The following is a 72089-nucleotide window of genomic DNA, read 5'->3' as shown; positions in this document are numbered from 1 at the left end:
AGCTTCACTTGTGTTGTCCATCGTGTCACAACAATGTTTTCGCTAACTAGGCTCGATATAATGTTAAATAAATGAAATGCAGGAATCGCAGCTCCTATTGTGTTTCTCATTGGGAAAGTCCCTGATGAGTCATACTGCACAGCTGACTCTCATAGTGTTATTGTCACAACAGTACAAAGTGCAGTAATTGTTTTTAGACTTTTCCAACTAGTCTAGATGATATGCACTCCCATCTTAGTGGTTGCTTAATGGAAATAGTCTTAAATGTAATAGAATATAGATGTGTCTGGAAATAAGTAACCTATGGCTTTATTTTTTCATTTGTTATGGCTCCCCATGTTGTTCAAATTCAATAAGCATTTCCTTTGATTCAGTGAAGCCAGCAGGGGAGCCACCGATGTCATGTTGAGACAGCTCTGCAATCCATCCTCTGTTCATAAATGGCCCTCTGTTTGGTGTCCCCTCTCCCCCCCCAGGTCCGCGATGAGTCTCAGTTTCTGGACAGGCTCTGCTGTGGGGACGTGGCAGGCGTCAAAGTCCTCTCCATCTTTGGGAACACAGGCGACGGCAAGTCCCACACCCTCAATCACATTCTGTTTGGTGGCGAGACCGTGTTTTATACCTCCAAGTCCCCCAGTTCCTGCACAGTGGGTGTGTGGGCCGCCTACGACCCCAACCTCAGCCTTCTCGCCCTGGATACCGAGGGCCTGCTGGGGGCCGCGGCCAATCAAAACCAGAGAATGCGTCTGCTGCTGAAGGTAATTTTATGTTTTCGCTGGTTGGTTTTGTTTGCATGAACTAACAGCTGGAAATGTTTACACAAAAAAAACTGTTTATCTCACAGTGCAAGTTCACTGCACTTCAGTTGAGTTGCCTGACTTATAATTAGGGCAATGACTAGCACACTGATATATTTTTGCTGTGTCTAATGGGAGTCATATGAGACAGTTGGGAAGCTAGTAATTATTTACACTCATTAAAGTTCTTTATATATCTTTAGAAGAAGTACATTATTGATCCCCTTTGGGAAACTATGGGCAACTACAGTGCAGCGCCTGTTCTAATTCATTTGCCAGTAGCAATGACAGGAGTATAAAGCCCAATATGAAACAAGCAAACTCCTCACAGTAAGGACCTTGGACAGCCGGATTTGAACCCAGGACTGCTGTGCTGCTGTGAGGCCACCGTGTTGCCAGATTTCATTTTAAATTGCACTTTAATGTTATTCAATGCAATCTAAATTGCACTACACCACTAATTGCACACTACATACCTGTATGAGGAGCATACAGATGTGAAAGGTTTTAAACACAGGTGTACACTGGACACATAGTAACTATGTCCTTGTAAATTGAATGTATTGTATAAAATATTGAAAGTATGTGGTGAATGTTAGTATTTTTCAGCCATTGTTTGCTTAGCAAAGTATTTAGTGCACTCCATTTCACACATAGTATTGTGTGCTTAAGATGTAGCACACTGTCATATATCAGCAAACCTTGGAACATTTTCATCTGTGTTTCTTTGTATGTCAAAAGCTATAAATGCTACCTCTGTCTTATATTTCCCTTCTCCCCTCTCCTCCAGGTGTTGGCAGTGTCTGATATTGTAGTCTATCGTACACGAGCTGAGCGCCTCCACAACGATATGTTCCAGTTCCTGAGCAGTGCCTCAGGGGCCTACCTGAAGCACTTCACCCCTGAACTGAGAGCCCTGTCCACCCGCTGCGGTCTGGACGTGCCCCTGTCATGTCTTGGGCCTGCTGTCATTGTCTTCCAGGAGACAACGCACACCCAGTTGCTGGGTCACGGTAGGGGAAGGAACTAACTCACTTACTAATTATATATTGTCTGTCTTGTAATTTTTAATTTCTTACCCTGTCCCCTGTTTCCATTCCCTGCTGACCCTGTTTTGTGACTGTCCCATCTGTTGTAGACTCTAAGGTGGCCGGCCATGCTGACACGCAGCTCCAGAAACGTTTTCACGACCTGGGTTTGGGGACCGAGGCCTTCAGCTCAATGCAGTATGTAGGCACTCAGACCATCACACCTCCCACCGACTACAACTGTCTACTGGAGGCTGTCAAGCAGCAAGTAAAGAACACTCACACACGCTCCCCCCGCCAGCCTGGGATAGTGTTTCATGCACTGGAAGTAAGTGGTGGACTGTTACCTTCTGTGTTATATGGACATCGAGCACAAGTTGTATTCACTGTGACAGAGAGTTGAAGTATGCTGCTCTTTGTTTGACATAGCTTTGTTGGCAGCGTCTCCTCTATTTTCTCTGTATTCACTTTTCCTCTTGGCCATCCATCTTTTTCCTTCCTTTTTATGTTACCCCAGGCCCTAAGTGAGCGTTTCTGTGGGGAACTGTCAGATGACAAGATGACTCTGTACTCCTTCTTCCCAGATGAGTACTTTACCTGCTCCGCTGTTTGCCTCAGCTGCAAGTAAGTCACTACAAACAAGTCCTTTTCACACGAAAGCCATCTTTTAAAAATCACATGGCAAAAATGACATTAATGTAGATGTAACACAATAGTTTGGGGAGGAAGCAGTTTCATACCACCAAACACAATTTTATACCAATCTATGTTTTCCAACAATGCTTTATGAGAAGTCACTCACTGCTCTACTTGCCACCTCGCCCCAGGTTACTGTCCATCGCTCAGTTTCTCAGAGTATATAAGTGCTCATTCAGCCTTTAGACATGTAGAGACAATCCAGGCAGTCTTGATTTTTGTCCTAAAAGCATTTTCCACTCTGGCCTTCATCACGTCTAACCTCCCCTAGCTTTTATGATTCTCATGCTCAAACTCCAGCAGGTTCAGGAATCTATTTATTGATCTTTCACATCATTTCAGCAGATTTCAAATTCAGTTTTCATTATTTAACAGCATTTTTTTCAATATTTAGAACTGTGTGTAAGTATTTTTATTCAGCTCTGTTTTCCACACTGTAGACTAGCAGATCTTTTTAAAACGTTACAAGGTGTACTTATGTTAAATTTCCCTGGGAAAATCCTTTTTTATGGGAAGGCTTTTATTGCCAGATGGAAAGATAAACAGACACAAAAATCTTCCAGTCATCACAAAATCAGAATTTTCAGCCATTTGAAACACAAATCGTGTTGTTGTTCTGGATGTTAACTGTCTGCCCAGCGGGACACATAAAACCTGATGTCTTTCCCATGTTTTTGGAAGGAGAAATGGCATTCCTCTGATCCTTGAATTTGTTCTTTATGGAAAGCTGAGAGGTAACGGAGTGTGAGAAATCCTAACAGTCCTGGACCAGTTGTCTGTGTGCGTGGTTCAGAGACTTTCACTAAAACCTGCCTGCTTCACTGACCCTGGAGTCTGTCATGTTGGTTTTCTGTTTGTCTTTCAGCATTCGCTGTAAAAATGGAATGAACCATCTGAAAGACCGAGTCCCCCATATGGCAGATGGCCTGTGCCAGTATGCACACCAGTTCAACAACAAGGTCCTCATCTGTAAGGTAAGAGCGGCTCTTGACACCAGTATCATCATCCAAACTCATTGTCACAGGTTGTGTATTGGTCTGTTTACACTGTTCTTTTCTGTGTGTTGTGACTTCAGAGGTGCTATGAAGGAGGCAGAGAGATGATTGTTGTGCCCAAGACTTCAGCTTCCTCTGACAACCCGTGGTTTGGACTGGCCAAATATGCCTGGTCAGGGTAGGTATATACACACACACACACACACACACACACACACACACCCTTTTTCATTCCCATTTATCCGATCACTTGATGTTGACTGTTTGCTGCCCTGTGCCCCTCTCTCTCTCAGTTATGTGTTGGAGTGTTCCAGCTGTGGTGTAATCTACCGCAGCAGACAGTACTGGATGGGAAACCAGGACCCAGAGAGTGGCGTGGTGCGATCTGAGGTCAAGCACGTCTGGGAGGGGGTGGGTACTCCAAGCTTTCCTCTGTTGCTCTACTTGTTTCTTTAAATCCATACATATCCCATTAGTCTTTAGACATAGACATACAGTCAAGATTTGATTCGATTTTTATTTTACTTTATCTTAATGGTCTTGCATTCTATTTTTTTATTCACTATTGTGCTCCTTTTTTTTTAAAACAAATATAAGCAAACATGTTACAGCCCAAACACATCTGTAAGTGTAAGATATCGTCAGGCTTTCCAGCAAAAATACTGAAATTATTGTTAAGGCACATCAGTCGGTTTATATCATGGAGAAATAACTTGGATGACTATTTTTTTTCACCTCTCTCTCTTTTCTTTCAGTCGGACACCTTCCTGACCAACCACCAAAACGCCGCCCAGAGGGTCCTGGATGGGATGAACTGTGTGATCCAGTCAGTGTCAGAGTACAGCACTGGCCCCACCAAAGCGGTCACTGCCTGGCTCACTGACCAGGTGGCGCCGCCATACTGGAGACCCAACACAGACATCACTGTGAGTGTGAAGAACTGAAGCTGAGACACACGACAAGGCTTCCCCGTATTAAGATGACATCTTAACACACAGACATTTGACATTGTTGTTGTTGAATAGTGTGTCCTGCCGTCATTGCATCATCTCCTCCTCCTCCCCTGTGCTCCTCAGGCCTGTCATGGTTGTCAGAAGGTGTTCGAGGAGGCAGAGAGGAAGCACCACTGCCGTTCATGCGGTGAAGGTTTCTGCCATCCCTGCTCCAGCCACAGGATGCCCGTGCCAGAGAGGGGCTGGGGCAGCAGCCCTGTCAGGGTGTGTAAGGCCTGCTACCGCCAGGGAGGGCCAACCGATACCAACAGCCAGGGTGAGACATGTACACGCTGTTACTAAAGCTGGAACTCTCAATTTGACATTTTTTCTCTTTTTAACTTTTTCCTGTTGTAAAATGTGTCAAAGGCATCAACACCTAGAAGTCATAGTCACATTTCTACACACATAAAGAATTAAACCAGTTAGAGGTGATGTAATTAAATTTGTACATGTACAGACTGTGTTTTCATGCTGATTGTTAATATTGTTATTGCTGCTTTTGTAGAAACGTGTCTTTCTCTCACACATATACACACCTTTGTTTTGTTTTGTAGTGTGTAAGGTGGAGCCTCGTGGTCTAATAGCTCGCAGGGTGACGGAGGTGGCTCAGTCTACGCTGGACATGGTCACCACAGCTGTGGACTACCCTATCTGTGAGTGCAGCTGTATTACACAAGCAGCAGCTGGTTGCTCAAGTAGCATTTGAACTATCAGATGTTTTTTGAGGATAAGTCTATTTTCAAGTGCAATGACAGGTGGAAATAGTGTTAAACAAAATTCTATTTTTTTTGTCTTTTTAAATGAACTGAATTAGAAGTGAATTTATGCAGATTTTGCTGTTTGCTGTTGTTTGTTAAGGGGAGGCCAAAACACAGCCAAACACACAACAGCCAGGTTTTCACACGGCCGTGCTTCCTGTCACGTAGGATTCAGGATTCAACATGCCATGACAGTCACGTTGCAACTCGCCCACAATTTGTGCTGATAAAAATAAACAGTTGACTCTCAATTCTGGCAAATTAGGTTGACACACTGAGCCATGGGTCCACTCTGAATTGATGGCTCACCTGCCAGGAATAAATGGCATAAATAAACATCTAATGGCTCAGATGCTATCTATCCATCTGAGATATTTAATGGATGTATTGAGATTCACTCCATAAACATTAATGAAGCTCGTGAGCCTGTAAAGTGAGTCACACCAGCCCATCTGTATATTATATTATGTAGCCTCACAGCATGAGCAGTTTAGGATATAGATATTAATGTTCTAATAAAAAACGACTTAGATTAAATATTGACAGCTGTGCCCTCTCCCCTCAGGTTTTGTGAAGGATGTGGCTCGACCAGACTACTGGGTGCCAGATCAGGATATCACACAGTGCTACCAGTGCTCCAAAACCTTTACCCCAATAATGTCCAAGCACCACTGCAGGGCCTGCGGACAGGGTGTGTGCGGTCCCTGCTCTACACACCTCAAGCCAGTACCCTCCCGAGGCTGGGATCACCCGGTCAGAGTATGCGACAGCTGCCACGCCCGCACGGATAGCCTGTAACCTTTCCTCCCAGGAGAACTACTCAAAAGTGCACTCAGTCTTCCTCAGATGATCCACAGAAACACTGTGAATCCTGGCAGCCTGCGATGGCTGTAAAGCCCTAAATGGCTTAACTGGAATCAGCCTTTATGAAAGACAGGCTACTCAGATGCTTAAAATGGTCACGGTCTGGTTTCCTAAACTTGTTTTTATCAGTGCTAAACTAGGATCAGCTTTCATTTTATCTGACTTTCTTGACAGACCAATTCTGCATCTGTTATGAGGCAAAATTCACAGATCAGTGATCACCTTCACTACAGCCCTGCTCCATCTGTCAAACTTGCACCAATGGAAAGCTAGACACATTTTTAACTGTCAGGAAAAACGAATATGCCGCCCTCTGCTGTCATGACAACAGGAGTTTGAACTCTTCTGCATTAAAGTGTCTACATCCCTGCACTAAACTGATATTTGGGCTGAAAGGACAGACGAGCCAGGAAATGGATGCTTGGAGGATAGTTGGAGATTTTAAACTATTAGAGTAGGAATTTCAAACCTCTGTCTCAAAGTGTATCGAGACATTTGATCCACCTGCATTAACTCTTATTTGATTCTGTTGCAAAACTTTCAGAAGTGTAGAGATCGTGCAAGGTGTTTTCTTTTTAATCCTCCTCAGTCACGATCTTTCTTTTAAGCATCTCTGACCTGCAGATCCTGGAAAGGAGGTGTATGAAAATTGTCGGGGGGAACTTTGGGAGCAAAACATAAAGCATTTCAGACTTTTTATGGGAAAATGTAAGTTTGCAGGTGCCTGCTTTACTCCTGGCAGAAAGTGTGCTCCCCAAGTTCAGGAGCCCCTAAGGTGTGTTTCGGGGATTCCCTCCCACATGTGCAATGAAACAATGACATTTGTGCCTAATTATCGAGAAATGTGATTTACGGACTCGCTATTATTACGCTTACAGTTGTATAGTGAAGTGGTATAAGAAAATAAAATCTGTAGCATAACACATAGACATTCCAGTGTATGGAAATACCTGTGGACTGATTTTGATGTCTGAGGTTATAACTGTATAACAAGTGGCTGCTGTCTTTAGCCACTGATGCTTAACATGATGAATACCTGCACTAGACTCACTGATGAGAAATTCTACCTTCTGTTGCAGGAAGTCTCTTTAAATAACATACTGGACACATTAATGCAGGTTTGCTTTCTGCCTAGTAATATCTAGTTTACCTGTGAAATCTAGCAACTGACAATCTTGATTTCTTTTTTTTTCTTTTTCTTATATCAGGCTGGTCCAAATAAAGATAATTTTGTGTCACTCACTGCCTTCCTCTCTCCCCCTCTTTCTCTATTTCTTCTCTCTTTATTCTGCCTTATTTTGTTCTGGTATTGAACGTTACTACAAAACATAAAAACAGGAGTGAAAGGGAAAAACAAAATCCAATACAGGTGGTACTGGGTGAGCATGTAATCCATAAATATGTTATTTTTTAATCTATCAGGGTATATAAATGTTTTTCTAGTTTAATCAACACAATGTTTTAATATTACTTAACTTCTGTGATCTTTTGTGAGCAGAATAGTGCAAATGCCTCCTACTGTACACAGTATTTAGAGTATTATCTTTTTATTAAACTCATTGATGACATCACAGTCTCTATATTCATAATTTGATTATGCTGTAATAAGTGTTATAATCCTGTTTTGCCGGTACTTAACATAAAACTGACCATTTCTTGTGAGCCAGCTATTGTTGGAGCAGGTTTCATATCCGTAATGAGCCTTTGTTAACTTTGCAGTCGCAGTAAATACATTCCTTTCACTGTCATATAATCAGATAGATTGAATTACAGAATCCAGATGTTCTATCTGAATTAAATTTTGTCTGCATGTTGGAGTAGATTTAGATTTTTTTTTTTAGGGCATGTTCCCGTTCTGTCAAGTACCGGACAGACTCCTTAAATCAAACTGCCCAGATGGGCTTCTAGTAAAGCTTAGGTAGCCGTCACTGGTGGTGTTGGTTTCTTCTCCATCAACAATCTTTTCTCTTTGCAGCCAAGGGTTATAGGGTTTAGAGGGCAGGATGGTACAGACTGCTTTTGTTTGAATTGTTTTGGTAATGTAAAGATCTCAGACAGAGATGCTGATTCAGTGCAGTGTATATTCTTTGCATGACAATTTTCTTTTGTGTTACATGCTTTATATCCTTACCAAACTAATGGTGAGGGGAGCTTAAAAACAGTCAAATGATAGCTATATATTACCTCCATCATGTCTGCATTCACTGATAAAGACATATGAGATAGACCTCCAGCTGACTTAACCACAGGATCACAGATAAAGCTGCTATTCACTATATACAGCAGCACCATCATGGACTTTGACACAGTCTGGTTTGTGTTGGTTTGGTGACTGGTGTGCAAAGATGTGTTTCCAGATCATTTGTCCCCCCCCCCTGTTGTCAACGTCCAGCTCAAGGTTATCTGAAGTTCACTGTCCCTCATGTCCAGTATACTAATGGATCGCTGTCTAATATCCATGAAGCAGAGCTCATTTCCTTCACAAACCAATTATGCATGCTCAAATTGATTTAAACTTTCACGGATATGTGTTACGTAATTTACAGATACGTTATACATTAGTAGAGAGGCAACAGGCGGGACTCTATTTAAATGATATAAACCTTTATGATATAGCACACATCACTTTATATAATGTAAGATAAAGAGCATAAGACCACAGCAAATGGCTATGAGTAGAGAGATGATGAAAGCCATTTGTTTCCAGATACAGGTGCAGCAGCAACATCATGGCTGCAGAGTGAGATGATATAAATAATAGTCACAGGTGTTCTTCAATAGGATATTAAAATATGTTAATAATATTTTATGAGATTACATTCTGTTGCTGCTGCATGATTTATATTTCATTGCAATCGGCATTATAGAAGCAGGAGCTTTCCCCCAAAAAAACCTTAAAGGCTTTCATAATCATATTTACATTACACTGTTATGCTGCATCAAGCCATTTCTCTTCATGCTATCTGGAAGATTGATAATAGTCCAATTTGTCAGCCCCTGAGATGCAAATGATTTTCTTTTACAACATTGCAGCATCTATTCAATGCATCTATCAGTGGTTTATATATACACCTGAAGGGATTCACTAACTTCATTTCATTGTTATGCTGTACACAATGACAATAAAACTTCTTTTGTCTTATGAAGTTCATTAGTATAAATACTGCAGGGTCATGTTGATGTTAGCCAGTTTACAAGAATAGTATTGATTATGAGATACAGTTTAGACATGGCAATCATCATTTTTTAACATTGTTTTATAGTCTAATGTAGTCAACCTCAGTGTCCATCATTATGTTACAGTGTTTGTCATTTAATGTTATACCTCCAGTCATACTCTGAGGTGTGTATATAAAGGAACCGGTACTACCACAAGACTTCCGACATGCGCACCCCAGATTATTGACTTGAGCAGATGTAATAGGATCTGTGGTCTTTGTCATAGTAGCATTAAATTGGTTGCTGGGTCATTGTGGTGATGTTCAGTATCTACACAGGGGGGCGCTAGATGAACAGAAATACTGTAATCTGCATCAGAGTAAATTTTACATGAGACCACCGACTGTTAAGTGTCCTGGGTGAGTCTCTGCAGGGGTTTTACTATGAAGCTGTCCTATTTGCAAATGAGAAATTTGCATCTTATTCATTCATATTTAAAAGAAGGTAAAAAAAAACATTTTCAGAAGCAGAAGTAGAGGATGCAGATGAATGTATTCCTACTATCCTGCAACAAGCTCTGTTTGTAATGCACAACAGTTAAGAGCATGAATCACATGAGAGATGATTGTGTCTCTGTCATACATACATGCATTTGTGTATGATTATCCTATATGAGTATGTACATGTGACAGTGATGATGCAATAATCATAATGCATTATCACAAACACAGGGGTTTACATGATTACATAAGGTTTGAGCAGTAGTAGTATTACAGTGCAATCAGACTCATGCTGTTTGATAGAAATGTCATTTATATGAAAGACATAAATATTTGAGGATTTACTCATATTATTGACAATCTGTCATTCATGTAATGTCTGACAGTAAACAAACAAGTGATTAAGCTTGTGACTAAGAGCTTGAATGATTTCATTTTCAAGACCTGTCATCGCCGACTCCTTACGGCTCGTTAGATATAACACAGTATTCAGGAAAGCCAACTCATACTAAATAGACGATTTACATCACCGCTTGGATGATTTGAGGAAAGGAAACAATGGGTGAGTGAGAGCAGACTGGCTCTGGTTCTCTCTGACACCAAGCGCTGATGAGTGACAGCTGCTGGCAGAGAGTGGTAGTAGCTGACACTGTGCATGTGTGTGTGTGTGTGTATGGGTGTGAGTGATTGCAGAAAGGCTGCAGTTTTATGGATCCAACTTCAGTTCTGATTATAGATGGATATTCTGCCCCAGATACCGAACATAATGTTGAAACCCAAACGATGTGTCATCTTAATCTAAATATAACCACTTTCTCTTTATAGCTGAACTTAAAACTTGAAGGACACACTTTAATCTCTGACTAAACCCAACCTTCATCATTTTGAACAGCTTTACAATGCAACAAAGGCCACTAAATAGCCAGAAACAGGCACAGTTATTAGGATTCTGTGTTTGTATGTGTGCGTGTGCATCTGTGTGTGGTCCAGGTATTCCTCATTCTGTGGAATCTGTTTACACAGTCATGTTTTGGGACTCCCCTCCCTTATGAGGACATAAAGCAACCCTACTTAAAATAAATTATTAATTTTAAGGTGAAGACTTGGTTTAAAATTAAGGTAAATTGAGGGTTTTATTAAGGTTAGGATTAGGCATGTGGTAGTTACAGTTAGGGTAAATCTCCAGGAAATTGATGTAAATCAATGTAATGTCTTCTGAAGAGATGGAAACATGACTGTGTGTGTGTGTGTGTGTGTGTGTGTGTGTGTGTGTGTGTGTGTGTATGTGCCTTGCCTTGGCATTTGAGATTGCCTCAAACCCTCAGGGCCAAAGCCAGTATTTCTTGACGTGTGCATATTTCTGCACACACACACACACACACGCACACACAGATACATGCGCACACACATGCACACAGCACATGCAAACCCCGCGTGGCATCTTGTCATGGCCTGTTTGCTCAGTACACAAGCATTAATATGGATCACTGCATCACTCCTTTCAAGCGTTATCCTGAACATTTACATTGCAGCCTGTGTCATGCTGTTTGCACCAGCTGTGCACTAAACAATAAACAAGCTGCTGCACTAATCAATAGCAAACACATGCAATTAATCAATGTAATTACTTCCTCCTATAGCTTTAAGGACTGCAAGGTCACTTTGCCATCACAATATCCATCGCAATTAGCAGCATTAGGGTGGTGTTTGATAAAGGACATGTCTTGAAAGGATTTCTGATGAGCTACCTAACATAGAGATATAAGCAAACTCAGCCTAAAAGCTTATATATACAATGCAGTGTTTGTGTGTGTGTGTGTGTGTGTGTGTGTGTGTGTGTGTGTGTGTGTGTGTGTGTGTGTGTGTGCTTGTACCTTTATGTGATGAGGTACTGATAAGAAGGATGAATTACTGTGAGTGTGTGTAGCATGGATGCATTATCCAGTGCTGATCTGACAATCTAGGCATGGCCCATTAGGCAGACACCATTACTGTGTCTAGGCTTCTATTGTTATCAGATGTTGCCATCACACATGCAGACACATACACACACTCTCAACATCTATCCTTTCCATCTCTATGTAATTACATATACATATACCGTATACATCGTGATGCAAAGGCAACAACCTTCATTTTGCAGACATCCATTAAAAGAGAGAGAGAGAGAGTTTTATAATTGGAAGTGAAGCAATATGGCCCACAGCAAGGTTTCCATCCACACACAAGAGCTCTGCCTATCCGTTAGTATTAGTTGTAATGAGAATTAGAGGCAGCTAGTATTGTTATTGTGGCTGCTATGATGTACGAAGACATACAAGCAAAGATCAGTGGATACACACACACACACACACACACCTACCTTGAGAATCCATTAGGACGATATTGTATTTTCAGCTACAGTCATTTCTTCTGGGACTGTAATGTATACGTATAGGAGGCAGTCTTGCCAACCTTGGGACTTTTCAGATGTTGTAAATTAGTCTTTTGATCTGAAGCCATGGCAACCAAGTATCCCCATCTCCTATGTAGGCTGTTGTGACCAACTTTACTGCACAGTGTAATGCACAGTGCACAGATAGGTCAAAGTAATGTGGTTGAATTTAACGGCAAAGTGTGTTTCATTTGATGCTTTTCAAAAAGGTGGGAATAAAATAGTTTATCATTTTATTATAAGTACAGTACCAGTCAAATGTTTAGACACACTGTCTCATTCAAATGAATGGGAAGGTGTGTCCAAACTCTTTACTGGTACTGTATATATTCATGTAATTGATGTCTCACATTTATTAGTTATATTTAAATTATGTATTTTTTGAAACACAAGTGTTACAAATTCCTTACAGACTTTTTTATCAACTTTGATATAAGTAACATAATGCACCATGAGATTTATCACAGGTAATGTTCAAACAATGATGCTTCACGCATCACTAGAAAGCAACTATGTGTCCACTGGAGTTTTACAGCTCTTAAAGAACTCTGCTGATATTCCCTCTTTGACTCCTCGGCAACACACACTCGCTGACTCTGTCCTCAGATCAGAGGACAATGGCCGGGTGAGAGTTACTGCTACCACAGCTCAAGAGCTCAGTATGTGTGTGTGTGTGCATTCGCTCCGTTTCTCACGGCCCTCAAGAAGAAAAGAGGCCTTGTCTCGTTCCATTAGTGACCTGAGCTACAGCAGCAGCACTGCTCAGGCCGGCTGACTGGAGGACAGCGCTGGTTAGACAGCAGTTACATCCAGGAGCAGGGGGAAGGAGGTGGAGGAGATTAGTCAGAAAGGAAGGAGAGAAAGTAGAGACAAAAAAGAGAAGAAAAAGGAGGCATCCAAGTCAGTAAGGTTCTGAGGTATCAACTGTTTCACTCTTTCTTCACAGCCATCTCTGTGTTTCTGTTTCAGATGTAAGTATGGTACACAATGTTTCCATGATGTAGCAGACACTTATGAGCAATAATGACTTTAAGGAGTGGTTCAGAATTGTCTTTCTTTTCTTGCTAAGAGGAGAAGAAACTGATATCAATCTTTTCATCTAACTCTTGGCAAGAAAGGAAGTGAATATCCTCAACTTTTCCATTAACTGATCTGTTTTTAATGCCTTCCACTGAGGATTAAAGAAGCTCAGGAAGCTTTTGGTTACTTAAGTACAGTTACATTGTCCAGCTTCTGCAATGTTTTAGACGTTAAGAATAGAACAAAGATGGAAAATAGATCGATAAGGAGAGATAGAAGTCTGGATGCTTGGGACAGAAATAAAAAAAACGAACATGAAGATGAGAGAAAAACAGAAAGGATGAAAGAGAAAGAAAAAGACAAAAAGCCACCAACACAAAGACATGAGGAGGTGTAATATTATATTACTTTATTTATCTTTTGTACAATGTAATTACAATACAAATATGTAGGTTTAAATACAAAAATTCTGTAAATAAAGATTAAAAATAAACTCCACTGGTTTGCTTTGTTACCATCACTAAACTATGGTTTTACAATCAAGTTTATGAGGTCATTTAGTTTGCTTTAACGCAGAACACAATTAACCTACATTTATAATTTGGAGGGCGTGCAAACAAGAGTCGAGGGCTAAAATAGATTTTCAATGAATATAAAATCAAAGCATCGATTTCATGAGTCTTGTCCTTTAATGAGAGGCGGTTGGAGTTTGTTTGGTGTGGAAGAAATATTGATTTGTCTGAGAACAAAGATGGACACAAACCCTGGGAGGGACCCTGGAAGCCGGCGGTACATACATTGAAGTTCTCTGAGAAGCCTATCAGGTGGGATCGCTGCCACAGGAAGAGATCCAGTAAGCTAATTGAACTGTGGGAAGTTAATGAGCAGTGAACCTAATCAGTGGCACTCCGTATCCATACAATTGAATTCCCAAAGGAACATAACGTTCCCGGTGGGCAGGAGCATCTCTGGTCCACTTTATATAACATACAGCACCTGTTTGTTACAGCTTGCATGGAAAAGCTCTTCCATAATAGACCCAAACCTGCAAGTCAAAATACAGACAGCTTTCATGACACTGTTTGAGTTTCACAGACTTATATAAGGAGTTGCACATACTTATAAAATCTTGTTTATGAGACTGCAATCATGTAGTAAGCCACATTTTTAAGAAAATATAATCAAAAGCCTTGTTTGCGATGCAGGTTTGAGGAGTTGAGGAACATGACGCTGTAATGCAAGTGGCTCAGCCTTGACTCTTGGGTAGGCAAAAAAAAAAAAAAAAAAAAGGCAGATGAATGTGTCTTTGTTCTCAATGTTTTTCACACACTCTGTCTCTCTCACTCTCTTTTTCATCTTATCTCAATTTCCTGTCTTCAGACTTCCTCCCTCTCGTTCTTTAAAAAGGTGTAGCTCCATTCTCTCCTTCAGTCATCCACATACAGCTTATCCTTCCTCTCTCATTCCTTGCTAGCTATCTCTTCTTCTGCTGTCATGTTTCCTCTATGTTAATCTCCTGATCCAATCTTAGTCACTCGCTATTGTAGTTCTGCATCAGAGAGCCTTACATTTCTTTCATTTGCCGCTCTTCTGCTCATGTTCCTCTTCTCTCATCATCAATCTCATAATCTGTTATGAATGCAGAACCACTGAACACACAATCGTACTGTATATGATGAGGCTATACCGTATATTTGAACACATTAAAAAAGATTCATGAATGTTTGAATATGGTGTATTGTTTTTGTTTGTTTTTTTGTCCAACCAGTTGCACAGTGTTGTAGTGTTTTTATATTTTCACTGAGTTGTTCGAGTTCTATGGGGGTTTTCCTGGAGAAGACGAGGGTCCAAAGGACTGCTGTGCTGTGCTGTATTGTCCAGAGTGTCTATGTGCTGGATATCCTGAAGTGATTTCTCATGTCCCAGTGCCCTTGAAGGTAGGCCTTAGCAACAGAAAAGGGCTACAGAGCCAAAGTGAAGTTATATTGTCTGGTCTGGGATAAGCAGCAGTGAAGCGTATATATGTGAGGGCCGACGGGTGGAAGAAACATGCCGCTATATACACTTACTTTCTGGTACGTGTCGGGCTAACACACTGCTGTGCTGTCAGCCCTGGCTATTTGGTTCCTGTTACATGACTCAGTTTCCCACAAGGCTTTGTGCCTCTGCTGCTCCCATTTACCTCTTACTGTTGTTTCCCTCCTCATAACGGATCGACAAAAATAAATACAGGGGATAAAAAAGTATATATAACTTGTTAAAGATAAAAAATAAAGTACAATAAATAAAATAATTTTGGCCATAAATCTCTACTATTGGTCAGTGAGTCCTTTTGGGGTTGGTAGGGTCAGGTCTCACGTGATTGGCTAGTCCTTTCAGGTTTTCAAACATCAGCTTTGCTTGGCTAAGATCAGCATCAATCTGTTCATCGGTCAACTAATCACTTCTCTGCTTCTCTGCGCGTCTTGTGATATAGCAAGACTATCTGCTAAGTTCTCCACCTAAAATCTCCACCAGAAACAAAACTGTCCAAAAACATCTCATGGGATCGGAATGCGTCTGAGTGGAGTCTGCTTTTAAAGAAAGAAACCACTGAACTGTGTCCCCCAGTCAAGTCCTCAGGCTGGCACATTCAGTTCATCCAGGGACTTGCTGCAAGTAAAGTAAAGCCAGAGTGGAGAAGTGAAAGCAGAGGAGAGAAGGTGGAAAGAAGTTGAAGTAGCAGGATTCAGTTCATCAAGTCTAGTGAGCTAGAGACCTGATCCTCCAATGGCAGCCCAGCAATCTGCAAACTTCCTCCCCAGCTCTCAAGGGAGTATCAAGAAAGCAATTATGATCATTAGAGTATTGACTCCTACGAGAGCTTTTAGCAGGTTGCTAGGCTGCCACAGAGTGGATGCTAGGCTAACTTTCAGGACCTGCATCCCATTCTAAGCACAGATGCTGGAATCAGCGCCCGGCTCTCTCAGGCTTTAACTCCAGGGCTAGCACTACAGCTTTAAACCAATTCTGGCTTAGAGCTCAATCTCAAAAGTCTTTTGCAGATTGTTGGAAAATGGGTTGGCTGCTGCAGCTGGCGCCTTATTCCCTGGCTGCGGAGGCGCTGGTTTGGACTCCAGTGCCGCCCACTTGGCCTCAAAACGATCGTCGTCTTGGGAATCGTTGGCCATCGGAGCTGTTAGCTGGCTGCCCTCTGGTGGCCAGCTGCTGCCACTGCTGCCTCCATTCCCCCCACTGCTGGAGGTCCCGTTCTGAAGGGCCATCGTGGCGCTGCCGAGTGGTGGGAGGCCATTAAGGGCTGTTGATAGCGGTGGAGTAGAAGAGAATGGCGGTGTGGAAAACCCTCCAGTGTGCCCAACTGCAGCAGCTGCTGCTGGGTAAGAATGGTGCTGGACAGCTGTTCCAAGGGGCCCCACTTTGGGTCCTCCTACAGCAGAGCCAATGGCAGCACCAGATGAGCCAGCGGCAGTGCAGAAAACATTGGCCACCATTTGTGATGGCGTGATTCCTACCACGGGCACACTGGCGTTGGGGTAGGTCATACTGCTAGCTAGGCCTGGCATGTAGGTCTGCATGGGCACGAAAGCCGGTTGGACAGGCGGGCTGCCAAACATCCCCACAGGGGCCGGAGTAGAATCGAAGGCCAGGGGGAAGGGTTGCATGGTGCTTGGGAGGGAGCCTGGGGGCCCAGGGAGGGAGGGCTGGATCATGGGAGCCCCTGACATGCTTGGACCTGACATGGTGGGGATGGACATAGAAGGTAGAGACATTGGGGGGCCCGACACTGGTGGGCCTGGTATTAGAGGAACTGATGATATCGACATGGGTGGTAGGGGCATTGGGGCCTGACCTGAGAGAGCAGAGGGGCCTGTGATGAGGGGTTTGGGCATGGTGCAAAGCGACATTGAGATGGTAGAAACTGGGGCAGCTGATGCCTGACTGGACACCTGGTGACTCGACACAGATGGCGGTCCAGGGATGGTGGGGATGGTGGGGCCTGGAGGAGGGGATTGTTGAGCCTTGACAGCCTTGGACACCTCCTCCAGCCATCTCTCTGCCTCAGAGGGTGTGCGCCTGTGTCCGCTCTGCATGTGCATCTGCATCTGGATCTGCATCGCCACTGAGACCGGAGGAGGAGACTGGAGCTGAGGCTCCGGCTGCACCCAGGAAGAGGTGGCTAGAGGGATGAAGTGAAAGATCAGGAACAAGTTTGCGCTATTGAATAAAATGCACTACTGTTTTGCATTTCGGATGCATTTTTCCTTACCTTGCATCGGTGCAGGTGGTGGAGGCAGGGCAGGGGGCACAGTGCAGGTCTGCGGGCCGTTTGCAGACAAAGAGGGGTTGGAGAAGAGCTCCTCTGACGGCTTGGTGAAAGAGCTGTTGATCTGGCTACACAGGGCATTAATACTACCGTCTCCTTCGCCCGGCATCCCCATATCCATCTCTAGTACTAGCAAGAAAGGGACACATGAAGGGAGGCAAGGAGGAAAAAGGAGCAGGTCGTGGGGGAAATCATGGAGGAAAGGAGGAGAAGTGAAATGGAAGATGGGAAAGATGAAGCAGAGGGACAAACAAACAGAAAATAGAGGAAAAAATATTAATTCATTTGTGTAACAGACCCAGTTATCATGAAAGGAATAGAAACTAGAGCACATGAAAACTTTGATGCAGGCAACAGTTGACCTACAAAGTATCTCAAACAGATTCTCAACACAAACATGGCATTGTTTTAATCAGGAACTTCTTACTAAATGTAAAAAGGTCCATACTTAGTCAGAATGTTTACAGGCCCTTTAACTTTACATGTAGCATTAAATACTCGGAATAGATGTTAATTCATTGTCCTGTGTGTCTTGTGCAATGGGTGAATTTGGCTTAGTTCATCCATGTTTTTAAACCAACTGTAACTGATCCAACCAGCGGGGGGATTAGGCAGCGTAATGTTCCTGTCTGACTCTCCTACATGGACCGCAGATATAAATAGATATAATATCTATCTACCTTACAACCGAGGCCTCCACCCTCATTTCCACCTGCACCTCTCATCATCTTACCTGATTCTTATCTGGATTTGCTGTCTCCATCTCTGCTAGACACTGACGGCAAAGTAAAGTGTGCAAAACATTTGAAGGAGAGCCACAAAAATGGTATTTAAGTAAAGTTACTAAATTCTTTTTTTAGCACAGGTGGCTGCGATGTAGGTCTCTGCCCTCTCTCATCTGTATGCACTCTACAGGTACAAGTCTTAAATTGTAGTGGAGGGTGCAGAGGGTGCTGGAGGCATGTGTAAGGTCTCCCATTAAGGATTTCTCGCTGCTGTGTTTGGCAACAACTGGTAACCCCGTGATCTGTCTCTTTCTCTATTCTTGTCAATGTCCCACAGAGTTAAGATACACTCAAAGTGCTTCATATGTGTTTCTGTGTGTGTGTGTGTGTGTATGTGTGTGTGTATGTGTGTGTGTGTCTGTCAATGCAGGGGCAGGTTTAAGGGCCGGTAGAAAGCTTGCTGAAGGCTAACCAGGATAGCTAATTGACCGCACAAATCAATACACACATTGTTCGGAGAGTCACAAGGGAGCAGAGAGGCTGTGGAATTGGCTGCTGCCGCTTAGTGCTTGCATCTGTGCATATGTGTGTGTGTGTGTGTGTGTTTGTGTGTGTGTAAGAGAGAGACAAAAGTGTAAGAGAGTGAGAGAGGAAGAAAGGACCATCACTGTGTATGGAGGATTCAAAATGCATCAAATCCACCAACACTGGATATATGGAGACTACCCATCACGGGAGTAGGAGATACGGATGTGGAGTGAGAGTGGGAGTTGAATGTTGTGGTTTAGTATTCCAGTCAGAGGACTACCCCAGTCAACTCTCTCATCTTTCCTAATGACTATAATCAGCCTTGCTACTACGCGCTCTGATCCTGTGGCACCACACAGAGCGGATGTGTATATATGTGTGTGTATGTTCCTGTGTGTGTGTGTGTGTGTGTATATACATGAACTATTATTAATTGTCTTTAGTCAAAAGCCCTCAAAGTGGCACGCACCCAGCCATCAGCCCTGTTTCTGATAGCAATAATAACAGCAATTCATGTATATTATCATGTATATATATCTTGGTCCTCATTCATTCGTCAGGATTAAAGTGGGGAATTACACCTTGTCTGCTTTAAAAGAAAGAAAATAAAACAGGGATGCAAATGCATGTGAGATATGCTGAAGGTTTATTCTGTAATATGATTGCTCAGACCCTTTCAGACGAGGGTCAGTGGTGTCACACCGGAGCCAAATGGAAAATGCAATTATGCCCCAATCTGCAACAGCAGTGACGCAAGTGGATCGCATAGTCCCCATGTCTGAGTGAACAAGCAGTATCAATGCTGCTTGACCTCTTTAAAAAAAACAATTTGGGGATTTAAGTCTGTGAAATCCTTCTAAACAATCTTTCGTTTTTGCATTTGCAAGGCAGAGGTCTGATCTGATATTACTGTAGGTATTGAAGTGGTGGTGAGATAGGTTCCCCTCTAACAACACAGAGCAAACATGCTTTTATATGTTTTTTTCTGACTGGAGACATAATTGCACAGCTTTAATGGTGTCAATCTATAACACCGACTTCAAACCCAGCAGTATTATAATTGTGTTTGTTTCATTGACTCGTGGGCTAAATGCTGTTATACTGTTATACTGGCTTTTCCACCTTAAATAAATGTAAACAAATTATGACCATTCCCTCTAAGGAACTGTACAAAAATGATTGGGATGGCGGCTGAATCACATTTTTCACTTTATAAACAAGCAAAGCCCTCTCAACCTAATTTAAAAGAAATAGAAATGGAAAAAAAGCCACTCAAATATCTCAACTGAACCGGGCACTGAATGCTGAAATAAAATGTAAACCCAAATTGAGAAAACATTAAACGACATGCTTTCTCAAAAAAAATATAGCTCTTGTCATTTTAATCCTAATTGACAAATGCATGTTTTTCTGAAAAGGGGTCACAGCACCAGAAGGAAGGATTATCTGACCCTAATAAACAGAAGCAGGTTCCTTGTGGAACACCTGTGACTGTAACTTAAAGCACTCCTCAACTCACCAGGGTTCTTGGCCTGGAAGTCAGTCTTGCGTTGCAGCGTGGATGGCAGGTCATTGAGGCGGAGCGACAGCTGCCTTTTGAAGGGAGAGTTTTTCTGGCTGAGGGCAGGGAATCCCCGGAACGAGCCTTGACGCACCAGCTGCTCGATGGGCGCGTGGCGGCGAGGGATGGCGTGAGGCCCGCCAGGTTCTGGGCGCTCCATGGGGGATGCCGCACCCTCGGGTGGGGAGGCAGTGCCAGGTGGCAGGGCAGGGATAGCAGAAGGCTGGTCTGGAGGAGGAAGAGAGGAAAATACATAATCTATAAATATGATATATTATCAGTGTTTTCTTTGAACTTTTTTAGGATCAAGTTCAACTTTTTGACTAACATACAAAACACACTTTGAAATCTCATCCTACCTTTCTTCTTCTCCTGCAGTTTGTCATCTCGCTCGCTGCTGCTGCCCTGCTGGCTACAGGCAGAGTTAGCTCGGAAGGAGCCCTCACGTACAAATGAAGTGCGAGTGGCATCAAAGGAGGCCGTCACGCCGCACTCCTTCTCCCTGCGCTGCTTCCTCTCCAGACAGGCAGCAAAGGCACAGCCAACTGCATGGCTCAGTCTCTCTCCCTGGAGGAGCAAACAGAAAACTGTGATTAAAATAATGATTGATTAACAAGCTATACATCCACAACATTATTTTGAGAGCAGTTTGAGATGCATTAAGAATTTTGCAGACAGAAAAGAGAATGAGCATCTGAAAGCATAATTAGGGCTTGCACGCTTCTACAGTCTTCAGTGTCTTTTTGTCAACAGAGGGTTTTAAATATTCATATGCAACAAGCGTGATTGTTGTTGAGGTCAACCTTCAAATCAAGTTCTAACATCCAAATACAATACAGCTGTCACAGTGAGGATCGGATTAAGGTGCAATTATCAACCCCAAATCTCTCCTGTTGTCAAATGCCAAGATGAGTTCATGCACTGAATGTAGATAATTGTACGCTGCTCTCTGCAATAAATGAATACTTTCCCACCATCATCTTCAACTCCTTCTCCCTTTTACACTCTCTGTGCAGCCATGACAGATTTAATAGACAGGCAGTTCAGTTTAGGATGAGCGAACAGAGATGCAGAGAGCGTGGAGTGGAAATAGAGACGGACAGAGACAGAGATGAATAGATAACTCCGTGGGCTTCTGTCTAATCCCCTCTCCTAATCCTGCAGGTCTGTGCTGCACTCTCCTCCGTCCACATTAATAATCCAACTCACAGTCTAAGCTGATGAAACCACCACAGGTTTGAAACCACATTGTGCCATGCTGGCACGGAGCTCAGATTCTGTTACAGCCGCCCTTGTATTTCAACCGTCCTCGTCGAGGTCAGTGAAACCGAGACAGCGGAGGTTAGAGATCAAATATATATGAAAATCAAATGCGGTGAATCTCTGTAGAATGGGTTGATGTTAATAATAAATGCACGACCCACTGTATAATATTGTAGTATGAGTTCAGCAATTGAAAAAGGGCTGCAGCTGATCATAATTTTGATTGATTAATCCATTGATCAATTTATTTTTGGAATATAAAATGTTTGAGGCAAAGCTGATGGCCTGTTTTGTCTGACCAACATCACCACAGACATTCAATAGCATTGGTGGGATGAAACTAAGTACATTTACTAAAAGAACTGTACTTAAGTAAAGTTTAAGATATATACTTTTAGAATATTTCAGTTTTATGCTACAGTACTTTACATTTCTATTCCATTACATGTTGCCGTTTTTACTCCACTACATTTATCTGACAGCTGTAGCTACCGGTTACTTTTCAGATTAAGATTTTACCCTTTAGCAACATATGATAAGCTTATATAATACAATGCAGTGTCCAGTTGGGGCTTTTTTTTTGATACTTTAAGTACACTGTGCTGATAATGTTTCTGTACTGATTTACTATGTATCACTTTATGTTACTTTATTTGTATTTACTTTTATAGTAGTAGTAGTAGTAAGTAAAGGGTCTGAGTACTTCTTCTACTGCTATTCCATTCACATCAGAATACAACTGAGGAAATCAGCAAATCTTAACATGTTTGCTTGTTAAATGACAAACAGAATTGTTGTTGATTACTTGTTTGTTCACTGGCTTATTGATTAATAGACTAATTGTTGCAGGACCTTCCATCGACAATCTTGACAAATGGCCGAGCTATGAGACTGAAACGCCCACTTCTACACTTTGAAAAGTCAATAACAAAGTGTAGAAAGCCTCAGGAGGAGAGATATGGAAGGTTAACTGTCTCCTCACCGAGTCCTTGAGAGCCATAAAGCAGTGGCACATCCACCGTCTGGTGGTCCCGTCTCGGCAGATGTAGGAGAAGGCCTTGTCATAGTTTCGATCAGGAGCGCAGAATGAAACCTTCTCTATGGTCTGGTCCACAATGAGGTCCTGAGAGAGACACAAAGGAAAAGATACAGAGAGGTCAAAGAGAATCAATTTGACAACTCACATAGTACAGCTGAGTACATTGAGTTGCTCCAGCAGGTAGATTGAATCAAATAACATCTGACATGGTTTTGTCTCTCTAACTGCAGCTTAACCGATGACAGACAGGAGATATAACTGCAATACTCAGCTCACCAGCTCATAGACTGATCCAATACTTGACACAGTGCTTTCAACCTTGTCACTCCAACCTATTTACACATCTCCCAATGACAGAAAAGAGAGTGACTACAGCCTAATGACACTGAACCCTCTTTTAATCTCTGGGATGGTTCCACCACTTGCCCTTCCTTCTACAAAAGGGTTATTCAGCCTGTCTCAGTGTCTATAGTGACTATAAAGGAAGCTAAAAGGGGCCCTTCTCTTTCTCTGTGTACATTAAGGGGGCCCCGAGCTCACCTCTTAGACTGTCAGAAAAAAAACAGAAAGAGAAGGAAAACAAGAGCCGAGTGGGGAGCAGAAAGGAACGAAAGAGACAGAGGGCTCACACACTCATCCACACACGTCCTTCCTCTCCTCCAGCGCCGCCAAAAACAAAGAGAGGGGAGGATGAGGAGAGAGGAAGAGGGCGGACGAGGACGGGAAAGGAGAAGAAAAGAAGGAGGGATGCGGGGATAAAGAGGTGGAAGAAGAACAGTCCATTCATTGTGAGCCAATTAGGGAAAGAAGGGGGATGCTGGTACCGAGGTGAAAGGCTGAGCAGAGAGCAATGTGTGTGCCTGTGTGTGTGTGTGTGTATGCGTCTCAGAAGTTCATGAGTCTACGCTCATGTGAGGTGTGCTTTTGAAAATGTGTTGTGTTTGTGTGTGTGTATGTGGGTAAAGGTGACTCAGATCGTGTCACTGCATCATTGAAAGGAAGAATAAAACACAGCAACATGTGACTCAGGAAGTCTCTGTGCCTCAGGCTAAAAAAAAAAAAGATGCTGAACAGAGAAATAATTTAGTTTTTATTTCTAGTGATTCATTATGAAGGTCATGCGGAGCCCACATACACTGAATAATAGCCGTGTGGGTGTTATTAAGGGCGGGCGTGCTGATTCAGAGATGGAGTGATGGTGATGAGGAGGCACTGAAAGAAAGAAAGGAGGCAGGAGGAGACTTTATGGGTTGTAATGGATGGCCTTCTAATCAAATTTGAATAGGTTGACCATAATGTGCTTCATTAGAAATGCTAATGAGATCGTAAAGAGTCAAGGTTTACTGTCTACATACAATGACTTAATTGTAGAGCTGCACCTATTTGTCATTTGATTGGTGGGTCGATCAACAGAAAGATAAACCAGCAATGCATTTAATGAGTACTTTTAAAGCAAAAATACCAAAACATTCTCCAGTTCCAGCTGTTCAATCAGTGATGATTTGCTGTTTTTAAAAAATCTGTAATACTAATTTGAATATCTTTGAATTTTGGATTGTTTGTTTAATAAAACTGAGAAAAATGTGAAGACGTCAATCAAGAAAATTTGCATTTACAGAGGCAGCTGGGCTGGAGAGAAAATCATTATTATATAGTATATCTAATTCTTACTGTCAACAAAATCCAAGGAAAAGACCAAAAACATCAATACATTTGCCCATCTCTCAATGCAAACCTGTTCTGGGCACATTTGTTCCTCTTGAAGACATAAATCTAGGTTAAAAATAAGCCTATGGATTATCCTAAAACAGTTGGGCACTGTAGTTTTTAGCATGGTATTCAAACTGGACAAAAAAAGTGCATTTCTGTGGGACTATTTCCAGCAGTGGTTTAATACACTCTAGGTGCTTTAGTGAGTATTAACTGAAGCAGGACAGCGTGAGACTGACTCAAAATAAACATTCATTGTAACGACTGTCTCAACAGTGTGACTCACTCGTGTTTTGTTAGCTGAATCAATTCTTTGTTGGTTTTAGTCTCTTTAATGAAAATAAGACTAATATAAAATATTGCTAGCCATATCCTCCAAAATGTTTAGATTAGATACATCACGGGTGGGGGTTGGTGGAGGTGGAGGAGGACTGAGGGCCTAGAAGAGGTATGAGGTCATGTGAGTGGTTCCCGAACAAAAAGAAAAGGAAAGAGAGAGAGCGAGAGAGAGCTTGTCCATTGGGCTCGCTCTCTCCTCTATTCTCTGCTGCTCTTTATTCTGCTCTGCTTTCAAAAGAGCCACAGCTAGCTGCACTCACTGTAGGAGGCCTCCCTAGCCGCCAGACACTCCTCAAGTGCATATGTGTGTCTGTGTTTACTTGATCTTCCCTCCCCCACTAAGCACCTTCAGCAAGCAAACCGTGAGTCACATATGTCAGCTCTGAAACTACACACACACAAACACAGGCCCAAACTAGCCTGGGAGCATCAAGACAGTGGATGCACGGTGGGTCCTTCTGCTGTCAGCCTGGACATCATCAAAGTGGGGCAGACAGAGAATGTGTTGCTGATCTTAGGAGGGAAAAGGTCCAAGGGTCTTACTGGAATATGTATGTAGGAGAAAAGTTCGATTTGTTTTGCATTCACTCTATTTCTGTCTTCTATTGATCTACCTCTCTGTCAATCTTTTACTTTCCCTTTGTTGTAAAAGGATGGGGTCTGGAGACAGAGATAAATAACCTGAGTGCTGTATACTGTACATGACTGGAGGACACATAATCCTTTGTCCTTGTTGCCAGAAGTGAGTGATGAGGTAGGTAGAAAGGAAAGAGACAGGAAAGGAGGACAAAACAAGGAGATAGAGGCCACACACACACACACACACACACACACAAAGAAAAAAGTTTGCTTACCTTAGTTTTATCATCCACCACCCTGAGTCCATCAGCTGAAACCCACAACACTGCCTTCACTGTCTTTTTCCCACTCTGGATGGACAGAAAACAGGAGAGAGTGAATTATTTATATTGTAACATGAGACTGAGCAAGTAATTAAGCAAACTGTTCTTGTACAGGTGGGATCAACAAGCTATAAGCAAATAGAGGCACTTGTCGTCCTGGTCACGGTTGTGTTCAGTGTTTCATTGCATCTTTAGACCAGATGAGGTAGTGGTGGGTTAAGAGTGGAGAGGCGGGCTGAGGTAAAAACTGTGCCAGCTGGCACTAACAGTCATTTCTCCAGAGGAGGGCACCAGGCAGAGTTAATAACACACTCAGCATGGGCTGGGCTAAAAATACACAGGCTAAAAAAGCAGTGACTCCATGTGAGTGTGGAAGTGTGTGAAAGTGTGGTTATATGAGTCGGCATATGCACGTGTGAGTAAGGGAAACAGAAAGCCGGCGCGCCACAGAAAATGGCTTTGAAACCCGCTGTGAACCGATAAGGAGCCTCAATTTCTGCGTAATCCCATTGAGAGGAAGAGAGAGGGAGTGAGAGGGGAGGTGAAGAAACTGAGGCTAATGGAAGGAAAAGAGGGGAAAAGGGAGACTAAATGAGGAATTGGAGCAGGGAATTCAAAGAAAAAAGACTACTGTGGAAGAAAATTTGCTGATAGGATGCTGATAAAGATGGAAGATGGAAATAGAGTCGATCCAGCGGAGAGCCCCGAAAGAGAAAAACAAATGAAAGGAAATTGGTGCGAGAGGAGACAGAGACAAGAGAAAGAGAGAATGCATTAAACTTTATCTCCTGTATACATTAAAGTGGCTGTGGTTCATTTAGTTTTAACAGCCTCTCTCTCTCAGTTCTTCTGAAAGCCTAAAGTTAGTGTAGTGTGAGTGTACATTTTTCTTCACCGAATACAGTAAAATGATGTCTAGCTTAATCCCCATGACAAGAAAAAGAAGAAAGTGGCATAGACTGCTGTTTTCTACACCGCAGCGTGTGTGTGTGTGTGTGTGTGTGTGTGTGTGTGTGTGTGTGTGTGTGTGTGTATGTGTGTGTGTGTGTGTGTGTGTGTGTGCGTGTGTCTCTCTGACACTGGCCAGTCTGTGTCACTCTGTTCACACGCTCCTTGTCCGAATCCAGCTTCCCAGGGGGGGGCAAAGTGTGTATGTGTGTGTGTGTGTAAGTGTGTGTATCAGTGTGTGTAAGTGTGTTTGGCAGCCTTGATCTCATTTTCTGCTCTCTTGAGTGAACAAGGATCAGTCAGAGAGAAAGACTGACGAGCAGACAGGAATACAGTCCAACACCAGGGAGCATGATGTGAGAGATGGAAGAGGTAAAGAGAAAATAACAAGAAGGGAGAGGTAACAGCTCTGTGTGTGTGTGTGTGTGTGTGTGTGTGTGTGTGTGTGTGTGTGTGTGTGTGTGTGTGTGTAGGATACTCACAACTTTTAGCTTCTTCACCGCCTCCTCACATACATGCATCCCTCTTGACTCCTCCACCTCCACCAAACCCAGGTACTGCAGAAGGAAAATCAGACATCTTATTAGCCAGAACAAAACAGATGTTTGTCATGTAATTATTTTCAGAAATGCATTTCATTATACTTTTATGTTTTAGCAATACTGTTCATCTGACCTTCTTATCCATATAGAGAAAAGGTCAAAACAAAAGACAGAGACACAGAAGTGCCATTAAAGCAACCAAAGCCTCATTAGTCCTCATCAGTATTTCTCTAAGTGCTATGAAATTGACATGTAAGTAGCTAATAAGCACCCATACTGGATTTAAAGCTGCATGCTACTGCTGATAATGAGGACAGGAGAGAAAGCAGGATTTGGAGGAATTTATAGCCTCACATCCTCTGGTGTTGTCTCTCCAGTGTTCTGCTCTGTGGTGTACGGCAAGCCCACAGGGACACAATTAAAGCTCCACAGTTCTGTTCGAGTCAATAGCCAAGTGACGAGGATAGAGGGAGACAAGTTTTCAGAGTTTTAAGCAGTGCTCTGAGTTTAGGGTCCCTGAATTGAAATACCCACTGTAAACAAACTGTGGCAAAGTGTTTCAGTTTTATAATGAGATTTTAACATTTTGAGCTAGCGGGTGAAAAATACAACTTGGGCAGTGTTGGGAAAGTTACTTGAAAATGTAATAAATGATTCATTACTAATTGAAAAATGTCATGACTTTACTAATTACTGAACACCAAAAGTAATAAACAGTACTCGCATTGCTTGTTTAATTACTTTTGTTAGTCTTTAAACAACTCCAAGTCCTCCACACCCTCACGTAGTCTGAGTTTAACACGTGTGGAAATGCAGAAATTGAGACATTATGGTTTCATAAGCCTTAGCCTACATTTAGTTTGAAGTTAGCAACAGTGAGGGCACAGAGGAGTCCAGAGGTAAAGTAAGCTAGTCACTAACGTTAGCAAAAAAGCACTCCTGTCCTTTTAGCATGTCAGAACCTCAAAGCCTACTTTTGATAACGTTAGCAAGCCAGCTATACGCACATGTAAATATGACAACTTTACTGGAGTCACATTTCTTCCTTTACCAAACTGAAGATGCATAATCCATACTGATATCAACGCTTCATCAAACTCCCACTAAGTTATGTTAATAAGTCAGCCCCCAAACAGTCCAAATAACAAAGTGTTTACTGCAATTCTTTGATGAACTGTAATGTGCTGAATTAATTTCAAATTGCAATCTACTGAGGACACATGGGTATATTTTGTGTCGTTTTTTTTTCTGTTGGAAAACTTTTCCATTTCCACCCAAAGTTGCTGCTATTCAAAGACTCAACTTTTGTCTCAGTTTCAAGTTTTTTTAAGAACTTTTTTTTTGTTGCTCCAGTTCAGCAGCTCTTGAAGAAGTGTTAATAATAGTAACTTATGAATATATTTCAAATACAAGACAGAGAAGTGAGAAAGAAAAGATGAACAAGGGAACAGGAAAAAAAGAATAGCAATAATAAAGAGGCTGGGAAGTTTTATGCTACAGTACCATCTCTCACTGTAGAGCTCACAACTCCTCTTCACTACCCATCTCATTGCTAAGTCTGTGGAGCATTTTCCATTAGCCTGCCTCATGCTGTCTCCCTTAGTTCTCTGTCTCTTTCAGCCTTGTATTTGTCTTTTTCATCTGTTTTCTCCATTCAATCCCAAGGCTTTTTTTGTTTTTCACCTCTCTTATCCAATTCTCCAGTATGTCTCTTACACATACTCATTTAATATCTCCCAGCGTCTCTCAGTCCCCTCTGTGTGCCCTCATTCCTCACCCTGTCATTTCCTCTTCTTTCCTTAATCTATAACTCCACCTTGTTGTCATCCCCCCATCTTTGCCCTCCATCTTTACCGTCATTGCCTCTCCAGGTCTTCAACAAATCACTTCGGCTCTCAGCGATAGACATATTGTACACCCTCACACTGGAGCCGGTTTTCAGTATATGGGGCCATTAATAATTCTGTTGCAATTATTGCATGTGAGAATAAATCTGCCCTTTGTTCCAAAGTCCAAGAACAACATGGTTCATATGAGAATAAAATGTAGTCCCTGTCCCAATTCTCCAAGTTGCCAATATCACATACACATACTTTCAGTTTGTCATATTACTGATATAAGACGTGAGCCCACACTTTGGTTTTTGTATGTGTACAGATATGGTGATATTGATCTTCTTATCTAACTCTTCAAAAGAAGGTGTACAGTTTAAGCATCTTCCACCAAAATGTCAAATTACTCCTTTAAGAAGAGCAAAAATGAACTAAACACAATTAATATACACAAACCAATCTGAGACAGCTACTTAAAAAAAAATGTTTAGAATGTAACATAATATGTAAATGACAACAGTGTGGTGCTATATTGTTGTTACATAACAGACCTACATGTATTAGGTATAAATAGAGCATCTTACATAGCCTTGCTCACAAGTAGCTTCTGTGATGTTCAAGGATAAAGTGCACCTGTTATTGTAGAGTGTCCTCTCACAGCCCTGACATGAGTTATAGTTTGAGTGTACTCAACCCAGAAAATCTTCATTTACCTTTTCATGTGGCCCTCTGATTTACTGAGTTGAGGTTCATGTTACTATATACACACAGTAAAGTCAATTCCTCACTCAGAGTGGGAACTCTCTGACTTTTGTCAGCATACTATACATTAATAACTGTCAGACATTATGATTGACTCTTGTCTGTTTTTATACTGATGAATAATGAGCCTGATGGTAATGTTAACCTTTCGTGTTTAAATTAAAATGCAGGGCGTCTAGGGTAGAAATTAAATAAAATATTCTTTTTGATTGTACTAGTTGCTACATTTGGTCCTTTGGGTACATGATGACCTGCTGTGGATAACGTACCCGCACAGCAAAGTTACATTTGCCCTTGCGTACAGCCTCCTCGTCAGCCTGCCACTGATGCGGTCTGCTGGCCTCTGGCACATAGGTGGGCTTCTTCCTCCTCAGGCTCTGACGAAGCTTGTTCATCTCCGGGGTCACGTGCTCCCTGGTACTGTGGGCACAGAAAAGGATGCTGGTTTAGTCCTCTAAAACGCAGCGGGTCAAAGGTAGCTTTGCAATTTGCTCAAGAGATTAAAAAACCTAAACAATGACATGATAGCATCATCACAAAAAACTGACTCCCTACAACGCACAAAACAATGAAAACACAGGACCCCAATTAACACAGTAATTAAATGTCACAGTGCAAAAACTACCATTTAAAAAAACCCAAAACACCACTTTATAGCTATGTACAGACACTGCAGTGTGTTTCGTACAGTATTATGAGTGAAGTGGGATGAATTTCATTGATTAGCTCAAGCTTGTTATGTAGTAATCATGCCTAACAAGGCAGTCACTACATTAGTGTCATAAACACTTTCCGCCATGATGCCCCATTGATTTTCATTCAGAGGAAAGCTGTACAAATCAAACAGGTAGAATGTAACGCTAATGCACACAAAGCACGGGGCATGCTTTCATCTCTCAAGAAACATCAAGAAAACTGAGTGCTGAGCAGCACACACACACGCTCAAATCCTCCGAATACACACAAACCTCTATCCGCTGCTTAATTAGATCATTCAGCCCGCTGGCCTGCTTAGCGATGCTAATTTTTCAACATAATGAGACATGACGCCATCAAAACATGACCTGCTTAAAAATGATAATTACTGTTTTCATTCCCCCACAGTCACATCCTCTCTCAACAGAAGATCTGGAGTACAATAAAAACATCTCTCCCCCTGTAAGCATCCCTTTCCTTTATCAAGACTCCACATCACCAGCCTCTCTGTTGCCTATGTCAAAATCCCTAGATCATCCAACTAGTAAGCCCACCAAGAACCTCAGAACTTGAAGAAGTGAATAATGGACAATCAACAATCAACAGCAAACTTATGTTATTTTTCTTACCGTCTGGTTGCCCCATAAATTGGCTTCCCGGCTATAACAGGGTGTGAAATTGCACAAATCTTCCATTGAAGATGTGCAACGTCCATATGTAAAGTAGTCATCTTCATACTGAAGGAAAGGAAACTCTCCTGCTCTATCACACAGGTCAGAGTGTTCATGCAAATATATATATACACACACCGAAAGATCACTTCTCATAATCATAACGACATTACTGGTAATGGGATCCAAAGGCTGGTGTACTGGAAGCGTGGGTAATTAGATGTTCTTGCTCGCCTCACAAACACACTGAGACGTGTGTGTAATGCAGAGTATTCAAATGCAACTGCTGCAGAACAGCTCGAGTGGCTTTACTCATTCCTGGCATGTGAGGCATGCGTCCTCTGCCAAGTGCAGACACACACACACACACACACACACACAAGCACAAAAACACACACAAGCCCCTCTGCAGCTCGATGCACACACATGTCAAAGCTTGTGCAGTCATTTCTGGGCAAAGCGCCAGCAGACTGGCACCTGGCTGGCACCAGAACTGCTGCAGCAGGTGTGAACGTGTTTGCGTGAGTGCATGAAAGCTAGCTAGTGTGTAATTCCCCACAAGAGACGTAGAAAGGGGGAATTATGGAGGCTGAGTGGGGGAAATGAGGTGCTAGTTAGGAAATGCCCTATAACTGCCCTCATATGGTTTGGGACAGCAGGAGAGAAGGAGGAGGAGTAATGAGCGAATATGACTGGCATCTAATGCCAATTCACAGGGGAAATGAAATGATGTGAACCCAGAGTACTGTTACAAGTGAAAAATAACTGGAGTGGATGAGATGGGATGGAAATAAAAGAAGTGGAGTAATGAAGAAATGAGGTAAGAAAATTAGTAATTATCCTGTTCATCACCCATCAGTCATCTTGTCCTAATAAATAGGAATGTGAGGAGGTTGAGTGTTTGACAACAATACATGTCAATCTTCAGCACTGAGGACAAAAAATACAACCCAGACCGGCAAACCAGCAAAACACAGACTTAAGACCACAGAAATCCATTCCATGCTGACAGCATGCTGTAGCAGGAAAAGAGACAGGGAAGACAACATTTATTTAAACTCAGATGAATCATTTACATCCATATTTAATGAATGAAGGATTGCATTTATCCATTTAGACCAAAGACTTATTCTCACAAGAGAAATACCTTCGGTTGACACAGAGATTAACATTCAGTTAAAAAAATCCCCTCCTACACATTCTTACATTGTACTAACTGTATTCACACTTGTAAAGATAACAGAGGATTCATAATTTAATGATTCAGATTAAATATACACCATACTGTTATTACAAATGTGTTGGCTGTTGAACAAATGTCAAAACACATCAATTACATTCTTCGTCTGCGGTAAGACGCTTCACAGCTGCCAACTAACCCATAAAAAGTGAGCCTAACTTCACCACCAACACCAACCAGTTCAGCACCACAACACACACACACGCACACACACACACACACACACACACACACACACACACACACACACACACACACACACTCAAATCAATATTTTACCCAGTACAAGCCTTTTATATTGTAGCTTCAATGAAGTGGACAAGTGAATACAAAAGGTGTAGAAGTGGAGGTATAGTCAATGAGGTGAGAAAATGTTGTAACACGCCCAATATCCTGCTCATCACTCAATCGTCCACTTCTAATAAAAAGGTGGTTGAGTGGTTTGATGCCAGAGGCCACCCAGCTAGAAGGATGAAAACAGGATGAGGACAGAATACAAAAGCAACAACACTTTAAACAGTACTGCACCGATTCAGCATTTAACTACTACAACACTGTTGGACCTGCAATGGAAAAAATGATGCAGCAGAAAAAGAGAGTGTTTTTTTTTCTCCCACATATTCGTCTTTCTAGTGAAAACCTGGCGCTTACATTACCCATACTGCAACTTGACTTCTGACAGTTCAGATGGAAACTGAAGTGACAACACTAACGCAATTTATCAGACTTTGCTCAGCTCCTTCTGGACATGCTTTCATGTGTACAATCTGTGCAGTTCCTTGATATAAACTCTTCTATCTTCTGTACGGTAAAGTTAAAGTGGTAAAAAGCAGTTTGATATGGAGGATATCTGTGGAATTATATTTCTTGCAAAACACACAAACACAAAGCCTGTATATCGTGTCAAATATGAGCTAAGCCAGACTGCAGTGGACACACAGAAGTGAAACAAGGTAATAGTCCTCTCTTGCTGAGTGCCACAGTGTGAAATGAGTAGAAATCTGGTAGTAAAACGCTCTTTGATGCAGTCAGACACATTAGGGTGGAGGCATTACCCAGCATGCAACATGCAAAGGCCTTGCATAGCAGTGACCTCACCCTGCACAACAAGAACCATCTGCACGAGGAAAACAAGACAGAAGAGAGGCAAACGAAGGGCGGCGAGCTGGCAGGCAAGGATGCAAAACATAAAAATAAATCTATAAATCAACGGCATGAATGAATTCCTACTCTCGTCACGCAACCCACGCAAAAAATCACGAGCACTTCAGCGTAGACTATACAAACATGAGGCCTGGTGCCAAAAAACATAGTTGTTCCCCATCCAGTGTTTGAGTTAGCAGCCATCTGGAATGTATTGTTACAGAGGACATGGCAACAGGGACGACTTACGATCAGACTTTCAAGTCTGTTCGCCCAAGCTGACCTCTCTTCATTACTGCTTCCTTCCCTGGTCCTCCCAATTCTTCTTCCCTGGTGTTTATACTCCACATGTCCTCTTTGTTCTACTCTCGTCCAGAAGATGTGATGGTGGATGCAAAACAAAAAGGCTTGAAGCAGAGAGTCTCCAGCTCTTGAGACATGAATGTGAGGAAATGGGTTTCACAGTTTTGAATTCAGCATAAAAAGATTGCCCACACGGACAGACTAATAAAATACAGTTCAAATGTAAAATGTGCTCCAGCTTGTTAAGTTAGTGTTTTAACTGTGTGTGTATGTGCGTGTTTAATTTGACTAAAGTAGCTTGATAAATGCACACTCGGTTTGTATTTTATAAAGTAATCAGACACAATTTAATATCATTGTGTATTTGTACGTTGTTGGTGTGTGTGCGTGTGTGTCACCTCTGTCTTCCCTCCATATAATCTGTGTTAAGACTACATGAACTCATGAGTGTCCAGCTGTGTTTTGTGGTCGCCAGATGTGAGTTTGATTGATATCTTTGGCTCTCTCTCTCTCTCGCGCTCTCTCTCTCTCTCTCTCTTTCTCTCGCTTTCTCTCTCTCTCTCACACACACACACAAACACACACACACACACAATGTTCCTCCTGATCCAGATGTTCTGTTTCGAATGGATCAGAGATTTTGGCAAAACAGGACACACTCCTCCCTCGCACTTCGTCTCAACCAGATGCTCACTAATCACACCTCATACAGGGAAGGAGACTGACACACGCGCGCGCACACACACTGAAACACACACCCCATGAGTCACTGCCACCTTGCATTACGGTAAGCTAGCCATATGTGTGAATCTCCCAAGAGACAACACACGCAGAGGGGACAGCGAGAAGTGGAGGAAGTGTACATGAGTGTGTGTGTGTGTGTGTGTGTGTGTGTGCGTGTTGCAGCAGCAGGGGATTGTCTTGGCTTAGTCATCACTGAGCTGACCACTTTATATGGACACAATGTACGTCTCCCTCTCTCTTCAGCTGAATCCAAGTTGTGTCTTGCTGGCTAAACAACTGAGAAGCTGATGTGTTTTGCCAAAACCTTCAGTGTGAGTCAGAGCAAATCTAAAGGTCAAAAAATACAACAGCTACATACAGTGCTAAGCAAATCTCGAATTGGTACATGAATTCCACATAAATAGGTCAAATACTTTAAATTTTCAAACCACAGTGTAGCTCAATACCAAGCATAGTTATTTAAAACAAGGGTTACCAGTTTTATACCATCTGACAAGCATAAACCAAAATCCAGTTTACTTATTATGTGCAAATTAGTTTTCCCAAAGTTTTTATCATACTAAACCCACAATAACTGATTTTTGGTCACTTTGAGGCAGAAAACAAGCTATAAACACAACACGTCACACACATAATTCATTGCTTTTAAGTTTATATGCTGAACTATTTACACATCCAGCAGTTACGGAGCAACATTATCATTCATTTGGAGCTATGTTTCTGTCTACCTGATGACTGTAAGTTCAATATAATAGTGAAAAGCGGTGAGAGGAGCAATCAGCTGAAAAATGCTAAAACTAAGACACTAATTGGGGATAATTCTCTGCAGGTTCACCGTTACAAGTAATGCCTCTAACATTACAGTTGTTTTATATATTGTTATTATGGAAGTAATGGTTTATTATTATAGAAAATTGATTGTAGTCGTCTTTTCTGTCATCGTTAACTCATGATGCCACTCACACTGTGGCTATATGCTTGCACATCCCATGAGTACCACTTTCTAATATGGCACAGTTTATGAGTTGAAATTAAAGGTTTGACTTATCATTTAGCCTTTTAAAAGGAAGTTTACTCATAACCAATTTTAATAGTAAGTCATCTCTGGGCTAATGAGACAATACATTAACAATACATTGGGTCTTTGAATTCAATCAAAAACACATTAGACACATACTCATTATGCTGACACACAGGATCTCACACACATGCACACACAACCACAAACACAAAACTGACCCAGTTTCTGGGCCCTGCAGACTTTAACTGACACTGAGTAACCCGGATAAGGACTTTGACCCTTGCTATCATCCAAAACTCTCTGTCTCACACAGACACAGAAAGGGACAGGTGGTCTGGGATTGTGTATGGGTGTGCGTGTTTGTGATTAAAAAATAAGAATGTGACGTAGCAGAGATAAACCAGGGCACTTGTGTTTACACTGAAGCCTGACCCAGGACAGGATGGACTTATTCATTGCAGTGGTTTATGAGGCTGTGTGGGAGTTTGCCTGTGCATGTGTCTAACAGAGACAGACATAGTTCAGGCTACGCCATACACCTGTAAGCTCAGTGTTTCTTCCTGGTTTTGTACTGGACAGATAGAGTGAAGCACAGCACTTGAAGACACGTGTATACCATCTTGCTGGTAACATGAGCAGATGGGTATCAGTTTCACCTCTGTGCTTTTAGCAGAGCTGTAGACTTGAGACTTGAGCCTTAAGTCTCAAAAATAAGGACAGAAGACGTGACTTGGACTTCACTGCTGTGAGATTTGACTCCATAAAGACTTGATTTGAAGGCAAAAACATTTGCACGTCTCAAGTGCTGAACCACTACAATCCCAGAACACTACAAGGATAAATAAAAGTCTGACATGCCTCGTAGTGCTGAATATTCACTTATCAGCTAAATTATTATGTTACATTTATTAAACCTTTTTGTCATTTTAATGGTAAGCATTCAAAAATGTGAAAGACCTTTATATGATTTGCTATTTGCCTAAATGTCTCGAATGACTTGAGGATTGATTTGAATGTGCCCCAAAAGACTTAAAGACAGCAGTACAGTGTTGTTTTTAGTCTAGCATACCGTAGCACAGTAACTGAAAAGAGATGGAAATAGGGTTACATGTTGTATTTTGTGATTTTAAAACAAATAGCGACAGAAAATTAGACATTTTACAACAGATGTCCTGTCATTGTAAAGTTCCGCCTTTTTTCTCTTTCTAGTTAGCAGTTTTCTCCTGCTGGAAATCGCAGGTGTGTGAGGCTAAAAGCATCCTGGGTCAAGAACTCACAGAGATGAAACTCTTTTGACTTCTAGTGAGACAGTGTCAGTGTATTGGTTCATATTTGGTCAAAATGATAAAATATCCGTCCAGATGTGCCCTCAAAAAGAAAAGAAAAAAACACCTGAATAAATGGAATCTCTAATTCTGCGATTAAGTCAGATGAGTTACAGAACAGATTGGTGGTGAGCTGAAATGTTCCAGGTCAACGCAATACTACAAATCACTCAATTGCAGTATCAGTAAGTCACTTCCACAGAAACAGTGGAAAGAAGCTGCTGAAATAAAGACATAAAAAGCCATAGACTGTACTCATGCTGCTTCTTCTGTACCCAAATTAAACATAAACACTGGTGCAGCAGTTACAGTGAGCAATAATAAAGAGAGATATAAAGAGGCAGAGCATCTCTCATAACAGAACATACAGATCAGCTGAGTGCTGTATACAGTACAGTGTGTGGGTGGCTTATGTAGCAGACTTTACTGTAAGTGAGGAGGCAAAAAATGTACATATTGCACCAGTAATGGCCCTTTATGTGTGTGTGTGTGTGTGTGTGTGTGTGTGTGTGTCTAAAGAGTGATGTACAGTGACAGCTGAAACAGAGACATGTGCTTAACCATCAGCCTGGCACCCACTGTGACTATTGTCTCTGTCATTCTCTCTCTCCTTTAAACATTCACACACACACACACACACACACACACACACACACACACACACACACACACACACACACACACACACACACACACATATATATATATGCACAACCTTCAGTTTGCTCTATAAACTAGCTCACCACTCTATAAAAAGGGGTCAGTGGGTTCATACATCTCTCTTTCATTGAAATTCAGGACTGTGCCACAATCCATAGTAGTTTCTATGCAGTGCTCCTCATTGGTCAATACTGTTCATTACAGCATAAAATGTAGAACAGTGGTACCTTTCTGAATGATTTTCCACACTGTGAAATGCAGGATTTATGAAGTCAGTTCTATTTGTTTGATATTAGATTTCCCAATATTTCCTGTGCTTTGTGTAGGGTTCATATTTTCATATTTAAGGATGACTAAAACAGAGGAGACACACTTAGTGTCTGACTTTACGGTCAGCAAATAACTCAATACCCAGCAGCACACCAGTACATAAAAATCTTGATTTATTTAGATTTTTATGCGAGGAAATGGCTATCTAAAGTCATTTCTTGGTACATTTGCTCTAGCGAGAAGGTGCAAACATGTCAGAAATTACCCATAACTGAGTCAAAGATGCTAAGAACCTGAAAAAATGCATTACAGATTCAAGCAAACCCTAATAAAAATGTTTTATTGACAGTGCAGCTGTAATGTTAACAAAAAGAAGATGTTGACATTTTTACTTTGTGAATTCAGTTCCAAATGAACTGAGCCAATGAATTAATGACAGATTGATTATGTGTTCAGGTGGAAAAACTAACACTCATGAGTAATATTTTCTTTTACTGCTATTTGCTTTGTCCTGCTGCTGGTTGTATTAATGATTGATTATATTATGAGATATGGCATCTCATAAGAGAGAATGAGTGAAATGAATTAGACAGAAGAAGAGTGTGTGTATGTGTTTGTCGAAACGTCAACATGGTTACTAATTAGCTTGACATTGACTTGTAGACGTGCACACAAACATCTCCTGTCCTGTCCTTCCTCTGAGCCTCTAATGCATTATGATGTGTCAGAGGGGGTTCTGAGTAGGATGAAGCATTTACAGAGAGCTGTGTTAAGTGTATTAGCTGGTGGTCATCTTGTATAATGAGGTTGAGTCGCCCTCTGTGACGCAGGTTTCAGTGCAGTGTGGGTATTCGGTGCATTTTAACAGTATCAGGTGAATGAGAAAGATGTTGTAACCATGGCGATGAACAGAGGACCGGGTGAGGAGGTGACTCAATCTGTTGATCCAGGATCAGGTCTGTGATTATTAGGGCGTCATTCTTAAATCAAAACATGTGTGCAACCATCAAGACACTCCTGGTCACAGATGGAGGAGGGAGGATTTTAAGCTGAGTGTACATGACACGGAAAAGATACAGAATCTCATTTCAAAATGCATTTCAATGTTTGTAGCCAGAAGGTTGCAACATTTGGGTTGCTGTAAGTGTTAAAGTCTCTGTGGAAAAAAGCTGAGCCATAAAAGAGCCAGAAAGCATGGTGTGTTGAAGCATTTTTGAACACATCCAGATCTCTGTATCTTTTACTTGACTTATTAGTTTTAACACGTAACATAAATTGCAATTTCATCCAACTTTCATTTTGTCATTTATAAAAGGTTGCTGAAATCTGGGAACATGGTGAGTTTAACACAAACAATCAGATAGGGTCAAGCCAACAGTTAAGTCAGAGAATATCTAAACAACTTTACTTAGAGGTCCAATGAAAGTGAGTGCACCCAAAATGCAGACAACCTAAAACTGTGTACGCTCACAACCCCATTACCTAGCATATCGTGTCAAAGCTGAGCCAGGATGTCAGCTTGTAATCTGTGATGGATGGTTTAAATTGCCAGTCTGATTAACCTTTAAAACCTGTCTAATCATCTAAATGCTTGTATTTCTCATCCTGTCTTATTTCTTTTTTTAGCAAAAGCACTCCATTCCCTCAGAAAATGAGCTTGCCGAGTGAACTACACTCTCAGCAATTAACTTGACAAGTACAATTTTATTACTGAAACGTATGATGGCCAAAATGAAAAGAAAATGAAATGATATCTTAAATTCATTCCTCATCGAGTTATGAATTCGACATTTACAATTTAAACGTAAAGCAAACTGAAAGAGATGGAGGGAGAGAGACATCGAAGTTAATCTTGACATCGCAGCGTCAGACATCGAGACACGATAACTTAGGCAACTTTTAGACAAGGCGGGTAAACTCTGGGGAAGGTGATTGGAATGAAATTAGCTGTCAACACAATGAAGATGGATGAATCCAGGAAGCAGCACAGGTGTCCAGAGTCGTCTCTGTCATGGTTTGACTACAGCTAAATGAGATTTACTGGCATTCAGGTTTAAACAGAACAACATAAAATCATGCTCAAACACACTGGCACACACTCTGAAGTCTCTGCACTTGGCATGCACACAGTTTATTCATTACAATAACCTTCAGATCAGCTAAATTCAATGAAAAAGAACTTAATCTTCTCTTCAAAGAAAAACAACTAAATTCTAATCACAGCTATGATAAAGCACCAGGAGTAAACCAAGAGTAACAAAGTACAGAGGAATAATCAATGCAGTGGGTGCAGCAGCTGCATAAGGAGGTCAGTCCACAGTGCTGGTGGTTTGGGAAAACATCCTGCAATTAAGATTATTCGCTCCCAAGTCTTTTCTGCAAATAGGATTTAGCTGGAAAACTTCAAATTAATAATGTGCTTTTTTTATCCAAAGTGAGAGAGAGCAAGTGTGTGATGCCTAGGAGACACATAAACACACACACACACATACACACACACACACACACACACACACACACACACACATTCACACATTCACACATGTAGATACACATGCTCTGTCACCTCAGCACCCACCGGAAGACGCACACGCACATCTCCCACACCTATTATCCTCTTCCTCCACAGCTTATCACAATGCTGTGTCACTGCCCCCTCCTCCTACTGTTTAAATACCCACCCACCCAAGTTAAGCTGAGAGAAGATTATTTGCGTGTGTATGTGAATGTTCTGCAAGAAAAAGTGTTTGTGTGTCCTTCACTGCATATATCAAAATACACACATGCGTTTATGCTGTGCTTGCTTGCATGTGTCCGTATACCTGTGTGCACATGCTTAGTTTAAAAGAGAGGCAGATTAACATAACTATATCCAAATCCTTCTTTGCCCTTGGAACAGCAGGCCAAGAGGGTACGGACCATGCTGGCTTGCATGGGTGTTTGTAACTGTGTGTGTGTGTGTGTGTGTGTGTGTATTTCTACTTCTGTATGCATTCATGTGTGTGTGGCATGTGCCTGCATATGTGTCAAAGTCTGAGTGCATTCCTGTATGCCAGGGTGAGTCTGTAACTGTGACGGGAAAAGTGTGAGTGTGCATGTACGTGTGTGTGTGTGTGTGTGTGTGTGTGGTGGGAACTAATCTAAACACAGTGCAGCGAGGCGAGAAGTGGAGCAGTCTGGTCGATATGCTCTGGTATCATATTGTGGTGTTGTGTTCCCACTTTGTATTCTCTCCTATCAGTCTGGACCATTGCTATAGGCCAGTTTATCATCAGCACTAAGTCTCTGATATTACATTAAAGTGTGTGGTACAATTTCATCTCAGGGGTCTTTCAAACTCACAAAACGGAAATTATTGAATAACTTGAGAGACACTCACACCTACGTGTTATGTGTGAACCTCATACTTAACACCAATAGTCACAGTCACAACTACAGGGCGCTAACATAGATGCTGAAAAAGCTTATTCCACTGAACAAAAAAACAAAAACACATTTCACAACTTTAAACACTGAACTCAAAAATGTTCCAAAACTGAAGAGTCTATTGTTGCCATGGCAATATCTCAATGTCTTGTCAACCCCACCCTTCAGCTTGAATTGTGCAGATTGTACGTCAGACTTTTGTGTCAGCGAAGAATGCCAAGTGACCCCAGAAAACTGATGCTTTCATACAAACATTCACATTTTTCAGATCTAATCTAATCTATTTATCATCTTTTGACATCTTTCTTTCCTCTTTATACGATCTGTCTCCAATGTCTGTGAAAAGGATTCTCTTTCCATTTTGAGAGTGTTTAAATAATTCTCTCTTATGTTAACATAAATCTGTGATGTATTTTTGCTATTTCTACAAGCTATATGATGACAGAGAACCCAAGTAACAACTTCTTCTCGTCTGTTTCTATCTCGTGCTTCCTCTGCTGAAATATAAAGTAGGGAATTCATATTTTCTCCATTAGAGATCAACCATACCATGACCTCTTCCTCTAATACGCTCTCCTCCCTCTTAATTTTCACCCTGCGCTTTTCAAACTCAACTTTCACACCCCCTCCTCTCATCCTCTCCCTCCTGTTGACTCTGTCTTGCAATTCTTCACTTGTCCTCGTTTCACTCGTTACATAGGTCTCTGTGGTCCACTGTACTCTCACTCTTCTCTTCGCCTCGTTCTTTTTCTGTTTTCCAAAACACATGAGAGCTGTCCTTTCTCGATTGTCTCATCATGAGGGAAAGAAAGAAAGAGAGAGAGAGAGAGAGAGAGAGAGGGAGAGAGAGAGAAAGAGAGGAAGCGTTGTATTCAGGAGGAAATTTAAACAAACCGGTCCCTCCCTTCAGCCTGACATGACTTGGAAGGATACATCTTTTCTGCACAAGTGCTCACACACACACACACACACACACACACACACACACACTCACACACACACACACAGATATATGAAAATCTCTACATGCACACAAAAACACATGAATGCACGAACACTGAAAAAAAAAAAGAAAGATGTTGGGTGTTTGTATCAATTTAGCAGGTTTAATCCCTTCCATATGGGCATGGGGGCTAATGCATCTGCTAAGGCTATTAGCCGCTATGAGCCCTGTGGATACAGGCTAGACTAGACCTATTACCAGTTTGGCAGTGACTGAAAATATCACCGTAGCCAATAACTCAACAACAACAGCAACAACAACAAACTAGGGCTACCATTGTCATGAACAGTGCAGATCTCCTGTTGACCTCCATAGAGCTTGCAGATATCTGCCTTGTTGAAACAGGGTCAACTTGATGGACAGAAAAAGAGGTTACACTGGGAAAAATAGCTCACGGTGCTGACTGCTACAGTAACAGTCGACCCAGTTTAAAAACAAAACACACTCAAGTGCAAAATCAGACATGCACACGTGCAGAAAAACATATAAATGTATGCATGGATATGTATAAAGTGAATCCACATACATAAACTGGATGTCACCAGCCAGTTCCTGCACACACATACACACACAAATACAATGTTCACACCCCCTACTCTCTTTTTGACTCACCTGAGTTCAATGGCCTCTGCCATCTCGCCAGTAGAACTCATCTCACACAGAAACAGCAGCAGATGAGAGGAGATGCAGAGATGACAAGCTGAGAGAAAGAACTCCCTCAGACTAGCGGCCACAACGATAACAACAGTACAAGAAAAAGATGAGAGGAGGAGAGGAGCGAGCGAGCGTGTGATGTGATTGCGCTCAGAGTGAGGGACAGGGAGGAGAGGGAGCGTACAGAGAGAGAGAGAGAGAGCGAGAGAGAGAGAGAACCACACCTCTTCTTAAGGGATTAACTTGGAAAAAGGAGTCCTGATGCACTTGCAAATACACAGTGCACGGGTTGATGCAACCAAACACAATCAAAACTGCCCACCACCATACAGGGTTGAGCGTCTGATAGACAGATACACACAAACAAATACTGTACAAGCACGAATGCTCACAGCTGCTCTAAAAATAAAGACAAATCAATGTTTGATGCTCCAAATCCTGGGAGTAAGGAAAGAAGGGAGTGGGAGGATAGAAAGAGAGAGAAAGAGAAAGGGGAGGGGTGATTAAGCGAGTCATGGCGGGTGGTGACACAGTTTTCTTTGCTCTCCATCTGCTATGGGCGCACTGGTCAAGAGTGCACTGGGGGAGAGGGCGAGAACTGGGGCTGAAGCCTGGGGAGAGCCACTGGAGCTGGAACTGGGGAATAGAGCCAGGGCTGGAAGATGTGTTTAACGTGAGGACTGGAACTCAGCCTGGTAGTATGTTTCACCAGGGGCATTACTGGACTTGAGGAAGAGGGCTGCTCCCCAGTACTCAAAGGGCAGGGCACAAAAATACAGCCCAACAGATGATTAAGTAGTGCTTTACTTCCTTTTCAAACTTATGAAACCTAGAAACCACAGCTGCTCGATTACTTGGTAGTATGAGCTTTGCATGTTTTGGGTATTCGCTGGTTTCTTGCACCACATTTTCAAGCTGGGAAAACGATTCATTCTTTAGAACATTTCGGGGAAATCTGTCTCTGAAAAACATTTGTGTGCAGGTGCTGAGGTGTGGTAAATGTGGTGAGAGCTGGCCTTGCACTTGCTACAGTTACAGTAAATCTAGTTTACAAGTTTGATTGCAGGGATTGGGAAGAGGTTTGTGGGTCATGTTGCAAAGACCTGCTTCACAAACTGCTTAGTTCAATTCTTCTATTGTATATCAAATGTGGAGCACTCAATGTATCAGACTGCCTTTACATTACACCACCATTTACAAATTATGTGAAGAAGAAACATGGAAATCTTGTTCCAGATTTTAAAAACTATCCGATTTAATAGTGGAGTAAGAGCAGCAAAGTAGCTGATAGTCAGGTAAAAGTCAAAAGCTTAAGCGGGAGATATATGTACAATGTCGTGAGCAGGGACAGGGATTGAAGGTCGAGGGCTGGTGCAGGGATAAAGACAAAGATCAATTGAGGATTAAAGCTAGTACTATAATAAAGATTGTGATTATATTGAAACAGACAAAAGCCCTGTGTGAAAAAACTCAGCCCCCAGATTTAGTTGAATGGGACCGCTGCATACATGCTGAGAGGGTGCCCATGTCAGGTGGTCCAACAAATGAGATGAAGCCGGCACTGTTGGCGCAAGGTGGTTTTCTTTATGGAATCACATTACTTGGTGATGGTTAGGTAAAGATTATGGCATTGTGGTGATGTGAAGCATCGACTGATTAACTGACTATTATCTTTCCTTTACTTTAACTACCATGCTTTTGTTTCAGAACCGGACCCACACATATGAGATTACACTGAATGTTCTTTCATTTGAGGGAAATTGAAAAAAAACATCTTTGGCAACACAAATTAGTAGTAGCTATACAAATATACTTTATAGGAAACAAGGTTGGTAGTAGTATTTTGTTGACTTCACAATCATGGATTGACAACTCACACTGGACTTGCTAGATCATATTTCATCACATCTAACCTAAAGTTCCCACCAACATAGTCACTTACAATTTTGTTAACACAGGGCTATTTTTGGTCTGAGCTATTGGTGAAAGGAGAGTTGGAACTGAAAGTAAAGTTAGCTTGAAGGCCAATTACCTGGAGGGGTGATATTGGTGGTTGGAGCTTTGGGAAAGTTGATGGCTAACTGAACAGACAGTGCTGGAGCTGAGGGAAGAAGGGAAGTGGGTGGACATACAGAAATACAGCAGTTGGAGGATTGCTAATTGAACTTGAACTGGAGAGCTAGAGGGCTGTTTCTCAAGGTGAGTAGTACTGGCACAAAGGAGAAACTGAGAGTCTAGGGGGGCTTGTACAAGGAGCTTGAAGAAAATAGCATTCGTTGACTTGGACAGTTGGTTGAGGAAGGAAGTTAGATGGTTTGTTGGCATATGGGTGTTGGGATAGGTGGTGGTGTGGTGGTGGGGGGGGGGGGGGGGGTAGGGATAATTTGAGCATGCTAAAACCACACTTTGCACCTTGTTCACACCTTGCACTAAAATGCATCTTGGGGGATCTAATCACATAGGTACACAACTCAAGTGAAGGTGTGAATGTACCAAAAATCGCAATGGGATCCAATTCAGGGAAGGTGGCTAGCTGACAGTGAGTGCAAATTTGTCCCTGACCACTTTGAAGTCTTGGGCAGTCACATTTGAATTGCCTCCTAAAAACTACTCAGACAAGCTTTTGAAGTTTGTGCCAGACAACAATCATTCTCTATTCTCCATTCTAGCATAACTGAACCTCACCGTGTATTATTTCTGTTTAGTGGCAGTTTAGCTCCACACTGGGGAAGCAGTGGTTAGTGGATAGCTCAAACTCCAGCCGCAACCCTGTCTCTGAGGAATTATGAATCTATAACTAAATAGTTTTCTCAATTATCTTACATTGGCAAACATTATTAACTGTATTTTGTTCACAGGCAACTTATCTTCTGAATGGATGCCAACATTACATTTCCAACGCAACATGTTTGCTGTTGTAAGTTAGTCGTATTTGAATGTAATTTCTAGACAGAGGTTGCCGGTTGCTGGTCTGTAGACATTGTATCTCAGTGGTGTTCTGTCTGTTAATGTTATCACTCTCTTCTCACACATATCTATCCTTCCATGGTGCCGGTTCATCCCCTAAGCTGTTTACCCTCCAACACCCAGAGCCAGAGATCAACAATGGATGAGAGACTGAGAGGGATCAAAAGGCCCTGGTAGTGCGCTGACTTCATTCACATGTCACAAACAGCTTTGTGAGTATTTGTGGCTAACTGGCTCCATTTAACACCATGTCTCTTTATGCATAGTGCCAGTCTGTTGACAGTAGTGTGATGAAAAGCTGACAGGCTCAATATCTTACTGATTATGATTGTGATGTAACCCAATGTCCCTGCTGGGAAACTGGTCCTTGGCTTCATCTGTAGAACTGCCCTGATTGCAGAAAGATGTGAATAGACATGCAACACAAACACATGAGTGCATAACCTGAACAAGTCACGTACACATCTGCACAACACAGTATTCACTTTTTGTAACTTAATCATCCAAAATACATGCACGTTCACAGATGGCATTGAAGACATATTTCACAACACCTGCCCTCAACATGTGTGATGTTAAGTATCATGACATGCTAACAAAAGCACTTTGATAAATATCTGGGAAACATAAGCTCATATCTTTTCCTAGTTAGTCACGGCCATGACCACTGAAATCATAGTCATAACTTTTGGGCATGCCATTACAACAATGGCATGCACTTAACACATTATTTTCAGATGGTTATTTCTATTGTTGATGGGAACACAGCATCTGTACAAAAATCAAACTGTCAACTTTTAATAATTACTATAACCACATCTGTACTACAATATGTTATTTGTTTCAGAGAAGTAAGTTATAACTGACAAAGTGAATGTGATATTTACTATCAGAAGTAGGTAAGAAAAAATATAGTTCTTAAAAGGTAAAGACTTAATGGAACTCCATCATTTGCTCTGGTGACTATAGACCTTTTATCTTCATCATTATTAACTTGTCCTCCTCCTTTCTCTTACACTCTTCAAGAAGTGAGATGCAGACAGAGAGAGGAGGTGGGTGAGAAAGACGGGGATCTAAAAATAAGTGGAGAGGGGAAGACAAAGCCACAGAAGAAGACAAAAGGGAGAGTTTTAAAAGAATCAGAGGAAGGTACAGCAGATATTAACTCTACAGTTTTGTACCTACTGTAGAGTAGCTGTGTGAATGTAACTGTGTGTTTGCGCGTACAGGCATCTGCTTGTGTATGCATATTCATCTGTGTGAGTGTGTATATCTGTCTACTGGGCAGACGTTAACATAAGCCTATTATGACTGCTGTGTAGTTATGAAACATGATGATCTCACCGGCCAGGTGGTAGCAGATACACTTCCAGCTCGCAATAAATAAGCCCTCTGGCACGTGTTGAAAATAAGTCTTTCCACTAGTAAGAGCAGAAACAGAGAAATATAATCATTCTTTGTGTGTGTGTGTGTGTGTGTGTGTGTGTGTGTGTGTGTGTCTGCGAACATGTTAAATCGGAGACTCTGTGGTTTTACAACCGCTATGCCTCAACAACTCCATAACACCCTGTTATTTTAACCAACACTGTCTGAATGAAAATTAGGCTCCTTCCAACACACACACACACACACATACAGGAACACACAAGAAACACACACACACAACCACAATTAATTATCTGTGGGGTTACAAATACTCAATAATCTAACTCAGTGTGTAAATAAGCAATCCTCCAATGCATCAGTGGCCAGCATGCAGGGCCTCAAGCACAGACTTCCATACAGTAACAAACAATAACCTACTTATTGTATCCTCACTGGAAGCTGTAATCACACTCATTTAAAAAATAAAGTGCAAGAATTAATTATTGTCTTTTGTTTTGAGGAAGGGTTTTTTAGAGTTGCTGTTTTTCTTATGCCAATATATTAATCAAGCAATTCTGGCTTTAGTTTAGCCCAATTTGAACTTACGATGTCAGGAGAAAACTATTTGAATCTCCAAAAAAATAACAGCTAGTAAAATGACTGTTTTTTAAAATCAATTTTGAGTGATTTGGGTTTTTTTACCTCATTATTCTTGACTACTCTACCAGACATGACAAGCCTTGTTACTGCTTTTCAAATTGGCAAGGAAGTTTGGATTTTTGTGGACAAACTGTTTATTGCAGGACAGCTGTAAGAAGGCTGTTCTCAGCTAAACTGAAAGATGCTGTGTGTAACAACACAGACTAAATACTTGAAACATTTACATAAACAAGTTAGCATTTTTCCAAACAGGATTATATTTGTGTAAGGCTCCATTACTAGCTGTTTAATGTTTTTCTTACATTATATAAGTATTGTATAACTAAAAAAAAAAAACTATATGGAAATGACATGTCAGAACAGAATCATGTTCACACGATCCACAAAGAACGTTGCTTTTTTTGGACATTATGTGTCTCCACAAAACATGTAATGACTGGTCCATTATTCAGGAGGAAATAATGGAAATGTAAAAAACATACGATATTTGCAGGGGAGAACAAACACTGCTAAAACCTGCATTCATTCATTTCATTAAGTGATTTCAGGGCAGTGCAACATGCTATAAATATACACACTGACATATTGTCACCTCATAAAGCTATTATGCTGAATGTGTGAGCAAAAAGATGCAATACTTACACATCCAGCAAACACAGAGCAACATTAGCATTCATTTGGATCATGCTTCTGCCATCTTGATGATACGCTCTGTTTAGTGCTTTTTTGGTGTCCGACAACTCTTGAGGGAAATATCTGGCCCTTTAGTTGCTAAATGCTCCACTATGTTCACCTAACTTTGTCTGCTGCCATTTTAGGTTGGGCAGATTGCCTATAGTAACAATGTCATCACAGAAAACTGCTTCCTGTTCCAGCTGGAAATGAGGTTGATGAGAAGGGTGGAGCAGAGTAAAATAAAAATATTAATGCAGGCTTCTAAAAAAGCTCCACAAAGCTGAGAGGAACTGTAGTGTGTTTGTCATTTCGAGCAACCCTTTTCACACTACTGGTAATCCAATATTAAAATATAGATAACTGAGGTTTTAATGTAAGATAAAGAGTAAATTAGAGGCCACTGATATTCTGCACAAACACAGGTGAGTGCTCTTTAAGTGGGTTTACTCTTCATGCTTGGTTACTCTGCACTTAAGGAGATTTGAGCTGTTCCGGCACATCATCCAAGCACAGGCCATCCAATCATGCGCTGATAAGAAAATCTGATACATTTTGATCATCCGCTCCGTCATGCCAAAGAATATGCCAACCGCCTCCTCTCTCATCCTGTCACAATCTGCAAAACTGCATCCAGATGGACGAGCAGCCCAATAGCAAGGCGTGACAGCCAAATCCACTGCCTTATCCTGACAGGCTGTGCATCGATTTCTGCCTCTGGTCAATACCACTCTCTTTTTCTTCTCTCTCGCTTTCGCCCATCGTCATCATACAGTACGTCTCCATTAATGCCGACGTATCTTTTTCTACAGACCAACACAGAGCCTGTAGCTGGTTATAGAAAAGGCCTGACCAACTATAAGTGTGTGAGTGTATCTTCAAGTGGCTTATGGACAAACACACACAAACAGACTGTGTGTCAACTGATCAAGCTTGTCACTAGATTACATGATCAATAGCTTTCTCTCCTCTAGGGTGTGTGTGTGTATGTGGGTCAGGTGTTTGGGACCAACTATGTAACTGCAGCTAGTTTTTAAACCTCTCCTCCTCTTTTCCAATCAACATGGCATCCAAACACCGTCACGGTACGACACACACGCACACACGCGAGGACCATGTGAAAAACTTGCTGCTGCTTGGCAACCGGATCCCATGGCAACCAGTGGTATGGGGTTTTTTTGTGAGTGTGTGTGTGTGTGGACTTGGAGAGGGAGAGAGAGAGAGAGAGAGGGGGGAGTGAGAGTGAAAGACAAGGGGAAACGGAAGGAGGTGGTTGAGGCGGGGGGTGGGGGTGGGGGGTGGGGGGGGTTGACAGATATTTGGGAGAAAAACGGCAACTCTGGAAAAGAACAAAAATAGAAAGAGAGAGGAAGGCAGAGGAAGTTGCGGAGCAGCATGAATACACAAACACACACGCACACACTCGCACACATTTCTGTCACTGTGCTGAGATCAGATGAGCGCGAGGGGAGAGAGACAGACAGTGACAACATTGTGGGTGAAAAGAGACCTCCCTCTGCGTTGATCACAACGACATCTTCCTGGTGAGGAGCAGAGAAGAAGAGAAAGAAACAAGGATTCTTCCTCACAGTCATTCACATGTACGAAGTAAGAACAGCAGACTTTTCTAGCACATGCAGTGATGTACAACTATTTGTGCTGATGGAGAGATTTGTCTGAACAACACAGAGGAAGGAAAGAAGGAAAGAAAAGCAGGGAAGGGACAAGTCTGTTGCCTGTGTAACAGCGCCCCTGCTGGACAGAAAACTTAAAGCACACTGTCATAGTAACAGGCTAGCTGCTCAGCTTCATGGTGTGTATTAGTGTGTGTGTATATGTGACTGTGTGTGTGTGTGTGTGTCATTTTCCAGGTCACGTTCTCTGACCTCTCACCTCTGACCTCGTGTCAGATCTGTCCAGACAGGAAGAGCCTCTGCTCCGGGTTTGCTAACACACACACACACACACACACACACACACACACACACACGGAAGATGTGTGCTGAATGCAAAACGCATGCTGTCTCAATGTGAGCAGTGTGTAAAAGTCCCTTTTCTTCAAATTTCGTGCTGACTGTCGACACAATGCACTCATGCATAATGCATGTTTATGCATGTAAAGCAACTAGATACAAGGTCCAAAATCTAAAATCAATAAGGCTTTTAAAGCATTTAACATCACCATCACTCCTTGTCTGTGTCTGAAGGGAATCTGTCTGTCTTTGCATTCCTAAACAGAAAACATCCAAAAGTTAACTAGATGTTACTATACTATATTACCATGTTACGATGCTATAGCTTCAAAATTAAATGATATGTTGCCCCTACATTACTTTTGCTTAAAATATCAATTCAGCTTTCATATATCAGTCATATTATTTAGCTTTTCTTTATCTTGAGCTTGTCCATCTTTACACATTGCTCTCTGTATATACTGTATGTATATATTAGCAATTTGTCTGTTTATCCATCTGTCTGTCAATCTATGTATTTACCCGTGTGTGACATCAACCATCTGTCTGCTTGCCCTCAAATCTGTCCTCAGAGAGTGAATCTTGCAGCGCTTTCTGGGCCACAAGGAAGCAGCCCTGCCCTTGTCTGTTTGCCGACATCACAACAAACCTCCTTACAGCAACATCTGGTGACACAAAAACTTACTACACAGAATGAAAAAAATGGGGAAATATGTCTGAGGCAGAATATTTATATAGAGAAAGTAACACGAGAAGAAATTACAGTCAGTGAACAGTTTACAGCGGTTTGGGAGTTTTGGTTGTTATGGAGAGGTGAGGCTGGATGACCTTCACAGGGTGGTCGTGTCTTATCGACCGACACTAAAAGCAAAAGCTTGCACAGAAACACAGGCAGGGGAAATACATTTAGAAATTCAGGCACTGTGGTGGTGCTGGATCACACTGATTATATGAGCTTCTGAAGGCCAAAACATACATTGATACCACATCATTTGAAATGGCATGCAATAGTAAGCATTGTATAGCCTAGTAAAAGTCTTATATGTGAAAGACGTGTATGATGTGTCCATTCCTTCACATATTTTGAGGAAAATTATAATAATTGTCAAAACTACAATAGTTAAAATACTGGATCAGCCAAAAAAAAAGCAGTTTTTGCTTCGCTGTGCCTTTCCTTTTTTTTCTATCTGAGATTCACATCATAATTTAAGAAAAATCTAAAAGTAAGATGGCTGCTATCTTCATGAAAGGACATGTCCTGCCTTTTGGGATTTGCCAAATATATCTCCTTTATTAATGTGTGAGAGGAGGAGAGGAAGTGGAAAAGACAGAATGAGGAGGATTCCTTCTAAGAGGAAAGAAATGAGGGGACAGTGAATAGGCAATGAAAGGAGGGAATGACAGCAGGATAGAAAGATGGATGGAGAAATTGAAGGAATTAATGAGAGAGGAATTAAAGAAAAGAACAGTCAATTAGGAAGTTATGACAGAATGAATAAACACAGGAATTAAGATAGAAGAAAAGGGAAGGAACAAATAAAGGAAAGGGGGGAAGAAGGAAACAAGTTGGGACAGTTGTCTCACACTTCAGAACAGTGAAAACATCCTGTACCGACTTTCAGAAACTCGCCCATGTTTGAGCCTCCAGTCCTGCGAACGTCAGTGTGCCCCCAGAAAAAGTGCAGGAAAGTGGTGGGATATTGTGAAGAAGCAAAGTAAACACTGCTGAGGTGAAGACCTTTAAGCAAACCGGGTCATTCAAGGCCACAGAGACACACGGAGAAGAAAGACAAGCGCACTAGTGTTTAGGCCTGTTGCTAGAAAACAGTGGGACAGCACTCAACAATAGTCACTTTGACATATAGAGCAGAGGAGGAAAAGAAAGGAAAGGATACTTGTGGTCACTTTCTACCCAGAGAAAGTAGTTTCACTCGTCTCTTTTTTTTCCACACCCCACTTAAGAGCAAAACAAAACCCCATCAAAAGCAAAGGGAAGCCACCTCAATTGGCGTCATGCCCTTCGAAAAGCGTGGCGAGACAAAAGAGAGGGATTCTTTTCGAAACGGAGAAGTGTGTGTGTGTGTGTTTGTGCAGTCCCCCCCCACCAACCCAGTCACTACAGATTACAGACACGCACCACAGATGGCCAGCGCGTCTCGTCTTTTCACCGCCACCACCGCCGAGAATAATGGCCAGCGGTGGCCCCTCCTCCTCCTCCTCTGCTCCCCTTTCTCTTTTGTCAGCACGTGTGTCCGTCAAATGGGAGCGTGTGTCTGGGACAATGGCAGCCAGACAAAGAGCCCGCCTACCCCCCACCAGGATGTTGAATAGGGGGGCACGTGGGCCTTGTCATCGAGGGAACAATAGCACCGGGGAGAGAGGGAGAGAGAGGGTGTGGCACCCCAGCACCCACTGCGACTGAGGACGGTGAGGTGCAGCCTGGGTGGCCCCCCGAGTTTAGATTTGAACTTGCAGTGTTTACTTTTTAATCAACGGAAGGCAAATATCAAGCAAAATAGACAGACATTGTTCACATCACAGGAACATCCATCAGTTTGCTTCTGAGCTGTGTGCAGTTAGTGATAATTTATTTATTTATGGTAATTCAGCAGAAAATCAGCAAATTATATGTTTTCAGTCGTCAGTCATTCCTTTACTCAGTCCGGTCTCAAAGATAATACCAGTGGTTTTGCATGTTTCAGCCCATTAACTACAGACTACGTATCATGTTACATGACTGGCGACTGTTTATCAAAGCATGCTTTCAGACAGCCTTCCTACCTTACAGGCAGACACTGGATTCTTTTCAGTTCAGAGAAGTGTGATAATTGACTTGCAGAGACATTGAATCTGCTTTAGGTAAGTCACAAATCAAAATTTAGCTATTATATAGTTTTGTTATGTGTAGAGCCCAAATGATATATCGGTCAGCCGATATTATCGGCCTATCCCAGATATATCGGTATCTGTGTTTATATTGTCCAATATGTGCTGATATTTTTTAAAGTTATGTAGGAAGCATTTTATTTAAATGTGATCCTTTAATATTTATAGTTTTTTTACTTACATCACGTTTACAGTAAAGTTTATTGTTAAAGTGTAAAATATCATGGCCTCCATTCATACCTTCGTCACAAGTTTGATAACCACATTTGAAGAATCACTGCAAAAAAAGAGTGTTTATGTATATATTCTGTATATGATACCCAATATATCAATGTCAGAATTCTTCTGCTTCCTAATATTGGTATTGGCCCCTTAAAATCTAGTATCAGTCAGATGTGTGATACGTGGGAATGCAGTTAAAATACCTAAAATTCTACTCTGATATTCAGGATATGAGACTCAGGGTTAGTTGTGATCAGCAAACCTTTTATCCACGCTAGCAGCACCACAATGCCATTTGGTCTGGACTAAAATATCTCAATAACCTTTAGATTAATTGATTTTTAAAAACTGATGAAACTAACAGCTGTAGTTTAGTGTTTAGTGCTAGTTATCAAATGTTAGCATGTAGACTTGCTTAACTAAGAGGTTACCACAGTAAACATACCATAACATGGCTATAACATGAGCATGTTAGCATTCTAACATTAGCATTTAGATCAAAGCACTAGCACTGTTGGTGCATTCCAGTTGTGCTTGGAAGTTGGAATTTCCAAGTTCCCAGTCAGAAATTTCAACTGGAACACCCCCTGAAGTGGGATTGCTGACTAGAAAGTCAGACATACCCCACCAGCCCTGACCTCAAAATCCAAGATGCTAGCACAGTGCATTAACATTGAATGCAGTGTATGCCTTAGTATAGCCTCACATAGCCGCTAGCTTAGCTTTGGCTCTTAGTCTTATTAATGTAAGAAACCATGTATTTTTTGCCTTCTGGCTTTTCTTTTCAAACAATAAAGCGTTTTTATTGAAATTCAGTCTATGTTTAACATGTAACATGTGTGTTACATAAAAAGCTTTTGTTCAAGTCTTACAATAATCATATGAAAGCAGTTTATATCTGATACACTGCGTTCAATGCTGTGTGTGTATACTTCCAGGTGTTTGCTTGCTCTCCTTTTTCTTTCCTCTTGGATGTGATGTAGCCTGGACACTTTGATGTATGACACTTGAATAAAAGTATTTATTACGTACCACTGCTATTTATCATCATCCAACATCCAAATTTCAGATAGGAGCAGCAAATAGTTTTCTGGTCCCTGATGTCAATACAATGATGATGTGTAAATGGTGAATTGTTTCCTGAGAGAAATTCTCAAGCATGTTTCAAGTCTTGGCAAGTTGATTTATACAGCGTAGCAGGATAATATGAAACTAATAGCTTCCAGGAAAATGGCCAGCAGTGACGTTAAGTATTCGCAATTTGTAGTTAATAAGCACAAAATGCAAAAAGCAATCACTATGACTTCTTGAAAGGTATTTGATGTCAAATGCAGAGACAGAAACCAAGTCCACCCTGAAGGAACCAGACCCAGCTGGTGGATTTACTCCAGCCTCAGGCCTCTACTCAGTTCAACAGAGGCCTTAGATACACCTCCACTCCTGGGACACCTTTGATGTGACTTACTGGATTACTGCCTAGGCTGGACCAAATTTATCGGTGCTTGTGTGTGTGTGTGTGTGTGTGTGTGTGTGTGTGTGTGTGTGTGTGAGAGTGAGAGAGAGAGAGAGACAGGATCATGCACACTTGTTTGTAAATGCAGGAAGGGTTTTTTCCCCCTTTTTAATGTGGGGGTCAGGGTGCATGGTGGCAGGGGAGGGGAGCAGAAAGCTTGGAACAGCTGGGCTGAGTCTGCAGGGGGACACAACAGAAGGAGATCTGGGGGGGCGAAAGGGCCAGAAAGAGAAAGAGAAGGAGAGGGGCAGGCACGTAAGGCCAGGCAGGCAGGCAAGCAGGCAGGCAGGCTGCTGACAGGCTCTTTTGAGGCAGCAGCTGGTTGGGGTGGGGGTCTCACCAGCTGTGTCTACGCTGACCTCTCCCCACACTTCTCCACCTCCTCTTCCTCCCTAAACTCTACTACCCCTCCCCCGCTTACCAGAATCATCACCCAAATGTAGGCAGAGACACACACAACACACACCACACACTACCATCTGTCAGTAGGAGGAGAGTTGTCTCTCATGATTGCTCCATAACGGTGTTGAGAAAATCTTACTAAAATCTAGCACCACGCCCCACATAAAAACCCTGGAGATATGGAACTATTCTTAACCAGACATCTTCCAACAAGCCTCGTCTGATGCCTGAAGCACAGGTTTCCGGGATAGATCACTACAGCTCAAAAGCTGTGACTCATACATGATTGTGAGACAATGCAGAGAAGCAAAACTACAAAAATGGGACACAACCAGACTGTTTTTCGTGTTTTCAAGATAGTATTACATTATAAAGGGTTTAATAGTGAAGAATGAACACACTCAGATTTAATGTCGTCTTATGATGATCAGTTGACTGAAGTTTGGTGCATTTTATGATGTCTATAAGAAAAAATAAACCATTTATGCCACATTAACATAAATAAATATGACAGTTTATTCATCATCTGTTTGAGTGATCTTACAAATAAAAGCAAGCTGTTATTCCAAAAGTGCATCTCATATTTCTCAAATCAAACCTCTTGAAAGGAAGAGGCTGACTCATGGATCTCACCACCTCCCTGTTTGCCGACTCTTTCATTGTGAGCTTCATCCAGACTGACAGCAAATCAGCACCCATCAGCCTTGATTCGTTTTAAAATTAAAAAAAAGGGAAAGAAAGAAAAGTTGCCTTGCTTGATGCAACCAGCATCACTCCAGAAGTGCTTATTCAGAGCACCACTAAATCAAGTGCATCCACAGAGTAATTGATTCAAGCTCTGCTCTTGTTTTTCACTCTGTCATGTGTAGCTGGCGGGGTGAATCTGCTGTGTCGGAGGAGAACAGAATGGAATAGAAGAGAGAGAGAGAGAGACAGAGAGAGAGAGAGAGAGAGAGAGAGAGAGAGAGAAGACAAAGGGTAAAATACTGATTGCCTGAGAGAAAGAGAAACTTTTAAAAAGCTATATTAGGTCTGGAGGATGGAAAACATCGGAAATGTCAACAGAATCACTTCAGAGCTAAAGTGAAATTCTTGTGAAGTTTGTGTCATGGTTTTAATTAGAAACAGCTCACAAAATATTGAAATATTGCATCACCTGTCTATTATTAAATACACTGACTGGCTAAAGAGCCACATGTTTACAGTCTCAACAACACATGCAAACAATAGACCTGGGTACAAATGAAATATGGTTGGTCTGCACTATGACACAGCATGAGACGCCTGGAATTTATTACAGGGAAGGCAGTGGTTTTCTGCTCCTCCTGTTAATTTAATCCATCTACTACTGAAATGTCTGCAACACAATACAGACATACCATGTACTGTAACGTACTGGGTGACAGAGTGCAATTGCCAAATGTGTATGTGAGTCACTGAAATCTGTTTTCTGTCAGATTCCTTTTAAATTCAGGAGACTTCCAACAAGAGTTCTGTTTATTGCCAAGCAAAGTCAGCTGCCCTCTTTTCCATGTTTCTCCTCCATCCTACTACTATCCTTCTCCTCTCCTCCCCTCCCCTCCCTTTTCTTCCCCTCTCCTCTCCCTCTAACCCTCAAGGGTTAGCAGTGTGAATATTAGATAGAGACAGATTGTATTAGATAACACAGACCTACATACAGTACATAGAGCCATGCACAGATACACACAGGGACATAGATGTATGACTTACAAATACACAGATGGTCATGAAGAGTGTACTTGAAGAACACTTTGGGACAGCTTGGTGAAATACTTCTATAATAAAGAGTTTTTTATTTGCTCGATGTCTCCTGTGAAATATGAAGTGTGCTGACTCTGCAGTTTCGCTCAGCTCTACTAAGAATTTTAGCATCTTTCAGCTTTTTTTTGGTTTTAAAGAGCGAATATTTTACTCATTATCACTTTAAAGTTAAACCACAGCTAAAAGGAGAGTGAATACTGTATTTACATTCATCAGGTGGTTACAAATTGAACCCTATGAATGTTTTTGTCGCTCTTTTTGCTATATAATGCTTAAAAAGGTGACTGCTTGATAACACATCCTGCATTTTCATTTTGTAAAGTGATAATATGTCAGTGATAGCTTGTTTTAGCTACCCTAAAGTGGCCAAGATTATTGTATATAGTTAAACTACACTGGGTACAATTTCCTTAATAATGTCACACTTTCATCATTTTATTTTAATATCTAAAACAATCGGGTACAGCATTGAAAGGACATCTTTACTACAAGTGTCATCAGAGAAAGAAAAGAACATTGTAAGAGACTAAATAACTAATGCATCTTCTGCAGTATGACATGAACTGAAGGCTGTTGTTTCTCATCCTTGTTTTTCTAACAACACATATTTCTTTCTCACATCTTGTAAGACAGATGCGGAGAGCAGTCTACTGATACACATGGGGTGGTGGAGCCCACAAAGCACACTGGTGGGACCTAACCAAATCTCTCTAACTTTACTTTGTAAAGCTGAGACCTCAGGCGAACACTTAGATTAGAAGATTTTTTTTTATTTTTTTATTTTGTAGATGTGCACTGGGGGATTTTATGATGGGAGTTGAGAATTGGGAGTGAAAGGGGTATGAGTGTTGAGAGCTGCATGCTGAAGCATAATGGGGATATGAATGTGTATACATAATACATTTATAGGATGACTTCTGTATGCACCTCATCAGGTCTTTCAACATCTTATCTCACTCCCTAAAGAAATGCAGGCACACACACATACACGGCTTGTCATGTAAGGAGTTACATTATCATAAAAGTAATACAGGGATCAATTACAGTGTTGCTAGAGAGCAGCAAGCCGATCAGAAATCCTCCTCACTGTCAGTGCAAACAATGTGCAGGAGTTGTTGTTGTGGAGCACCAAGCATAATACAACTACACAGATGCAGAAAGCATGCATAAGCAACCCTACACTTCACAAGCAGCGAGGTACATGAAACCACTCTGTGGGCTGTGGATCTGTCCATCAAATCAAGTCTCCAGGGGAAAGAAGGCGAGGAGAGCACGAGAGCTTTCTAAATTTTTCAAAATGGATTTGTGTCAGAATGGTTCTGCCTTTCGTATGCAAATAATCATCCCATGTAAATGCAGCTAGATTGAGCAACACCCATCTTCCATATAAAGTCTGTGTCTCAGCTATGTATTGCGGGGAGTTGGCTGCCAGGATGTAAACAAAATCCATGTGAGAATAAAGACGACATGAGGAATGAGTGTGTATGTGTGTGTGTGTGTGTGTGTGTGTGTGTGTGTGTGTGTGTTCGTGTGCAAGCAAGTGAAGAGAAAGACACAGAAAAAACAACTTCAAAGCTGGTCTACAGCTGAGAATGGGAGGTTAAAAGGGGTTGAGATTTTCCTCTGGCTTGTAGGAAAGCAGAGCAAGAGCAATAACACGTTCCCTATGTGAGGCACAGTGAGCAACACAGGACGCATAGCATGTAAACACACACACACACACACTCGCACACACACACACGGACACAGAGAGGCTGGACTGTCTTCTTCTGTTCTCCCTCCACATATCAAGCAGCCATCTGGTGAACTGGACCATCCAGGACGTGACTGAATCAGACAGTTGTCCAACCCTGCAGCCATGTATTTTTATTCTCCTCACAACCTTTCATCGTCTCTGTCTCCCTCCCTCATCCTCCTCTCCTCTCCTCTCCTCTCGTCTTCCTGTAAGCCCACACTGTCACACTCTCACCATCCTTTGAAAATAGGCAGACAAGGGGTGACGTAGAGGGAAGGGAGGCTTAAAGAGAATGGTAAATGTAGGTTCACCTCCCCTGACATATTGACATCACAGAGAGTGATGTGGTGGTACAGGGTGAGAGATGAAGGGAGACAGGCTCCACTAATCACACCAGTGTTCCCATTATATCAAATCATTTCCGCACTGACTGGGTGTCTCCTTGGCATCTCCACAATATTCTTGAGCCATCCGAGATGAGTGCAAACACAGCCTGTGGGAAGACTGTCTATATACTTTCTATTGATCTCCTTGTTGAGGCTTGATGAGGCCTGGGGTGCCTGGAGCCTCATCCATTAAAACAAAATTTAAAAAGAAAAGAGAGAGAAAGCACTCTGGCGTTATCCTCTAGATCTCATGCTTGTGGAGTCATTTCAGAGTATAGTCAAAGCTGTGAAAATGATACCAGAAGGATCATGCGGTGTGTAATGATGTAAAGTAGTTTTAGCTTTGAAATATAATAGAAAATCAATGTTACTGTGGATGTTTTTGGTTTCCTATCCCAAAAGGACCTGGAGGGGATTGGGACAATGAGGAGCGTTTTCTAAAAAGGAGGAATGTGGTCATATGAGCTTAAACAGGCAAATAATGCGCAAACCTGCCACCCATACCCACTGCTGAAGTTTCCTTAAATATCTAAGCTCTCTCTCTTCCTTTAATAAAGTTTATTTATTTTGCCTGTCAGTAGGAACCAAAGCAGGAGCAGACTATTGATTTATTATTTCAGTGACACTGAGTAAATAACATAATTATGATTGGAAACATATCACCCGAAATGTCACCTTTAAGGACTTAAAAAAAAGACTTGGTCAAACTTGTCACCCCACAACCTATGATCCCCACTCCCTTATAATATTTTGCCATTTTGTGGAATACATTTATTCACTTTCTTGCTGAAAGTTAAGATGAGAATTTTCAATACCACTCATATCTGTCGATTACATATTGAGCTACAGCCAGTGGTCAACTAGGCTAACTTAAGATGGCTAGCTATTGTATTTCTCGTGTTAGTTTTTACACTTTTTTTAAGGATTAAATAATATATTTTAGTGAGCTTTAGATGTTACAAAGTTAGAAAATATATCAACCTGTGGAAAAAAACTGGGCTAACTGTTCCCTCTGCTTTCTGTCTGTATGCTAAGCTAAGCTAAGCTTCCACTGTAAATGGCTGCATGGAGTCAGCTTCATATTTAGCTTACAGATATGAGCATGGTATCATGATAGCTTGTGGTCTAACTCTGGACAAGAAAGCAAATAAGCATATTTCCCAAACTGTCAACCTATTGCTTAAGCTAACTATTATAGCTTAAATTACACACTGGGGATACTGACTCATGTCTTTGTCATCTAGTCAACTAAAATACTTATTAATACCCTTGCTCCTCATATCAGTGTGTTGCAGGTTTAAAGGCTGCTCAATGGAAAATCTTTGGTGTTATTGTTTTGTTCTCCATCGCACAGAGAGTATCAATACACTGTGGAATTAAGCTAGCAGTCAAGAAAGACAAATGTTATTTTATCGTTTTTAACAAGTGAAATGAAAACAGAACCAGGAAGTATTTTACTGTCCTAATGTCAGTCCATGGCATGAGGTAATAAATTGGGCTGAAATCATTTCCCATTTTGTAATTCCTCCAAGTAAGACAGGGTGTTTTTAAATGGCAGCGTCTCTGTTCTGGTTTCAAAGTCATTGTACATTTTGGTTATGCTTGGAAAGCATTTCACCAAGGTCCTTCTGTCTCTGTCTCCGTCATGCTTTCCCATCCATTCTTCCTAATAGTCTGGAGTGCCTAACATAATACCTGACTGACTGACTGACAACTGACTGGCTATAAAGACTGGGGAGGGCCCTGCAGTAGCTGGCTTGAGTGGCTGGCTGATTTACAGTCTTTCTGGGTGGCTGGTTCAGCACAGACAAGCTCTGAATCCCTATACTGGGCCTGCTGGGTGTACCGACTACTCATCTTCCTACAGTGCAGACAGACAAAGGAAGGTCTGTTCCTCTGGGAGCCAGCAGGCAGCGACTGCCACTTCCCCTGACCGAGAGAGGCAGACAGAGGGAAAGAGAGCAAAGAGAGATAGATGAAGAAACTGATGTTTTGAGAAAGGGAGAGAATTGAGAAAGATAAGGAGCAGAAGGGAAAGGACAAAGGGAGCTTTTTAACAACTGAGGGCAGAGAGGAAATTGGAAAAGGACAGAAAGAATTATAAAAAATTTGGGGAGGTAAAAGGAGAAACAGAAAGTCGAGAAAGGGTCTGAAGGTCAGAAACTGCCTATTAGCCATGTAGTCCAATATGGCTCTCGTGTAATAACCTACAATCAATCAAAATGTCGCTTTCTATTGCCCTTTTCACAAAGTATTTGCCTCACAGCCTCTAAGCAGTCATGACGGGAACAACCCACTCTAAATGCTAACACTATCAACAATTGCCATCACCTGTATGGCTGTTTCTTATTCATGTATTTATTTTTGTCATAACCACAGTAGCATTTTCCTGCAGCTGACTGTGTGTGCCTGCAAAACAAGGCACCTCTCCTTCCTCCATCTTACCTTCCTACTTTCATCTCTCCCTCTGCCCTGTCCATCTCTCTAGCACCTACAGTACAATGGCTCCTCACCTCTTCCCTCTTGGCCTCCACCCTCCTCCATCTGCCCCAACAAATAGCAGCTGTCATGCAAAAAACTCAGTTTGGATAATATGAATTCCCATGGTCTCATTTTCCAGATATCTCCCTTTTTGCAGCATACATAATATTCTGCATAATATCAAGCAAATAAACAAATTTTCAGAATATAAACAGTTTGGGATGATCATATGAGACATTTGGGAATAGTGAGAGCAACATAGAGGACATTTTGTGGTGTCAAAGTTCCCAATATATCATATTTTTTAAAAAGGAATGGGTAATAACAGGACTTTTCATCAGGCTGGAGCCATATTTTTATAATAATATGTATAAAACACATTTATGGAGTTTAAATGGTGTGAATAATATCAAATAGTCATCTGCAAAGGTTCCTAGAAACTTACTAAAGAACGAGTTAGACATTCTGGGAAATTTGCTCTCTTGTAAATAGTTAGAAGTGAAGATATACCACTTTCATGTCTGTCCATTGCATATGAAGTTTGAGTCAGGAAACTGTTAGCTTAGCTCAGCACAAAGACTGCGAACAGTTAGCCTGGCTCTGTCCACAACTTGCCACTTTTACATGTAGGCTTTTGTACTTTTCCTCTCTTTCACTCTTCAACTTCTGCATCTACTGTGTCCCTGTTATGATTCAGCCTGTTTTCCTTATTTTCTCATCTGCTTCCCTGCTTCCATCTATACTAAACAAATCTACCAAATCAATATATTCAATTTGACTGAAAACTGTTACATTTACTGTCTTACAAATTTCATTAGCAGACGTTTTATCCAAAGTGACACACTTCTAAGAGTCGATATAACGGTACAAGTTCAAATCCGACACGACGTAGGTGCCAAGTAGGTAAGCAAGCACATTTTTTTTTTCCAGTCCATCAAGTGCCAAGGTGTTCACAAAAGAGCTGTGTCTTTACTCTTTTCTAAATGATTGAGAAGGACTCTGTAGATCAGATAGAGTTTCATTCAACCACCAGGCAGCTACAGTAGACTCAGTGCCCTGTTGTGGTGGTATTACCAAGCGGCTTTCATTGGCAGAGCATACTATGCAAGAGGGAGCGTAGACCTGAGAGATGGACATCAGGTCGGTGGGAGCTGTTTTAGTCGCTGTTTTGTAAGCAAGTGTCAGGGTTTTGAATTTGATGCAGGCAGCAGCTGAGAACCAGTGGAGGGATATGAACAGCTGGGTGACATGTGCTGTTTTGGCCTGATTGAAGACCAGCCACGCTGCGCTTTCTGGATCATCTGCAAACGTTCAAATGTACATGCAGAGATGCCTGCCAGTAAGCAGTTGCATTAGTCAGTGACTGACATTACAAGAGCCTATACCAGGAGTTGTGCATGCTCAGACTGGTAATATCTGATCTTTCTGATGTTTACGGGACAAATTGACATGAAGCAACTGAGGCCACATGAACCTAAAAGGTTAGTTGGTCATCATGACAACTAATGATCATGACAACCACGTTTAGGGCATGAATTGTGTTGATTCAAGCTAGATAGTAAAAATTTGTTGCAAAGAGGGATTGGCTGAGATGACAAAGAGCTCAGTCTTAGAAAGGTTAATTGAAGGTGATGTTTTTTCATTCATGCTGAGATATCAGCCATGCATGACGAGATTCTAGCAGAGATTATGTAGATATGGGAAAACCATGGGAGCAGATGATTGCACCAAGTAATGTGGTCTGTATTGAGAAGAAAAGGGGACCAAGCACTGACCCTTGAGGAACCCCTGTGGATGAGCTGTGCGATTTGGACACTTCTGCCCTCCAAGATATTCTAAAAGATCTCCCTAGAGGAAGGACAACCAGATACCAAACTCAGTGAGTGTGCAGAGGGGGTTGGTGGTAAACCATGTTAAAAGGCAGCTGACAGATGTAGCAACAATAGAGCTGATGATTGACCAGCGTGCCACATCTACCAGGGTTGTTATATATGTTAGATATTATTTGCAAAGTCAGTTTCACAATGAAGCTCCATGATGGTTTCTACTGAATGCATAACTCTAATACTGATAATGACCTGCAGTAAAGCCACTTTGTGCTACTCAACAGTGACCTTATTGTACTTAATGGCATTCTTATCAGCTGTGGCATCACTATAATGTTCCTATATGGACTTACAGTGTGTCTGTGGTACAGTACAGTGCTTCTTCTTCTTAATCTCATTATGGCAGGATATTACTGTAACATTCCTGTACCAGACTATGGTTAATAGTTTTTTTTATTCTTTCTTCCTTCTTGTATACATTTATCCTTTTCACATGTACTGTGAGGATTACTACGCCTGTACTTGTTTATTTTTTGAGAGGGATCATTTCCATCTCATTCCTCTCTTCTTCACGATCATGATGCCAACAGCTGGGAGAATGGGCCACATCTGGCGTGCAGCTGGCCACCACTGAAAGACAGGCAGATGGAGAGGCGAGTAGAGGAGAGGAGGACGATGGTGTGATAAGAAAATCTATATGAGGTATATTAAAGGCTGGTGAGTGCAAGTAAGTGTGAACGCAAGGGATGACAAGATAGGAGGAGAAGGAAGGAGTGAAAGAACTGAAAAGAATAGGGAGACACAATTAAAGTAGATTAAACATAAAGAGAGCCGCTCAGAGAAAGAGAGAGAAAAGAAAAGAGTGAGAGAGGATTGATGGGGACACCACAAAAGAAAAGAGGCAGAAATCAAGAGCAAATGACGAAGGTGGGGAGAGAAAGGGGTGAAGGGAGTACAGTCATGTGGAGTCAGATGCTCCTAATCAGCTGCATTGCTGTCAGAGCTCCTCACTATAGCAACCATGAGTCATAGCACCGGTAAACAGAGAGAGAGTTTTATAAACCAAAGCCTAGCTGGTACATTCACTGTGGCATCGCTCTACCTTTTACAAGCATAGCACGAGTCGAGCCACAAACTGGTCCATGCAGAAAAAGAACACGTGCTGCTTCCAAGAGGTATCCTTTACTTCAGCTTGTCATGTTTTTTTTTCACAGGTGGATTTATTACTGTTAACTTTACAAGAGTAACCTGTGAGAGAGAGTGTGTGATCCAAAAACACAAAAGAGTCCTTTGTTTTTCCCCTGGCAGGAGTGCACCAAAAAAGTTGTTGGAACAAAGCAAAGCAATGACTGATGTCCAGCAATATAGTTTTATTTGGTCAATGTGCTCCCCTGATGTGATTTGGCTTTTTTTCCCCTGCTCTCAATTTTAATGACACAGGCTACCTGATCAGATTAGATTACAAGCTAAAACACCTGATTGATGGTTGTGAACTTTAAGCAAAAAGAAATGAAAGAACATAATGTAGTTATAGTAACAGGAAGGAGTGATGCAAAGTGAACTCCAGCTGAACTAAAACAATCTAAGTTTTTCTAAGTGTCATAATCATTCTTACAACAACAATATAAGAGCACTAATGTGTATTAGAATTCTTTTCATACCCAGTAAAGGTGATTTATAGCTCTTGAACAACAGAATGTAGTTGTGGGTATTGTGCATAGTTTAATTGATTTCTGGAAATCTAACACTTATAATGCAGGACACATTTACAGCGATTTATATTAATGTTCAGCCAATACAGGATGACTGCTGGCAACTGCTGCATCAGACGGTCTGACTTCTGTCCTGGACAACACACCTGGTGCTCTCTCTGCTTCCTACAAGCGCTTTATTTAGTTATTAAAAAATTTGAAACCTCATGAGAAAGCAGGCTTACAGTTTAAAAATAAACTTATCAGAGTTCCTTTGTTGGACACGCTGCGTGATGAAGAAAGTGTTTCTGAAGTACATCAAATCACTGTACTGCAATTTCTTCTTACTTATCAGCCCCTGTAAGACATTAGCTGATATACTGGCCTGGATCATTTATTTGTCTAGCTCTGATGATCACAACTTCATTTCTATTTCTATTTCTGTATTTAGACAGAAGTCAAAAATATCACATCCTATGTCTCTTTCCTGCACCCTGTGTGGACTTTCTTTGTTTTAAACTACAATAGCTTAACTTGGCCTTTCCTTTCATTTGGCCTCTTCCCATTTTGTCCCATGCACACCAGTGAATGAGCAGTCACACATTCACTTATAAACTACATGCACACACATACATAAAGTGTACATCTGCACCAAAAAAGTGCAGACGTGTTTCGCATTTTCAGCAGAGACTCTCTTTTTTTAGCTGGAGGTAACTTGGAGCTGCTTTCCAACATAAACTTCTTCGCCTCTCTCTCTCTCTCTCTCTCTCTCTCTCTCTCTCTCTCTCTCTCACACCAACCAATGAACAGAGCCTAATTCCTATACGTGTCCTCCACCAGCAGAATACTGCATTCAGCTGTCCTCCATCGTTCACTCTGTCCCTGTCTCCTCTGACTGCTTCAGACAGGCCTGTGGAGCTGTACAACACACAGCACACAGATGCACGCCTTCGACCGTAAAAAAACGCTTTAAGTGTTGTCAACCCTGGTCCTCCACCTCCACCTCCACCCCCACTCCACTCACAGCCATCTCTCTCTCTCTCTCTCTCTCTCTCTCTCTCTCTCTCTCTCTCTCTCTCTCTCTCTCTCTCTCTCTCTCTCTCTCTCTCTCTCTCTCTCTCTCTCTCTCTCTCTCTCTCTCTCTCTCTCTCTCTCTCTCTCTCTCTCTCTCTCTCTCTCTCTCTCCCTCTCCCCCCCCCCACTTCTCCCTCTCCACTCTTCACTCAGCACAGTGAATAGGCCCCTCTGTGTCCAGGAAGATTTAACTTGGGTTCTGTCTGTCGCTAACAATCTCACTCCCTCAGCATCACTCTGAAATAGTGCAGCGGAGGAGCCGGCGTCATATTAAATCGTGTGTTTTTTTTCCATGTTGTGAAACCAAAGCTCAGCTACACACACACACACACACACACACTTTAAAGGCTTTGAATTAAAAGCAGAAGAATGAGAGAGAAAGTCACTGTACGTGGGCTGTAGGTACTGTAAATAACACAAGATAAGAAACTAACAAAGCCAGCATTCCTCTGATGTATTACAGTTTAGACAGGCCTTCGGGGCTCATTTACCTCCCCATATAGATCAAATGGAGAATCCTAGTTATGCAATCCTGATTTTTTTTTTTTTTTTTTAATCCAGAGATTGAAAGTTGAAAGCCTGTTGTTAACCATGCTCACATTTCTTTAACACTAAATCCACCACAGTCCATGTTTCTCCTTTCACATTTTACTAGTGCAGCAATGGAGGGGAGGAGATAATTAATTATTTGGTAATTCTGTCATTCTGCCATGATTCTCACACTGGGATTGTGTTAAGCCTCCTCTGTAGGCAGCCAACACTTTCTCTAGACTCTAGAAACCTTGCATTGGGTGTACATGTGTGTTCACACACTGCACAGAGAGGTATGGGGTTAAAAGCTTTGCGTATTCGACTTTCACAGTAGGTGCTAGGTGTAATTTAGGGCGAACCATGTGAGAGCAATCGACAAGCAGAGAGCAAAACAGCAGCTAAAAGCTTGGAAAAGGATATAGATCAAATCAGACCCAGAGGGAGGGATGTGGTGTTTCAGAAGCTTGTGTTTTGTTTTTTTTTTAAAGCATTTTGGGGTTCTTTAGAAGCATGTCCCTCATCGAGCTTTGAGTTTCAACAGAATAACAGGCTGAAATGGGTCAGCACAACAAAAATGAATCAGAGTCCAATGAGATAGAAAAAACAAAAAAAAAACATGCAACCCTCACAACTCAAAGTGACAGTTATTAGTTGCGATGAGCGCGCCATTCAGAGTTGTGGTCGCAGCGCTGAGAAAAGCCAGTTCCACTTTCCTTGTTATCTGCAGAGAAAAAATGCCACTGAAGCAAAGAAATAAACTGCTGATTGCCTGGGAAACAGGCGTGTGCACACAACGCAATTCAATCGTTCTCCTCCACACACACGCACGCGGACACACACACACACACACACACACAAACGCATGGTCAAACACTCAGAAAACACAAATCGTTTCCTTCACACATGAGCGTTCACTGGACAGGCATTGAAATCCACTGCCCCGATCATTTATCAATCCATATCAACATAATGCGCAACAACAAGAGAGGAGCAAATGCACACAAACAGACACATGGATGAAACAATGAGCCTATGTCTTTGCACTGTGAGCATGCCATTAGTGTGTGCAGTAATGGAACTATAGGGGGGGAAAGGAGTGGTTGCATTTAACTAGCCTGCAGAAATCAGATAACTCCACTCAGCAGATATTGAAGGCACTTAGGCATCAGACAGCAGTGACTAAAGTGTGTGAGAGTGAGGGTGTGTGCGTGTGTGTGCAAGTAAAAAAGTAGGTGGGAAAAATAATAGTTAGAAGACAATCGTGTGTGTCAGGCTGACATGATCACATCCCGATGAGTGGACGAGTTTCTGCCACAAATGAAAGACAGAAACGAGTGAAAAAAAAACGCTTTCCAAGTTTCTTACTTAATACCCATTTTTTACTCTCCCTCACGTTCATTCCCATCTCTCTCTCTCTCCTTTTTGTTCTTCTATACTGTCTCTTGCTCCTTCTCTCTGTACTCCAGAGGCCTCAATTGTTCTCTCTGCCTCTTATCCTGTCTTTCCCTCCCCTCCTCGGCACCCCGCTACTCCTATACACCACTTCCTGTTTCTAACTCTCTTCTTTCCTCTCTTTAACCTCCTTCTAGTACCTCAAATCTTATTATCTCATTATATTTATTTAATTAATCCCACCACTAAGAATAGAATCCTTTTTTTTCTTTCTTTTTTTTTAATCAATTAAAGGGTTTTAGTCACAGGGTTTGTTTCAGTCATTAACACTCAAACACACACACACACACACAAACACACATGTTAATAAAGTGTACAGCACCAATTATCATCCATTAACATAGCAGTCAACTTATTTCATTGTTTCAGTCATAACTTGTGCTTACAGTGTTCCTCAGTGAAGGGACATGATCTGATTTTTTTTTTTTTTTTAAACATTACAAACTAATTCAAGTACAAATGAGTAAAGGTCTCTAAAGCCCATAAGCCCCTGTCCTGCACACTAACAAAGTGTCCAGAGGCTGGTGTGACTGGCTCTGAGGAAGCACAATGTAGCTACCGGCAGCAGCAGGACCGGGGCTGGAAGTGGAGCCGCTTGTTTAGCAGACCCACCCTGACCGGCACAAAGGGGGTGGGGGGGGTGGGGGGGCAACGCCCTCCTCTGCTACCAGACAGCACCCTGATTGGTGAGCTGGATGACCTTTGATCCCGGCTGTATTGTGGTCTCAGCTGGGCTAACCCTCCCCCTTGTGTGTGTGTAAGTGTGTGTGCGTGTGGGGGACACAAAAGACAGCCTAATGCAGCAATCAGAGCAGTGGAAGAGGGGAAATGGTTTAAGGGGAAATGGAGAGAGTGTGTGTGTGTGTGTGTGTGTGTGTGTGTGTGTGTGTGTGTGTGTATGTGTGTGGATGGGGGTGGTGTAATGGTTGTGATGAATGAGTTGCAGTACTGATTAGCTACATCAGACCTAATTTCTCTCCAGCTGCTGGTTAGAACTTTGAAATTGACCACCTCAAAGCTCAGACCGAAACTAGGCCCCCCTCATACAGCCAAAGACCACACCTAGTCTTTCTCTGGCCCCTTTCACCTGAGCTTTGGATCAAATGTCCCTTTGGCCCCAGAGCCGGACCAAACCTAGCCTTCATCTAGCCCCTGCTCTAGACCAAAGCCTTCCTCTCAGGCCAGTTCTAAACAAAACCTAGTCCTCCTCTTGCCCAAGTTGCACATCAAACCTAACCTGGTCCAATTCTGTACCAATCTGTACCGCAGATCTCACATTCCTCTAGCCCCACAGACCACACCTAACCTTCACCTAGCCCCTTTAGCCCCCAAACTAGGCCAAACCTAACCTTCATTATCCCCCCCCCCCACCACCACCCTCAATCTCCAGAAACCCTCTCCTCCAGGCCTTCCTCTGGTCTCAACTCCACATCGATCCCAACTTCTCTTTAATGCCAGCTCCAGATCAAATATAGCCTTCCTCTAACCCCAGCAGTAGACCAAAGCTAGCCTTAATCTCGTCCAGGCTCCAGACTATACCTAGCCCTACTTTCAGGTCAAATTTAGTGCTTCACTACCCCCAGCCTAAAAAAAACCCTCCAGTCTGGCCCAGAAGCTCTCTATGCAGGTGGTCCAAGGCTTGTAGGCTGTGACACCCTGAGCCCTACACCTACTTCCTTAATACACCCCATGTGATTCTCTCTCTCTCTCCTACTCTCGCCCTCTCTCTGTGTCTTTCTCTCTCTCAGGCAATGGGTCAGGGTAGACCACCCCCTAACAGCATTACAGGCTGTCTGAGGAATGCCATGTCATGGAACAGATGGAGCTCCACAGACAATAGAACCACATGCATTTGCTACGCCTATATACAGAGGCATGTGCCAAGTGTGCAACTGTGTGTGTGTGTGTGTATGTGTGTGCGTGCATGTGCGTGTGTCTGTACGCGCCAATGCAATACTGCTGCACACTCGTAGTCATTCGAATGCCATACTTTGGCACTTTTGCTCTCATGTTCTAGGAATCCCCTCATGCATGCCAGAGAACAAGAAGTGTTTGAGATCAAAATATGCTGCAGTACTTCTTTTTTCTTCTTCTTCTCTCAACAAAGATTAAGCCCTGCAGAAATTTGGAGATGATGCAATATACCCTAAAGACCCAAGTTCACCACACACACACACACACACACACACACACACACTGATGCAATGAAGGCAGGGAGAGAAAAGAGAAGAAAGAGAGAGAGAGAGGGATCCCGCAGACAGGTAGAATTATGGACCTGCATATTCAAACTCAGGGCGCGTGTTTCAGTAGCCATGCTGTCCTGGAGGAAATACCTGGAAAGACCACAAACCCAAGCAAACCTATAAACCCATAATTACCCAAATAGTCCATGTGACTGTTTGCAAGCTCAATCTGCATCGCACTATTTCATTCCCACGCCAATAATGGGTAATAAATCTCAATTCCTGACAATAATGGCTGTAATGGGATCATATTAGGGGGTTGTAAATAGGACAATGAAGTTACAGCTTTTTTTTATTCCCTATGGCATCATTACAATATTTCTATTAGACAGGCCTAATAATATTCATTTTAAGACAATCTGCGCGCATGTAGATTCATGTATGAGTCGACCAAACTCCTACTAAGAAATACTTATCTTTCTTTCTTTATGGATTATGGATATAAGCTTTTATCAAAGGCTGGAGCGACCACATTTCATTCATTTCACACATATGGGCCCACTAGCGAGATCCGTGTCCAAAAAGCGCCGCAGTTTTATCCAAACATGAGAACAAATCGCCTAACTCCCAAAAATAAAGATCCAATGCCATTGAGGGAGCGTATCGTGCACTTCTTAACTGTGGATTCATTCATTATTGAGACATAACCAGGTCTACAGATCACCCTGGAAGTGTCAGCAAATAGGGATGCCAGATTGGCCGGGAATCCGGTGAACTCACCCAAGAGAACGACGGATGATCGGCTCCCCGCACCTCCTCTGTGTAAATCCAGGACCCCGGACCAGGATGTATTATAAGAGAGAATCAGATGTAGTTGGGTAATTTCACACAATCTTCTTCATCCGCACTGTGGAAGCGATGTATGGAGGCGATGTGGAGCCGCAAATCAAACCCGGTCGTGCGCGCACACACACACACACACACACACACACACCAAAAATAAAAAAAATAAAAAATAAAAAAAGGTTTACAACAGCGATTCAACCTCACTCATGCGGTGAAAGCACAGCAAAAAAAAATAAAAGCAAAGAGGGGAGGTTTCAGGACAGATGTCGGTGAAATTGCAGTATCTGTAGTAATCTGGGATGCTTTGGTTGTTGACTGTGCACTTACTGGGCTGCTTCCCCCGGCTCCACCCGCTAACCCAGCCTTCCCAGTGAGCCCATTGGCACAGACGGCCTGACATGCAAATCCACTCTTCCCATTGATGTTTTCCAGAAAAGAAAAAAAGAAAGAAACGCAGGGGCTGCTGCTGCTTCAGTCGCTCCACTGCGCCCCCGTGCGGCGTCCCACTATGATCGTGTTACTCCAGTCATGCCTGCAGGGAAAATGCTGCTCAACTGTGTTCAGA

The 72089-nt window shown here is 42.0% G+C and overlaps 3 protein-coding genes across 4 annotated transcripts in view; 1 reads left to right on the top strand and 2 right to left on the bottom strand.

The window, feature by feature from the left end:
• dpf1 (double PHD fingers 1) overlaps positions 1 to 441 on the bottom strand; it is a 49318-nt gene extending 48877 nt beyond the window's left edge. For both annotated transcript variants that reach the window (XM_053320574.1, XM_053320576.1), the window contains exon 1: positions 1 to 441. This exon is cut by the window's left edge and continues 61 nt beyond it. The gene's annotated coding sequence lies outside the window, so the exon portion shown is untranslated.
• si:ch211-11n16.2 (zinc finger FYVE domain-containing protein 1) overlaps positions 1 to 7698 on the top strand; it is an 8151-nt gene extending 453 nt beyond the window's left edge. The window contains exons 2-12 of the mRNA XM_053320573.1: positions 477 to 758; positions 1588 to 1810; positions 1936 to 2153; positions 2343 to 2449; positions 3387 to 3495; positions 3597 to 3694; positions 3810 to 3927; positions 4272 to 4442; positions 4593 to 4785; positions 5066 to 5164; positions 5835 to 7698. Of these exons, the coding sequence (XP_053176548.1) occupies positions 477 to 758; positions 1588 to 1810; positions 1936 to 2153; positions 2343 to 2449; positions 3387 to 3495; positions 3597 to 3694; positions 3810 to 3927; positions 4272 to 4442; positions 4593 to 4785; positions 5066 to 5164; positions 5835 to 6067 (1851 nt within the window). The 3' untranslated portion in view covers positions 6068 to 7698. The remainder of the gene's footprint in view (positions 1 to 476; positions 759 to 1587; positions 1811 to 1935; positions 2154 to 2342; positions 2450 to 3386; positions 3496 to 3596; positions 3695 to 3809; positions 3928 to 4271; positions 4443 to 4592; positions 4786 to 5065; positions 5165 to 5834) is intronic.
• Positions 7699 to 16260: 8562 nt separating this feature from the next.
• On the bottom strand, positions 16261 to 42928 carry numbl (NUMB like endocytic adaptor protein). Its single transcript, XM_053320883.1, has 9 exons — positions 42836 to 42928; positions 29991 to 30141; positions 27068 to 27142; positions 25590 to 25664; positions 22630 to 22770; positions 20744 to 20951; positions 20343 to 20612; positions 17514 to 17693; positions 16261 to 17423 (listed from the first exon to the last, which is right to left on the bottom strand). The coding sequence occupies exons 1-9, from the start codon at positions 42874 to 42876 to the stop codon at positions 16261 to 16263; spliced, it is 2304 nt and encodes a 767-aa protein (XP_053176858.1). The 5' UTR covers positions 42877 to 42928.
• Positions 42929 to 72089: the final 29161 nt, after the last annotated feature.

The sequence above is a fragment of the Scomber japonicus genome, chromosome 6 (assembly GCF_027409825.1).
Source record: "Scomber japonicus isolate fScoJap1 chromosome 6, fScoJap1.pri, whole genome shotgun sequence".
Taxonomy (NCBI): Eukaryota; Metazoa; Chordata; class Actinopteri; order Scombriformes; family Scombridae; genus Scomber; species Scomber japonicus.
The sequence above is the reverse complement of the archived record's forward strand: the minus strand, read 5'-3'. Positions and strand labels throughout refer to the sequence as shown.

Excerpts from the sequence above, each read along its gene's own strand:
- numbl (XM_053320883.1), bottom strand. The coding sequence starts at position 42,876 with ATGAGTTCTACTGGCGAGATGGCAGAGGCCATTGAACTCAG. Across the intron at positions 30,142-42,835 it reads GCAGAGGCCATTGAACTCAG|TACCAGGGAGCACGTGACCC; the intron begins GTGAGTCAAAAA and ends CTGTGCCCACAG. Across the intron at positions 22,771-25,589 it reads TGGTGGATGATAAAACTAAG|GACCTCATTGTGGACCAGAC; the intron begins GTAAGCAAACTT and ends TGTCTCTCTCAG.